We start from the raw sequence: 72,089 nt of genomic DNA, 5'->3' as shown, positions 1-72,089 counted from the left end.
AATTGAAAAGCAGATTACATAATATACCAAGTTTATTATATACATTATGGGAAGTGTAGATCGGAATTATTGGTGCGTGTGTGCTCTGGAGAATCGCCTCCGTGTTGTGCTCTGACGTAGTCAGTGGGTAGCATAAGCTATACAGTTCTGTAGGAGGACTGATAAAGCTATCTGATAAATAGCGCGTTTGGCCAACGCTGGGCTATTTCTGCCTCTCGCGTTTCAGACGCGTGTTGGCTAGGTCATTATTCATTTCTCGAGCGAGGACAAAGAGCCAGCCGATTGAAATTTAGGAGAGATTAGCTTGACCAGCGATAAGTATCTCTCTGTCTCTCGCGTTTCGAGGCGAGTACACCACGGTGCAGTTCGTTGTTTCCCGCGAGTTCCGGTTAAAACATCGTCAAATATCGCCGAAAAGGGTTTGAACATAATACGTTATAAGTAAAACCTTTCCCTTGCCAAGGGAATCCTATGTTGAGCATTGTTCAGGCATCAAGTAGCATTAGCTTGCTCGAGATGCTAAGCTAACAAAATGGAAAACAGCCATTTTGTTTGTGCCACATTGTAATTCATCCGACTTGAGTTGGATTTCAGCGTGTGCCAGCAGGGACCTACCTTCAAATAATTAGTCAGGTGACACTCAAGTCGTTACTCGTGATATCCAGACGGATATCGATGTCTTATTCAATTGAACTAATAAGTGAAATTGCCAGATTTAAATTCTCAAGTTTAAATAATATCCAAATTGATGAGTTTTCTAAATGAGACATTGTAATCTTTTTTCCACATTAACCTAGATGATAAACCTCTCAGGTTAATTAAAGTTTAAATCCCATATAGCCTATACAGGTTTGATTTATCATTAAAATTTATCAATCAGTAAAATTTGTTTTTGCAAAACCCATTCAGTAATCCAGTACTGACAGAAGTCCCGCCCCAGCGGGAATCCCATGTGGTTTCGGCCCAAGGAAGAAGTGTACCATAGTGGGGAGTGTTCCCAACATTTGATCTACTGTTTACACTTATGATATCCAATCAATGGAGATTGTATGGATTATCATCTCATTCAATTTAATAAGTTAAATTGTTGAACATACCTTAACCTGTTTGGGCTAGGGGGCAGTATTGAGAATTTTGGAAAAAATATGTTCCCATTTTTAACTGCCTCCTACACCAACTCAGAAGCTAGAATATGCATATTATTGTTCAGGTTTGGATAGAAAACACCCTAAAGTTTCTAAAACTGTTTGAATGGTGTCTGTGAGTATAACAGAACTCCTATGGCAGGCAAAAACCTGACAAGGTTTCATGCAGGAAGTGGCCTGTCTGACAAGGAGTCGTGCGTCTTGCATCTGTTTATTGAAGAGTAAGGATCTTAGCTGTAACGTGACAATTCCCAGGGCTCCAATAGGCTCTCAGAACCCGGGAAAAACCTGAACGATGACGAGGCAGCCTCTGACTGAAACAGATTATCGCCTTATCCAAGTGGCCGATCAGAGGACCATTGAATGAGGCGCGTGCACGATTCGCCCCCGTGGAGAAATTTCATTCGGCTGTTTAGCTTATTGCAGATTCCCGGTCGGAATATTATCGCTTTTCTACGAGATAAATGGCATAAAAATTGGTTTTAAACAGCGGTTGACATGCTTCGAAGTACGGTAATGGAATATTTAGACATTTTTTGTCACGCCATGCGCCATGCGCACGACCGTTATTTACCATTCGTATAGTGTCTAGAACGCACGAACAAAACAGAGGATATTTGGATATAACGATGGATTATTTGGGACCAAACCTACATTTGTTATTGAAGTAGAAGTCCTGGGAGTGCATTCTGACGAAGAACAGGAAAGGTAAGAACATTTTTCTTATAGGAAATAGGATTTTGGTGAAGGCTAATCTTGCCGGGTGTCTAAATAGCTAGCCGTGATGGCTGGGCTATGTACTTAGAATATTGCAAAATGTGCTTCATCCGAAAAGCTATTTTAAAATCGGACATATCGAGTGCATAGAGGAGTAATGTATCTATAATTCTTAAAATAATTGTTATGCTTTTTGTGAACGTTTATCGTGAGTAATTTAGCAAACTGTTAGTAAATTCCCCGGAAGTTTGCGGGGGGTATGCTTTTTCTGAACGTCACATGCTAATGTAAAAAGCTGTTTTTTGATATAAATGTGAACTTGATTGAACAGACATGCATGTATTGTATAACATAATGTCCTAGGTGTGTCATCTGATGAAGATCATAAAAGGTTAGCGCTGCATTTAGCTGTGGTTTGGGTTTTTGTGACATTATATGCTAGCTTGAAAAATGGGTGTCTGATTATTTCTGGCTGGGCACTCTCCTGACATAATCTAATGTTTTGCTTTCGTTGTAAAGCCTTTTTGAAATCGGACAGTGTGGTTAGATTAAGGAGAGTCTTGTCTTTAAATAGCTGTAAAATAGTCATATGTTTGAGAAATTGAAGTAATAGTATTTCAAACGATTCAAAAATCGCGCCACTGAATTCAGGTGGCTGTTACGTAGGTGGGACGAATTCGTCCCGCCTTGCCCATAGAGGTTAATGTTCTTGCAATCAAATGAGACACTTTTAAACTTCCCATATTAACCAACACCTCAGGTTAATTCAAGTTTAATACCCAGATAGCCTACCCAGGTAGGATTAATCATTGGCATTGATTAATTAATTCAATTTGCTTTTTGCAAATTCATTCACGTCCAACTTCCACATTACTGGTACAGTACTGATGGTTCGTCAACATCTATAAATAGATTAAACTTGTCTTTGCAGCTTCCAATGAATTCCAAACCCAAGCATTGAAAAAAAAATAGGAACATTTTTCCTCTAAATTTTTCTAATAATGTGCAAGCTACCAAAGGAGGTGGTCACCACTCCTCCGCTAATTAGTGAACCTCCACCCATAAAAGGATTGATCTCTGACCTCAGCAGTGATACCAACCCTAATTATGCCATTAGAAAAACAACAGCCGAAATTGCGAACGCTCTCCAAAATCAACCATCAAATACAGGCTTTGTGACTGTTCTCTCCACTTTAGCACTTATGTATTGCCATCAAAGGTTGGCATCGGTCCAATACCACAGTGCACAGCTGAAGCACGTGCAAGACATGGCTAACATGAGGGCACAGGTGGAGAGAACTGAGCAACTATTGACAAAAGCAGGAAATGAAAACATTCTGCTAGTCGAGGAACTGCGTTTGAAATCGGAACAATTAAAAGTAATTGCAAATACTTATGACGAGGAACGAGCACAAACTCTCCAACAAAATCGTCATCTGCAGGAACAACTCGATTTAGCCAAAACTAAATACGAGGTAGTCCAAGCCAAACTAGATAAATCTGTTGAGTTATCTATAAACAGGAGCGCACAATTTGATAACATGCAGGCAGTTTTGTTGAACGTTACTCAAGGTAACAATGTTCTACTCCAAATTCTGCAGACCAAAGACGATCAGTTGATGAACACAATGACTAAGTTGGATGACAAATCAGCAGAACTTATTGAAGTCGCTGACCAAATGAATGATGAGAGAACTCAGGTGATGAGGATGGAAATATTGATTTCTAAGCAAGCAGAGGAAATCTCATCACTGAATGTCTCGCTCCGTACTCGAGACCTCTATCTGCAAACCATGACAGATAAGTTTGAGACCGAAAGGAGCAGGTGTGACACTCACGTGTCCAAAATTGGTACTTTAAGCGCTCAAGTGGACTCTGCAATGCAGCAGAAGACCACCCTTAGGTACCATCTGGAGGAAGTCCAGAATGGTCACGCTCTACAGCATGACTACCCATCCAAGCAACCGGAGTCCGGTACTCAAAAGAGTGAAGACGATAGGTTTCAGACATTGCCTCCATCATGTGTCCCTCAGTCTTCTCCTCTTGGCCATTCGGCACTGAGTAATATGGAGCCTCTTGGCCAACAAAGCCAAAGCTTGGCTTCTCCTCTTGGCCTGTCGGCCTCAATTTCTCCACAGGATGAAGCCAACCCTCTCCGCCCGCTTTGCGCGGAATACCTTGACAAACTCGTCAAGAATTTCCCCACCTTTGACCCCGTTCCAGGTCAGCCAAACGATACTGAGACGTTCCTAGCTGACATAGAGGACGCGTTGGGTGGCTACCCGAATGCTACGGGTTCTGACAGGGTTTACCTGTTGAAGCGAACGTCGAATAGACACGTGACGAGGTTCATTCGCCTACAACAGCAACACGTGCTAAATGACTACGCTAAACTTGCCACAGCTTTGATATTAGAATTCAGTGGTTCTGCGACTCGCAAACACGATAGCTCACTGGCTAACACCGTCAAACAAGCTCGGAACGAACACCCACAAGCTTTCTATCATAGGCTTCGTTCAGCTTACTTTGGCCTACTCACGGAAACAGGAATGGAAGAGCTGTTACCATTCAAACAAATGTTTCTGTCGAACATGTATCCCACCTTCATTACCTACTTGGGCCCTGCAGCCCACGTTGGCTTGCCTATCTTACAACTCAGAGAGCTTGCAAGCACAGCTTTTGAGGCATCAAAAGTTCACAACGCTAAGAGCCCTGACCACTCGGTTTTGAAGTTTAACCAGGAGCACTCACTCCAGTTAGAGGGTGCATTATCAGGTATTGGAGCGTCGAGAGATGACGCACCACAACAGTTTCTACCTCGAAACCATGATTCCAATAACCCGCGGTCGAAATAACTGTAAAGTACGTAGCCATCAACATGACTACCGCTACAAACGACCCGTTCGCTACGTTCCTGCACCCAACCCACAAAAAGTGTCAGAGCACAAGGGTAACAAAGGGTTGAAGCACGATCAAAACGTAGACCAATGTTCTCCAGAAGTCCCACTACGGGAAGAACTAAAGCGAGAACAATTTGAGAAAAGGGTAAAAGATAAGTCACAAGGACTAGACGGGGAATTACCGGACACCAGGTCCGCAGAAATTAACACCCATAACAAGGACTTTAAAGTTCAAATTTCTCCCGCTCTCATTCAAGACCCTATCCAGGGCCCGCTTGATCAAGAAACAAGCCCCCGGGCTTTGTCTGTAGACTCTGATACAAAAGTTGCGAAGAAAAAGGTCAAACGCTTCGTTAAAGCCAAGCCCACTCAAAATCGGAAAAGTCAATCTGCTTCCACCTTGAACAGAAATGGCACATCACGTCGTTGCCAACGACCACTCCACTTTGTGGGGAATATGTCCACTAACCACGAATCTAAACGGCCATACCTGGAAACAGTCCTGGAGGACTGCTTAACTTGTCATGCGCTAATTGATTCGGGTGCGACAATATCACTCATCTCTCAAACATTGTTTGATGATCTCAAAAGGGCTTTGAAGCCAACTAAACGTTGGTTAAAAGTGGAACGATGCGACACTACACTTCGAGGGGTCACTCAGACTACCTCGCCTCTCACATTGAGAGTCATGCTGAAACTACACTTCCAGGACGTATCGCTTGTTCACCCTGTGTATGTTACCAGCCTCGAAACTGTAACCCTGCTACTTGGAGCAGACTTGATGGATCGGTTACTCCCATTGATGGATTGGAAAACCAACCAGGTATGGTCACAGGCCACAGTGCCTTCTCCACTGACCACACTGTCTTCCCCTAACGCTAGCTGCAATGCAGTCATTCACAAGGGGTATCTGTCGAAAGCACCCCTTTGGGAAAAGACGTTTAGAAACCTCTTGGTGCAGAATCCGATCCAAGGAGATATTACGATATCTCGACACATTCCATCAGCCAATCTGATTGACCATTCTTTTCATGATTTCGAGCCAGCTGTCTCTGTGAATGAGCAACTTCCCTCCTCCTTGCAGTTGTGCAATACGGTAGTTGAGATGAACTTCTCTTGCTCTTCGGACACTTCCGCAAGCACTGCGGCCGTCTCAGCAAGAAAAACATTGATGCGCAGAGTACACTCTGCTTCCGATGATACACCTTCTGCTTTGTTGGGGACTGTCACCCCTTACAATGACACTAAGGGCGTCAGTCCAGCAACTGACCCGATGACTCCCACTGGTGAAACACTTTGCGATATCACAGACCGATATCCTCGTCTCAGTTTGCTGGTTCTGAAGAGGTTGCCACACGCGGACGCGGTGGTGACTGACAGACCTCGACAGCCACTGAGGGTGTTGAAGCACAAACACCAGGAGATTTGGTTGAAAGGTTACAGCCATTCTCATAATAACGCGGCCACGGACAACTCGTACATAGGGTCCGACCTTTTCGTTTGCGCCTCGGACACCAACACCACCCGCTGGTGGGGGGGTCCCGAGACACAAAGGGGGGGAATAGTAGCCCAGACCCATGATGAGCCTCATCGAGGCCGGTGGGGGGGTCGAGACTACGGACAACACCGTACGAGGCCGCCAGAGCATAAATCAAATCTAGTTGTAAACTCCCCTATGAGAACAGTGAGGAGCAGACAGGCCCCTAGATGGGGATTATCTTAGAAGACATCTAAGATAGTACTGAGGTGTACCACACTGGTCGTAAAGGAAGTCCAATGGACTTGGCCACCTCCAAAACAAATGGCAACAATAATCATTCCTTGCCATGTGTAGGTTCAACTACAATACAACTAGTAATATGCTCCAATCATGTGTTCCGGTAGATAATATTTCAGAATAAATCGGGACAACTGGACCCCTTGAATACCAGTACCAATACCACAGTCAGTCCAGCAACACTCAGTAAGAGGATTAGTAACCTCACAAGTTAAATTGCTATTGATAATAGCGACATAGGAGTCACTCAGAGTGCAACACGGGGAAGGGAATCACCATTGCACTCTTCCAATGGTTAACACATGCCACTAATAAATAGAACCCTCCATTCAGGAGAAAAGTTATTAGAAGTCATGAACCATGATCACACCACGTACGACTGGTCTAATACTTAGAGTACTTCCGTCGAGAGGTTAGCTTCTCCGTGGATAACATAGCTATGAAATAGACTTCATACCTACCGCCACTACAATAGTGGAAGACACCGTGACTTGTAGAAAACTACTACAGACTCCCTTGACACCAATTCTGACTGACCTCCAGGCATTGACCTGGAAATTACCTGACTACGTCAGACTCATTCTGAACAAATTGTAATCTGCCAGGATACTTGGTTTTCTTCCCTTGACATGCGCGATTGTGTAAGCATAAACGCACATGCACAACGGAACATCCAATTAGGATTTATGCTAGGATCACTTAAGGGCCCAAGCAATATACCAGCCTTAGTAAAGTTGAACATTTACTTCTAGGCCTTTGACTCTACAGCACTCACCAGTTTTCTAACCAGAAGTCCATAGGTCATCCTGTAGACTGCCCAAAACTAGTGCCTTACAGCTGTAGACTTATCATATAGTTGTCAACTTAGGATAGTACCCTAAGCGCCACCCCGCAAATTAGGAAAGCCCTAAATATGTCATTAGACAATGCCATGATAGGGTCATTTTGCAAAGACCATGGACGTAGATAGAATACAGTCCAATTAGATGATTAACCTCTATGGGCTAGGTGGGACGCTTGCGTCCCACGTAACAGCCACTGCCAGCCTGTGGCGCGATTTTCAAAACCTTAAAAATCCTATTACTTCAATTTCTCAAACATATGACTATTTTACAGCTATTTAAAGACAAGACTCTCGTTAATCTAACCACACTGTCCGATTTCAAAAAGGCTTTACAACGAAAGCAAAACATTAGATTATGTCAGCAGAGTACCAAGCCAGAAATAATCAGACACCCATTTTTCAAGCCAGCATATAATGTCACCAAAACCCAGAAGACAGCTAAATGCAGCACTCACCTTTGATGATCTTCATCAGATGACAACCCTAGGACATTATGTTATACAATACATGCATGTTTTGTTCAATCAAGTTCATATTTATATAAAAAACCAGCTTTTTACATTAGCATGTGACGTTCAGAACTAGCATACCCCCCGCAAACTTCCGGGGAATTCGCTAACATTTTACTAAATTACTCACGATAAACGTTCACAAAAAGCATAACAATTATTTTAAGAATTATAGATACAGACCTCCTCTATGCACTCGATATGTCCGATTTTAAAATAGCTTTTTGGTGAAAGCACATTTTGCAATATTCTAAGTACTTAGCCCAGGCATCACGGGCTCGCTATTTAGACACCCGGCAAGTTTAGCACTCACCATAATCATATTTACTATTATAAAAGTTTGATTACCTTTTGTTGTCTTCGTCAGAATGCACACCCAGGACTGCTACTTCAATAACAAATGTTGGTTTGGTCCAAAATAATCCATCGTTATATCCGAATAGCGGCGTTTTGTTCGTGCGTTCCAGACACTATCCGAAATAGTAAAGAAGTGTCGCGCGCATGGCGCAATTCGTGACAATAAAATTCTAAATATTCCATTACCGTACTTCGAAGCATGTCAACCGCTGTTTAAAATCAATTTTTACGACATTTTTCTCGTAGAAAAGCGATAATATTCCGACAGGGAATCTCCTTTTCGGCAAACAGAGGAAAAAATCCCAAAGGCGGGGGCGGTCGGGGTCACGCGCATAAGCCCAGTGTCCCTTGATCGGCCACTTGAGAAAGGCGATAATGTGTTTCAGCCTGGGGCTGGAATGACGACATTCTGTTTTTTCCCGGGCTCTGAGCGCCTATGGACGACGTGGGAAGTGTCACGTTAGAGCAGAGATCCTTAGTAAATGATAGAGATGGAAAAGAAGTTCAAGAAATGGTCAGACAGGCCACTTCCTGTAAAGGAATCTTTCAGGTTTTGACCTGCCATTTGAGTTCTGTTATACTCACAGACACCATTCAAACAGTTTTAGAAAATTTAGGGTGTTTTCTATCCATATGTAATAAGTATATGCATATTCTAGTTACTGGGTAGGAGTGGTAACCAGATTAAATCGGGTATGTTTTTTATCCAGCCGTGTCAATACTGCCCCCAAAATAACTATATTTTGTTTTGTTTATGCTTTCATTCATTTTGTTTCATTTTCTTCGGCACATAGAAAGTGATACAGCCATAAACAACTCCTCCATACAACATCAGTTAGTGCCACAACGCCGCTCATTTGGGAGGAAATGTAATGATATATTTCATGAGTGTGTGTGCGTGCGTTGTTAACATCTGCCTAAGTTACTGCCCAGATATTCTAGTCTGGACAACCAGACGGCGGGTCCGGAATGGCGATCCCAATCCGGACATCCGCTGCTGAGTCATGGAATGGACATCTTCATTTGCAGAGACCCTACCCGGGTCGACCACCAGAGGGGGGACTGCAATAGCAACCACCAACTGGACATCTACTGCCCAGCCTTGGAGCGGACTTCTTCATTTGCAGACACCCTACCCAGGTCGACCGCCAGATGGGGACCACAACGATGATCCACAACCAGGACAACCCACGTTCATTTTTATTATTGGTTTACAACATGCAGTTTAATCGCAAGATTGAACCCAACATGGGGGGACTGTCATGACGTTGGCCTGTGGGTAAGGTTTATGACCCCCCCCATAAATACCTTTCCCCCTTCCCCTCTCTTACTGACCCTACTGAAGGACTGCTGTCCTGTTAAATATAGAGAGTCTGGGAACATCAAACAAATGGAGAAAGGTACAACATATTTTGTTAATAAAACCAGTTGGAAATATGCTTGGGAACGTAATGAGTATGTATGTCAGTTCGGTTGTCATCTGAGACATTATGACTGATGACAGGACGACATAAACTGTATATGAACTGTATCTGAGAAAGTATACACCCTCTAGTTATCAGAGTCACATGGAATTGTTATGCTCTATAATTGTTATGCAATTGAAATGTTTGATATTGAAAATGTTTGTTAGGAGATGAAATGTAATTTTAGCTTCCGAATGAGAGATTTGGGTTTTCATAAGGAAAGTGCCCTGCTCGATCAGTAACCCAACCCTGTGAAGAGACAGGGGTTATAAACGATGAAACACCTCCCTCCCCCTCCCCACTATATAATCCTTTGACGAAAAGATAACCAGGTTGTTGCAGTACGGGAGGTCTGCAGCCTCTACGTTAGAAGGACACACGTCAAGAACAGAACTAAGCCAACCTCGGCGTGAGCTTTGGTGGCGAATGGTATGAACTTTGAGCTTATTCACTACAGAAGTGCTACTTCCTAGCCGTTGAGTTAGCAGCGGCCGCTGCTTACGTGGGCTAGGAAAGGACGGACGACGGATCCAGTCTAACAACCAGACGAAGATACCACCACGTATCCAATTTACCACCAGAGACATTCTTCCGAGTACGGAAGGTCTGTTGGCCAACCCGGCCAGCATCTACGACCAATCTACCGAAGCGCAGCTCAGAGTAAATATTTATTGCATTTTCCTTTTCCAAATGGGCGGTAATTTAGAATGCATAAGATAATGTATTTACGATAGCATAGCTGCTGTTTCTGTGTTCCTAAATCTTCCCGCTCTTTCATTCAAGCCCAACCCCCTTTCCTTTGTGTAACTAGCTTTCATACAGGTTCCGTCCACCAGGACGTTTTCTGTATGACATCATTGTAGTCTGTGTATTTGTAATTCTGTGTGATTAGTTAGGTATTTAGTAAATAAATAATTAAACCCAATTTTGTATTGCTGATTCAACTTGTTAGCCAGGGTTCGTGAAGATAGCCAAGAACTTACAACTTTCATTATGAGACTGAAAATAAAACAAGGGTTAATATTGACTGCTATCGATGTAAAATATTACAAAGTATTTTAAGAGTTTATTCGGAAGATTACGGCTCTATAAACATTCTTCCGTGGTGCCCCGACTTTCTAGTTAATTACTTTTACATGATTAGCTTAATCAGGTAATATTAATTACAGAGAAATCATTTTATAAGTTAGCATGTCATATCACTTAATCCGGCATAGCCAAAGACACGACAGTATTTACCAACGTTTCAGCATCACTGTGCCTTCTTCAGGGTGATGTCATCAATACTTGAACCAGGTTATGTAAACGAACAGTGCAATTAATGCAACCAATGACAATAGAGAGGGGTGTGACATAATGATTAAGTTAATTACAATGAATTACTGAAACTGTTAAAAAAAAAACAGTTTATGGCATATTAAATATTAAAAAATAGTAGGGTATTGTGGCAAAGAAGGGGGTCGAGTGATAAATGGCAGATATGTGAGGGCAGAACTAATAAACGGGATGATTGGGAAGCATATCTTACCACCTTCGAAAGGACGGCAGAGAGGGAGAAGTGGCCGAAAGAAGAATGGGCAGGGCTTCTGGCACCATACCTGGCAGGGGACGCTCAGAAAGCATATTTCGACCTGGAGTTGAAGGATGCACAGGATTACGATAAACTAAAGGGAGAGATTCTGACTAGACTGGGAGTGACCGATACCGTGAGGGCACACCGCTTCCACCAGTGGTCCTACAGACCGGGACAACCCCCCCGAACACAGATGTTCGACTTGATTCACCTGGCACAGAAATGGTTGCGACCGGAGACCCGTTCGTCCGCCGAGGTCGTCGAGACCATCATACTCAACCAGTTTCAGCGAGGTCTACCCCAAGAAGTGCGACGATGGGTTGGCCAGAACGATGTACTTTCCGCCGACCATCTCGTGGGCCTGGTTGAATGGTATTGTACGGCAGGAACAGCTGAGCAGGCGCAGGAGGAAAGATTCCCATTCCCCAGGCCTGGGCGAACCAGCGGACAGGGTAAGACTGTCCCAACAGGTGGAGGGGGAGGAGAGCAGCGTGGGGCCATGAGGAAAGAATCAGAATTGGGCCGAGACACTAAGGGAAAAAACAGAAACCGGGACTGGGGGTTGAGGGGGTCTCTCCCCCGAAACCCTATTATCTGTTACAATTGTAATCGACCGGGACATATTGCAGCCTACTGCCCTATTAAAGAAGAGCCAATCCAATGTAACCTCGGTGAAAAAGATGAGATATGGTATGCATGTCCCGTGGTAACCACTGTACTTGAAAGATCAAGAAACAAACATATGTGCTGGGTGAAGGTTGAAGGGAAAGAGGTTGAAACACTACTGGATTCCGGCAGTATGCTAACCCTGGTCGTTGCAAACCTAGTGCCGACGCATAAACTGGATACAAGTCAGGATATCTGTGTTACGTGCATTCATGGGGATACCCGTCTGTACCCCACAGCCTTAGTGAGCATACAAACAGAGGACGGTCTGCTGGATTATGAGGTCGGCGTGGTCCCAAAGATGCCATATGATGTAATATTGGGTAGATACTTTCCTAACTTTGCGAAGTTAGGCCAAAAGAATGGCATATTTGAGAAGCCAACAACCCTGACCAAGCAGGAAGAAGCATGGGGCCTTCAACCAAGGCCAAAAAAAGAGGTCTCCCAGGGGCCAACCTCACAGGTACTAGTAGGGGAGGATGAGGATGAAGTGGCAAACCTTGTTGATAATGAACAGCCCAGTACTAGTGGGGCTGGGGTCGATCTGAATCCAGAGGATGACTATCTAGAACCAGCAGATCTGGCAGGGTCCATGACTAATTTCGGGACGGCCCAACACCAGGATCCAACCCTGCAGCAAGCCAGAGCAGACGTGCAGGTCGTAGATGGTACTCCCATAAATGATAGGATGATGCCTAATAGTTTTCCCCACTTCATCATGAAAAATGGTTTGGTGTACAAAGTCTCAAAAATAGGGGTTGATGTGGTGGAACAGTTGTTGGTCCCCACCCGGTACAGGAAGACAGTACTGGATCTAGCTCATGGGCACATTCTGGGTGGACACCTTGGTATCGATAAAACCCGAGACCGGATTGTAAGGAGGTTTTACTGGCCAGGAATTCAGGCTGAAGTGGCTCGGCACTGTGGAGAGTGCCCGGAGTGCCAGGTAACAGCTCCCCGACCAGCGTTTAGAAGCCCGTTAGTGCCACTCCCCATAATCGAAACGCCATTTGAGAGGATAGTGATGGATATAGTGGGCCCACTACCCAAATCTGCCAGAGGGCACCAATACATTCTGGTCATTCTAGATTATGCCACTCACTACCCAGAAGCCATTCCCCTTCGGACAATGGCTTCCAAAAATATCGCCAAGGAACTAGTGCTATTGTTCACCAGGGTCGGGGTCCCAAAGGAGATCCTTACTGACCAGGGGACCCCCTTTATGTCCCGCCTTATGGCGGACCTTTGTAAATTGTGGCAGGTGAAACAGTTGAGGATATCGGTTTACCATCCACAGACGGACGGGCTGGTTGAGAGATTCAACCGGACCCTGAAGTCAATGCTCAGGAAGGTAATCGACAAGGATGGGAAAAACTGGGATTGCATGTTGCCATATCTGATGTTTGCCATTAGAGAGGTTCCTCAAGCCTCGCTGGGGTTTTCTCCCTTCGAGCTGGTATATGGGAGGCACCCCCGGGGAATCTTAGACATCGCCCGGGAAACCTGGGAACACCAATCCACCCCGTATACTAGTGTCATAGAGCACGTCACGGCAATGCAAAACAGGATAGCCACAGTCATGCCCATCATCAGAGAGCACATGAGACAAGCACAAGAGCACCAGCGGCACACTTATAACCGGCAGGCTACCCTGAGGGAATTTCAACCGGGAGATAAGGTGTTAGTGCTGATCCCCACGGTAGAGTGCAAACTACTAGCAACATGGAAAGGACCATATGAAGTACTGGAGAGAATAGGAGAAGTTAATTATCGGATCCGACAGCCAGGTCGACGGCCCCAGGAACAGATATATCACATAAACCTGTTAAAAGCACGGAGAGAGAGAGAAACACTAATGGTTACGTACCCCACACACACTCAGGAGACAGCCGAAGTAAATATTTCACCTACTTTGTCCCCAGCACAAGTACAGGAAGTAAAGACCCTGATCCAGAAAAACAGAGATGTGTTTTCAGAGGTACCCGGCCGAACTGAGGTTACAGCTCATGATATCGTTTCCCTACCAGGGAGAAAAGTGAGCATGAGGCCATATCGGGTACCCGAGGCTCGACAGGCAGCGATTAGAGCAGAGACGGAGAAAATGTTGACAGCTGGAGTGATCGAAGAGTCACATAGTGAGTGGTCTAGCCCAATTGTGATGGTCTCCAAGCCCGATGGGTCTTTGCGGTTCTGTAACGACTTTCGGAAGGTAAATGAAATCTCCAAGTTTGATGCCTACCCCATGCCCAGAGTAGACGAACTACTGGAGAAAATTGGTAAAGCTCGGTACATTACGACCCTGGACCTGACAAAAGGGTACTGGCAAATTCCTCTGACCCCCAGGGCCAAAGAAAAGACAGCCTTTGCAACCCCTGACGGTTTGTTTCAATACACCGTCATGCCATTCGGCCTACACGGGGCCCCAGCCACCTTTCAATGGCTCATGGACAAGGTCCTAAAACCGCACCAAGCATACGCTGCAGCTTATTTAGATGACGTGGGGATCTACAGCCCAGATTGGGAATCCCACTTACCCCGGGTACAGGCAGTGTTAGACGCCCTTAGAAAGGCAGGGCTCACAGCGAACCCTGCCAAGTGTTATGTGGGGTTAGAGGAAACGGAGTATCTGGGATACACAGTGGGAAGAGGATTAATCAAACCCCAACGTAAGAAGGTGGAGGCAATTAGAGAATGGCCGAAACCAGTAAATAAGAAGCAGGTTCGAGCCTTCCTAGGGCTGACCGGGTACTACCGGAAGTTCATCCCAAGTTATGCCACAGTGGCCGCCCCACTCACCGACATGACTAGAGCCAGAGGGCCAAACATGGTCAAGTGGGATGAAAGGGCCACCAAAGCATTTAGGACATTACAGGAGGCCCTCTGCTGTAATCCAGTGCTGGTGGTACCAGACTTTGAGAGAGAGTTTGTGGTTCAGACGGATGCTTCAGAGGTCGGCTTGGGAGCAGTGCTGTCCCAAGAGGTAGAAGGGGTGGAACACCCCATCCTGTTTTTAAGCAGGAAGCTGGAACCACGGGAAACCAACTACTCAGTTGTTGAGAAAGAGGCGCTGGCAGTAAAGTGGGCTCTGGAAAGCCTGAAATACTACCTGCTGGGGCGCCACTTCACCCTCATCAGTGACCATGCACCACTCACCTGGATGCATAGGGCTAAAGAGAAGAACGCTCGGGTGATGCGGTGGTTTTTGAGTCTCCAACCGTTTCACTTTGACTTGAAACACAGAGCAGGAAAGGAAATGGGAAATGTGGATGGGTTATCCCGCATGCACGCATATTTTTCTGCGGTAGCCCGACCTAGGGGGTCGGATCTAGGGGGGAGATGTGTGGCAAAGAAGGGGGTCGAGTGATAAATGGCAGATATGTGAGGGCAGAACTAATAAACGGGCTCTGCCCGATCACTAAAATGGCCGCCCCGATCAGAACTACAGATCACAAAATGGCCGACTGCCAAAGCTACAATTCCCAGAAGCAAGGGGAACCCTCAGAAGGTGGAGCCGACCCACAGATAAAAGGTCAAGAAAAACCAGGAAGAGAGAGAGAGGGCGGGAAGGATCTATGAACCATAGAGAAAGAGACAATCTACATTGGCTGGATTTACCGTGTACGAGCTGGACTGTTTTGGACTTACCTGTTGCCGTTTAGACCTGGACCTACCGAGAACCAGATTTGTGTACCGAACCCTGCTATCCTTGACCTTACCTGCGGCCTGGGTGGACCAGGACAGCGAAACAAACACACAGGTACTGTCATGTTCGAAAGAACTTTCATTCTGGGCTGACTTTGGTGACAGTTTCCCACTTAATTTGTGACAAACGCTCCTAACTTTGAAGAGGTCCCCCCTCTCCATGTATTCTGATTCATTATGATCTAGGATCAGGTCCCCCCTCTCCATGTATTCTGATTCATTATGATCTAGGATCAGGTCCCCCCTCTCCATGTAATCTGATTCATTATGATCTAGGATCAGGTCCCCCCTCTCCATGTATTCTGATTCATTATGATCTAGGATCAGGTCCCCCCTCTCCATGTAATCTGATTCATTATGATCTAGGATCAGGTCCCCCCTCTCCATGTATTCTGATTCATTATGATCTAGGATCAGGTCCCCCCTCTCCATGTAATCTGATTCATTATGATATAGGATCTTTTTATTTTTATTTTTTCACCTTTTTTTAACCAGGTAGGCCAGTTGAGAAAAAGTTCTCATTTACAACTGCGACCTGGCCAAGATAAAGCAAAGCAGTGCGACAGAAACAACAACACAGAGTTACATGGAATAAACAAGCGTACAGTCAACACAAAAGAAAAAAGAAAGTCTATATACAGTGTGTGCAAATGGCGTGAGGAGATAAGGCAATAAATAGGCCGCAGTAGCAAAGTAATCACAATTTATCAGATTAACACTGGAGTGATAGATGAGCAGATGATGATGTGTAAGTAGAAATACTGGTGTGCAAAAGAGCAGCAAAGTAAATAAAAACAATATGGGGATGAGGTAGGTAGATTGTGTGGGCTGTTTACAGATGAACTGTGTACGGCTGCAGAGATTGGTTAGCTGCTCAGATAGCTGATGTTTAAAGTTAGTGAGGGAGCAATAAGTCTCCGGCTTCAGCGATTTTTGCAATTTGTTTCAGTCATTGGCACTAGAGAACTGGAAGGAAAGAAGGCCAAAGGAGGTGTTGGCTTTGGGGATGACCAGTGAGATGTACCTGCTGGAGCACGTGCTACGGGTGGGTGTTGTTATTGTGACCAGTGAGCTGAGATAAGGCGGAGCTTTACCTAGCATAGACTTGTAGATGACCTGGAGCCAGTGGGTCTGGCGACGAATATGCAGCGAGGGCCAGCCGACTAAAACGACCTGTTTTGCAATCATGAAAAAAAACTACCCAGCCTTCACGGTTTGACATTGAGAACATTGGGAGAGATGAGAGCTGACGTTTTAGTAAATGTGCAGATTACGTATCTCAGTCACAGACAAGAAGCTCAATTAAGACATTATCTTCACCACTGGGACTGGGGACAACAGGACCACAGGCCAAATAATACAGCTCAACACTTCCACACTACCACAGTGAGTAGAATCAGGCTTCTGAACACAGAAAACTTGCAGAATTATTAATGATGAATTGTGTTGGACGTTATTAGACATTTCTGTTGTTGAGGAGGATGGGAGACCCACAGTATTGTGTTTCAAAAATCGTAAAAGAGTAATTATTTTAACCTAAAGCATTTAATAAAGACATTTATAATACAATATTATGGGGAATAGGAATGAGAGGGCTACTTACACCATTTTTGGGAAGGGATCACAGCAGTGATTGAATGAGGGTATGAGGCATGAGTTGAGGTGTTCAGAGGCTTGACCAGTGCAGGACAGGATTTGACTGGGAAGACAATAACACAAAAGCACTACACAGTGAGACAAAAGAGCTCAGAATGAGTTAGTCCAAGCAAGGAGTCAAATCATAGATGTGTAATAATGTGATTGTGATTGTCATTGACTCTACATAAAGTAATGAGAGAAAATTGACAGAGGTTTCCTCACAGTGCTTGGAGAGGAAAAATTCAATGTGCCAGTGGATGAGTAGGCCACATGAGACGTGTCTTCCAGTTCATGTGAGGAGGTAGTTGACAATGGTAGTGGAGTGGTCATCGCTTGTTAACCTGTTGGGGCTAGGGGGCAGTATTTTCACGGCTGGATAAAAAAATGTACCCGATTTAATCTGGTTACTAATCCTACCCAGTAACTAGAATATGCATATACCTATTATATATGGATAGAAAACACCCTAAAGTTTCTAAAACTGTTTGAATGGTGTCTGTGAGTATAACAGAACTCATTTGGCAGGCAAAACCCTGAGACAGATTCTGACAGGAAGTGGATACCTGATGTGTTGTATTACCTTTAAACCTATGCCATTGAAAAACACAGGGGCTGATGAATGTTTTGGCACTTCCTATTGCTTCCACTAGATGTCACCAGCCTTTACAAAGTGTTTTGAGTCTTCTACAGTGAGATCTGACCGAACAAGAGCCTTGGAACGATGATGGCCCATTAGACTCTGGCGCGCGAGGTCATGTTGGGTACCCTCGTTCCAATACGTTTTAAAAGAGTTTGCATTCGTCCGCCTTGAATATTATTCATGTTCTGGTTAAAAAAGGCCCTAATGATTTATGCTATACAACGTTTGACATGTTTGAACGAACGTAAATATATTTTTTCCCCTCGTTCATGAAGTGAAGTCCGGCGGGCTTAGATCATGTGCTAACAACACGGAGATTTTTGGACATAAATGATGAGCTTTTTTGAACAAAACTACATTCGTTATGGACCTGGGATTCCTGGAAGTGACATGTGATGAAGAGAATCAAAGGTAATGGATTATTTACATAGTATTTTCGATTTTAGATCTCTCCAACATGGCCGTTTGTCTGTATAGCAAAGCATATTTTTCTGGGCGCAGTGCTCAGATTATTGCAAAGTGTGATTTCCCAGTAAGGTTATTTTTAAATCTGGCAAGTTGATTGCGTTCAAGAGATGTAAATCTATAATTCTTTAAATGACAATAAAATATTTTACCAATGTTTTCTAATTTTAATTATTTAATTTGTGACGCTGACTTGACTGCCGGTTATTGGAGGGAAACGATTTCCTCAACATCAATGCCATAGTAAAACGCTGTTTTTGGATATAAATATGAACTTGATAGAACTAAAAATGCATGCATTGTCTAACATAATGTCCTAGGAGTGTCATCTGATGGAGATTGTAAAAGGTTAGTGCATCATTTTAGCTGGTTTTATGGTTTTGGTGACCCTGTCTTTGACTTGACAAAACATTACACACAACTCTTGTAAATGTACTGTCCTAACATACTCTAAATTTATGCTTTCGCCGTAAAACCTTTTTGAAATCGTAAAACGTGGTTAGATTAAGGAGATGTTTATCTTTCAAATGGTGTAAAATAGTTGTATTTTTGAAAAATTTGAATTTTGACATTTATTTGGATTCAAATTTGCCGCTCTTGAAATGCACCTGCTGTTGATGGAGTGCACCACGGGTGGCACGCTAGCGTCCCACCTAGCCCATAGAGGTTAAAGTAAATAAGGCTTTATGACTGCTGAATACCAACTATCAATCACTTAGATCATGTATTTTCAGGTAGAGATACATCCTTGGGACGTCCCTAGCCCGTTGAAGTTGACATTTAAAATGGTTAAGGTAGGGGTTAAGGTTAGGGTTTAGAGTAGGGATGTCCCAAGGATCCCAGATAGCATTGACCATTGTGCATTATTCTGTCTCTTTTACATAGCAGGTGATGAGTTCTGACTTCTGAACTTGAAAATATTAAATATCCTCATTATGTGAAATTGAATGAAACAATAATGTATGTTGATGCTAATATGATGTACAATATTCCATTATGTTTCTATATGATAACAATAGAGTAATATATTTAATATGATGTACAATATTCCATGATGTTTCTATATGATAACAATACAGCAATATATTTAATATGATGTACAATATTCCATGATGTTTCTATATGATAACAATAGATTAATATATTTAATATGTCATATATTTTTGACCAGTTTCACTAATTCATTTTAATTAACTTAATCATTATGACACAGCCCTCACTATTGTCATTGGTTACACTAATTGCACTGTTTGTCAACATAACCTGGTTCAAGTATTCATGACATCACCCTGAGGAAGGCACAGTGATGCTGAAACGTTGGTAAATACCCATTCAATTGCTGGGAGTTTAAACATGGAGTGTGCGACTTTATTTATTTTGATAGTTTATAGTTTATTCGCCGTTAGTCAACACCTCCTCACAAACTATTTTTCTGGGTGTGCGCCAGCTCATGTTTTTTAACCTGTTATGGGTAGGGGGCAGTATTTACACGGCCAGATAAAAAACGTCCCTGATTTAATCTGGTTATTACTACTGCCCAGAAACTAGAATATGCATATAATTATTGGCTTTGGATAGAAAACACCCTAAAGTTTCTAAAACTGTTTGAATGGTGTCTGTGAGTATAACAGAACTCATATGGCAGGCAAAAACCTGAGAAGATTCTGTACAGGAAGTGCCCTCTCTGACCATTCCTTGGGCTTCTTGACTCTCTTTATTGCAAACTTAGGATCTTTGCTGTAACGTGACACTTCCTACGGCTCCCATAGGCTCTCAGAACTCGGGAAAAAGCTGAATGATGTCTTTGCAGCCCCTGGCTGAAAAACATTAGCGCCTTTGGTAAGTGGTCTATCAGAGGACAATGAGACTGAGGCGCGTGCACGAGGTGACCCCATGTTTTTATTTTCTCTGTCTTTGAACTAAAACACGGTTTCCCGGTCGGAATATTATCGCTTTTTTACGAGAAAAATGGCATAAAAATTGATTTTAAACAGCGGTTGACATGCTTCGAAGTACGGTAATGGAATATTTAGAAATGTTTTGTCACGAAACGCGTCGGGCGCGTCACCCTTATTTACCCTTCGGATAGTGTCTTGAACGCACAAACAAAACAGAGGATATTTGAACATAACTATGGATTATTTTGAACCAAACAAACATTTGTTATTGAAGTAGAAGTCCTGGGAGTGCATTCTGACGAAGAACAGCAAAGGTAATAACATTTTTCTTATAGTAAATCTGACTTTGGTGAGGGCTAAACTTGGTGGGTGTCTAAATAGCTAGCCCTGTGATGCTGGGCTATCTACTCAGAATATTGCATAATGTGCTTTCACCGAAAAGCTATTTTAAAATCGGACATAGCGAGTGCATAAAGGAGTTCTGTATCTATAATTATTAAAATAATTGTTATGTTTTTTGTGAACGTTTATCGTGAGTAATTTAGTAAATTGTTAGTAAATTCGCCGGAAGTTTGCGGGGGGTATGCTAGTTCTGAACGTCACATGCTAATGTAAAAAGCTGTTTTTTGATATAAATATGAACTTGATTGAACAAAACATGCATGTATTGTATAACATAATGTCCTAGGGTTGTCATCTGATGAAGATCATCAAAGGTGAGTGCTGCATTTAGCTGTCTTCTGGGTTTTGGTGACATTATATGCTGGCTTGAAAAATGGGTGTCTGATTATTTCTGGCTTGGTACTCTGCTGACATAATCTAATGTTTTGCTTTCGTTGTAAAGCCTTTTTGAAATCGGACAGTGTGGTTAGATTAACCTCTTGGGGCTAGGTGGGACGCTAGCGTGCCACCTGTGGTGCACTCCATCAACAGCAGGTGCATTTCAAGAGCGGCAAATTTGAATCCAAATAAATGTCAAAATTCAAATTTTTCAAAAATACAACTATGTTACACCATTTGAAAGATAAACATCTCCTTAATCTAACCACGTTTTACGATTTCAAAAAGGTTTTACGGCGAAAGCATAAATTTAGAGTATGTTAGGACAGTACATTTACAAGAGTTGTGTGTAATGTTTTGTCAAGTCAAAGACAGGGTCACCAAAACCATAAAACCAGCTAAAATGATACACTAACCTTTTACAATCTCCATCAGATGACACTCCTAGGACATTATGTTAGACAATGCATGCATTTTTAGTTCTATCAAGTTCATATTTATATACAAAAACAGCGTTTTACTATGGCATTGATGTTGAGGAAATCGTTTCCCTCCAATAACCGGCAGTCAAGTCAGCGTCACAAATTAAATAATTAAAATTAGAAAACATTGGTAAAATATTATATTGTCATTTAAAGAATTATAGATTTACATCTTTTGAACGCAATCAACTTGCCAGATTTAAAAATAACCTTACTGGGAAATCACACTTTGCAATAATCTGAGCACTGTGCCCAGAAAAATACGCGTTGCGATACAGACTAGACGTCATGTTGGGGAGATCTAAAATCGAAAATACTATGTAAATAATCCATTACCTTTGATTCTCTTCATCAGATGTCACTTCCAGGTATCACAGGTCCATAACGAATGTAGTTTTGTTCAAAAAAGCTCATCATTTATGTCCAAAAATCTCCGTCTCGTTAGCACATGATGTAAGCCAGCCGGACTTCTCGTCATGAACGAGGGGAAAAAATATATTTCCGTTCGTTCAAACATGTCAAACGTTGTATAGCATAAATCATTAGGGCCTTTTTTAACCAGAACATGAATAATATTCAAGGTGGACGAATGCATAGCCTTTTATAACGTATTGGAACGAGGGTACCCAACATGAAGTAGCGCGCCAGGTGTCTAATGGGACATCACCGTTCCATGGCTCTTGTTCGGTCAGATCTCCCTCCAGAAGACTCAAAACACTTTGTAAAGGCTGGTGACATCTAGTGGAAGCAATAGGAAGTGCCAAAATATTCCTAAACCCCTGTGTTTTTCAATGGGATAGGTTTAAAATCAATACAACACATCAGGTATCCACTTCCTGTCAGAAAATGTCTCAGGGTTTTGCCTGCCAAATGAGTTCTGTTATACTCACAGACACCATTCAAACAGTTTTGGAAACTTTAGAGTGTTTTCTATCCATATATAATAAGTATATGCATATTCTAGTTACTGGGTAGGATTAGTAACCAGATTAAATCGGGTACATTTTTTTTATCCAGACGTGCAAATGCTGCCCCCTAGACCCAACAGGTTAACGAGAGTCTTGTCTTTAAATGGCTGTAAAATAGTCATATGTTTGAGAAATTGAAGTAATAGGATTTTTAACGTTTTGAAAATCGCGCCACAGGCTTGCAGTGGCTGTTACGTAGGTGGGACGAATTCGTCCCGCCTAGCCTAGAGAGGTTAAAAATCCTATTACTTCAATTTCTCAAACATATGACTATTTTACAGCTATTTAACCTGTTATGGTCTAGGGGGCAGTATTGACACGGCTGGATAAAAAACATACCCGATTTAATCTGGTTACCACTCCTACCCAGTAACTAGAATATGCATATACTTATTACATATGGATAGAAAACACCCTAAAGTTTCTAAAACTATTTGAATGGTGTCTGTGAGTATAACAGAACTCAAATGGCAGGTCAAAACCTGAGAGATTCCTTTACAGGAAGTGGCCTGTCTGACCATTTCTGGAACTTCTTAACGTGACACTTCCTACGTCGTCCATAGGCGCTCAGAGCCCGGGAAAAACCTGAATGTCGTCATCCCAGCCCCAGGCTGAAACACATTATCGCCTTTCTCAAGTGGCCGATCAAGGGACTCTGGGCTTAGGCGCGTGACCTGACCGCCCCCGTCTTTGTGATTTTTTTCCTCTGTTTGCCGAAAAGGAGATTCCCGGTCGGAATATTATCGCTTTTCTACGAGAAAAATGGCATAAAAATGGATTTTAAACAGCGGTTGACATGCTTCGAAGTACGGTAATGGAATATTTAGAATTTTTTTGTCACGAATTGCGCCATGCGCGCGACCCTTCTTTACCATTTCGGATAGTGTCTGGAACGCACGAACAAAACAGCGCTATTCGGATATAACGATGGATTATTTTGGACCAAACCAACATTTGTTATTGAAGTAGCAGTCCTGGGAGTGCATTCTGACGAAGACAACAAAAGGTAATCAAACTTTTATAATAGTAAACCTGATATTGGTGAGTGCTAAACTTGCCGGGTGTCTAAATAGCTAGCCCGTGATGCCTGGGCTGTGTACTTAGAATATTGCAAAATGTGCTTTCACCAAAAAGCTATTTTAAAATCGGACATATCGAGTGCATAGAGGAGGTCTGTATCTATAATTCTTAAAATAATTGTTATGCTTTTAGGATTGTTCTTATTTTCCTCAATTAAGTTGGAAAAATAGGATGATCGAGCAACAGTGAGGGCTCTTCGATACTGCACAGTACTGTCTTTCCAAGCTAGTCGGAAGACTTCCAGTTTGGTGTGGCGCCATTTCCGTTCCAATTTTCTGGAAGCTTGCTTCAGAGCTTGTGTATTTTCTATATACCAGGGAGCTAGTTTCTTATGACAGATGTTTTTAATTTTTAGGGGTGCAACTGCATCTAGGGTATTGCGCAAGGTTAAATTGAGTTCCTTGGTTTGGTGGTTAACTGATTTTTGTCCTCTGACGTCCTTGGGTAGGCAGAGGGAGTCTGGAAGGGCATCAAGGAATCTTTGGGTTGTCTGAGAATTTATAGCACGACTTTTAATGCTCCTTGGTTGGGGTCTGAGCAGATTATTTGTTGCAATTGCAAACGCAATAAAATGGTGGTCCGATAATCCAGGATTATAAGGAAAAACATTAAGATCCACAACATTTATTCCATGGGACAAAACTAGGTCCAGAGTATGACTGTGGCAGTGAGTAGGTCCAGAGACATGTTGGACAAAACCCACTGAGTCGATGATGGCTCCAAAAGCCCTTTGGAGTGGGTCTGTGGACTTTTCCATGTGAATGTTAAAGTCACCAAAAATGAGAATATTATCTGCTATGACTACAAGATCCGATAGGAATTCAGGGAACTCAGTGAGGAACACTGCATATGGCCCGGGAGGCCTGTAAACAGTAGCTATAAAAAGTGAGTGAGTAGGCTACATAGATTTCATGACTAGAAGCTCAAAAGACGAAAACGTCATTGTTTTTCTTTGGAAATTGAAATTTGCTATCGTAAATGTTAGCAACACCTCCGCCTTTGCCGGATGCACGGGGGGTATGGTCACTAGTGTAACCAGGGGTGAGGCCTCATTTAACACAGTAAATTCATCAGGCTTAAGCCATGTTTCAGTCAGGCCAATCACATCAAGATTATGATCAGTGATTAGTTCATTGACTATAACTGCCTTGGAAGTGAGGGATCTAACATTAAGTAACCCAATTTTGAGATGTGAGGTATCACAATCTCTTTCAATAATGGCAGGAATGGAGGAGGTCTTTATACTAGTGAGATTGCTAAAGCGAACACCGCCATCTTTAATTTTGCCCAACCTAGATCGAGGCACAGACATGGTCTCTGTTACGGATACAAGTGTGTATCCTGTGTTTCTTTTCTCTCCTTCTCCCCTCACAGGTGACAATCATCAGTCCCCAATCAGAAGACACCTGTTCCTTTTCCCTCAACCAATCACAGTCCCTTTCCCTTGGTTTAAAAACCCAGTCAGTTGTTTTCTCCCCAGCTCATTTTTATCTCGCGAGCTCATTATCTCGCTAGCTCATTCTCACTCTGTGATCAAACTTTGTGCTCATTCGCTCTTGTGTCCAATCTCTATCTCCCTGTGTCTCTCTCTCTCTCTCTCTGTATTGATCTCTTTTGTTTTTGCAAACTACATGTCACATTTGTCCGGTAATCCTGTGAGTATTGTTTTGTTATTTGACTGTTTGTTTGTTTGGTGGGAAAAGGGGGTACCAAGACAAGTCGCCCATGGGCATACATTACCCGTAGGAATACTGTGTCTAAGTACCCTAGTTAGAACTGGGCGGACCACCCACTGTATTTTTGGTTAGTTAGCTAGCTGTTGTTGAAATAGGCTAGTCTAGCTTAGGGGTGGTTTTGGATTATTGTTTCGTTGCTTGGGTCCAGCTCAGCCCCTTTTCCCACACCCCTTTACCGTGTGTTTAAAATAAACCTTTTGAGTTTGACGGTAGATTTCAGTTGTCTGTGGTTTTTGGTTCTCACTGTTACATGTCACGATTATAATTTGCATGATTTATGTTACGGGTCTCGTATCCATCCCCCCTAGACCGCTGGGCCAAAGGGGTTCGTAACATAAGTGGGAGCTCATCCGGGATCTGTCATTACTGACGCCCATACCGCTCATGCAGATTGTTATTGTGTGGTTAGTCAGTGTTGAGCGTCATAAGCATTAGTGTTTGCTATTTGTTGGCTCTTGTGTTTGGTAGTAGTTCAAGATGGCTACTTTTGAGTTTAAATCCTTTTTGGATAACCCTTTGTGGGAGGTGTTTAATAAATGTCGTAAAATTGATTTAATGACCTTGGCAGAACATTATTCATTGTCTATTTCTCACAATTTAGTTAAGGCGGAGGTTAAGACACTAGTGTTAAATGTATTGTTGAAAGAGCAGGTGCTTGTGTTACCGCTGCCTGAGCCTACTACCCCTGTAGGGGATGTTGCTGCTCCTGTAAGCCCGTCGGTGTCTGAGACCGAAGGCGAGGCTAAAGCTCCAGCTACATTGCCCCGTTTTGATCCACTCTCCCCACTGTCAACTGGTGATGCCAGAAGGGATGTCCGTTCTATACAGTTTCAACTGGAGGCAGAAGAGAGAGCCCAAATTAGGCGAGAAAATCTCCAGTTAGAAATGTGTAAACTTGAGGCTGAAAGAGAAAGAGAACAGCGGCAGATGGATTTCAAAATGCGCCAGATGGAACTGGAAGCAGAGACAGCGAGGCTAGCCTTCGTTCCTACTGTGCCTGTTAGTGAGTCGTCCTCACCAGCTGTAGCTTCCAACACGTTTGACATTAGTAGGCAGATTGCCTTAGTACCTTTGTTTAGAGAGTCAGAGGTTGACTCCTATTTTTGTGTGTTTGAACGTATAGCTGTAGCCTTGAAATGGCCTGAAGAAGTATGGTGTTTATTGCTACAATGTAAATTAACTGGTAAAGCCCAAGAGGTTTTATCAGCGCTACCTCTGGAAGATAGTTTGAACTATGAAGTGGTCAAAGCTACCGTTCTTCGCGCTTATGAGCTTGTGCCTGAGGCATACCGACAGAGATTTAGGTCTCATAGAAAGTCTTCTAATAAGACTTATGTGGAGTTTGCTAGAGACAAGGGAAATCTGTTTGATAAATGGCATGCTGCTAGTAAGGTAACTGATTTCAACTCTCTCCGGGAGTTAATTTTGTTGGAAGAGTTTAAAAATTGTTTACCCGAACGCATTGTAGTATACCTCAATGAACAGAAAGTATCCTCCCTGTCAGAAGCGTCTGTGTTGGCAGACGAGTTTGTGTTGACGCACAAGAGTGTGTTTTCGGCTCATACTGAGAGTAGAGCTACTGAGTTGCCTACTTTTAGTCCTGGTCGGCCCACAGTATATCAAGCACGCCAGAAAAATGAGCGTCCCTGTTTCTATTGTCATAAAGTGGGACATATGATTAATGATTGCTTCCTACTAAAACGCAAACAAGGGATGCCTATTCGTGCAAAGCCGCCGACAGGTGTTGGGCTAATTCGTACTGTTGTGAGGTCTGAAACGAAACCAGTGCCTCAGGGTAAATGTAGTTTGAAAGTCTCAGTACCCGACCGCAGTTACGAACCGTTCATTTTCGAGGGGTTTGTGTCCATAGCGAATGACGAAGCATCTCAGCGTCCTGTTAAAATCCTTAGAGATACTGGTGCGGCACAGTCATTTATATTGTCTGATGTGTTGCCCTTATCCGACAATACATACTGTGGTTCCAGTGTGTTAGTTCAGGGTATTGAAATGGGTTTTGTCCCAGTGCCGTTGCACTTTGTGAATGTACACTCTGAGTTGATCAGTGGAATATTCAGAGTGGGGGTACGTCCTATGTTGCCAGTAAAAGGTGTGACCTTTATAATGGGTAACGATATTGCTGGAGGAAAGGTAGTACCCGTATTGGAAGTGTTGGATAAAAGTGACCACTCTCTCTCCAATGAGTTGGCACAGAGTTATCCCCATGTGTTCCCCGCTTGTGCTGTCACTCGTGCTCAGGCAAGACAAGTGGGTGACGTGATAGATTTGTCGAACACTGTTCTGTTCAAAGAAGATGATCAAGAGGATGGGTTGTGTACTACCTCTGCGAAGCTGATCACCTCTGACAAACAGACAAGGGAAGAATCGAAGTATGTTGAACTTATTGCTGAGGCAATACAGTTACCAGTCACTCGTGAGCAGCTGATTGCTAACCAGAAGGTTGACAACAAGCTTGCTAAATGTTTTTCTAGTGTTGTCTCATTGGAAGAGGTAAAGAAGAAGAATGTGGCTTACTTTCTTGATGGTAATCTCCTCATGCGTAAATGGACATTCCATGGTGGCGCGGAGGGAGATTGGAATGCTGTTTACCAAATAGTGATTCCTACAGCCTTTCGACACAATGTGTTATCCCTTGCTCATGATCACCAGTGGTCTGGTCATTTAGGAATCACAAAGACTTATGATCGGTTCCTTCGACATTTCTTTTGGCCAGGTTTAAAACAAGATGTGGCTCAGTTCTGTCGGACATGTCACACATGTCAGGTTACAGGAAAACCAAATCAGGTTATTCCTCCCGCTCCTCTTTGTCCTATACCTGTCATAGGTGAACCATTTGAACATGTGGTGGTTGATTGTGTTGGACCGTTACCGAAGACAAAATCGGGTAACCAGTTTCTGTTAACGATAATGTGTATGGCAACAAGATACCCCGAAGCCATTCCTCTGAGAAGGATTACAGCTCCGGTGGTGAGTAAAGCCTTAATTAAGTTCTTCACGACATTCGGGTTACCTAAGGTGGTACAAACTGATCAAGGTACAAATTTCCTGTCAAAGCTCTTCAAGCAGGTGTTAAAATCCTTGTCAGTTGCGCACCGTGTATCAAGCGCATATCACCCAGAGTCTCAGGGTGCGCTTGAACGATGGCATCAGACACTGAAGTCTATGCTACGTAAATATTGTTTGGAATCTGAGAAAGATTGGGATGAGGGAGTTCCTCTAGTTTTGTTTGCTGCTCGTGAAACTGTACAGGAGTCCCTAGGGTTCAGCCCAGCTGAACTAGTGTTTGGTCACACAGTGAGAGGACCAATGAAAGTCCTTAAAGAACAGTTTTTGTCCCAAGAGTTGTGTACGGAAGAAGAGAATGTGTTGGACTACGTTAGTCGCTTTCGTGAGCGCCTACACCAAGCCTGTGCTCTCGCTAAGGAAGCTCTGTCTTCCTCACAAACAAGTATAAAAAGACACTATGATAAACAGGCTGTTTCTCGTCCACTACAGCCAGGTGACCAAGTGCTGGTGTTATTGCCTGTTCCAGGATCTTCACTGTCAGCTCGTTTCTCTGGTCCTTATTTGATTGAAAAGAAGTTAAGTGAAACTGATTATGTGCTTCAAACTCCTGATAGAAAACGCCAATCTCGTGTGTGCCACATTAACATGTTGAAAGCATACCACACCCGACCCATCACCCAGGTAGATGGTTCAACCACAGCGGAAGTTACTGCTATTTCTGCTGCTTCTACGGCTATGATAGTGGACTGTCATATTGATGATGTTGATGGAGATGCATTGGAGTTGCGCAATACTCAGCAGCAGTGTGTTAGATTGCCCAACTCAGAAATGCTGATGTCTCTCCAGTCAGGTCTGGTTCATTTAACGGAAGGACAGGCCGACGATATTGTGAGGCTACTCCACAGTTTTCCATGTCTCTTTAATGACGTTCCTACTTGCACAAATGTGTTGGAACATGACATTAATGTTGGAAATGCTGCCCCTATCAAGCAACACCCATATCGTGTCAATGCTTCTAAGAGGAAGATAATGAGGGATGAAGTGAAATATTTGTTGGAAAATGACCTGGCTACGCCAAGTTCAAGCCCTTGGAGTTCTCCTTGCATTCTGGTTCCTAAACCTGATGGTACGTCCAGGTTATGTACGGATTATCGAAAGGTAAATTCTGTCACATTGCCAGATTCTTTCCCGTTACCCAGACTGGATGACTGTATTGACACTGTTGGTGCTGCTACTTATGTAACTAAGTTGGACCTCTTAAAAGGTTACTGGCAGGTTCCGTTAACCTCACGTGCTTCTGAGATTTCTGCCTTTGTTACCCCAGACAACTTCCTACAATACTCTGTCATGGCTTTTGGGATGCGAAATGCACCAGCCACTTTTCAACGACTGGTTAACACCGTATTAGCTGGCGTTCCTAATTGTAGTGCATATCTAGATGATCTAGTGATTTATTCATCTGAGTGGACAGATCATGTTAACTCTCTAAGGGTAGTATGTGAACGTTTGGCCGCTGCTTCTTTAACCCTGAACTTGGCAAAGTGCGAGTTTGGGAAGGCCACTGTTACCTATCTCGGCAAAGAGGTAGGCCATGGACAGGTGCGCCCTGTTGATGCTAAGGTCTTGGCTATCACTGCATTCCCTGCGCCTACCACCAGACGAGAGCTACGCCGCTTTTTGGGGATGGTTGGCTACTACCGTAGCTTCTGTAAAAACTTCTCTGCGGTAGTTGCTCCATTGACCGATTTGCTCAGTCCGGCAAGATCGTTTGTGTGGTCCCCGGACTGTAAGGTAGCTTTTGAAACTGCTAAAGCACTATTATGTAATACCCCTGTACTTGCAGCTCTGGATTTTGAAAAACCATTTAAACTTGAGGTAGATGCTAGTGCCAGAGGTGCTGGTGCTGTTCTACTTCATCAGGACAAGAGTGGACTGGATCATCCGGTGTGTTATTTCTCCAGAAAATTTAACAAATGTCAGACAAACTATGCCACCATCGAGCAAGAAGCTCTAGCGTTGTTGTTAGCTCTGCAATATTTTGAGGTGTACATAGGGTCTAGTGCCCTACCTGTGACTGTATATACGGACCATAACCCCTTAGTGTTTCTCCACCGTATGTACAACCAGAACCAGCGCCTTATGCGTTGGGCTCTTATTGTACAAAATTATAATTTGGAGATTTGCCACAAAAAGGGTTCTGAAAATATGTTAGCAGATGCTTTGTCTCGTGTGTAATAATTTTTGTATGTTTCGGAAGATTGACTTTGATTTTGTGAGTATTCATTGTAGATACTTTTGTATAAACTGTGTACATACTTTTGGTCGCAATCCCCCCTGGGGGTTGCTCTTTTAAGGGTGGGAGTGTTACGGATACAAGTGTGTATCCTGTGTTTCTTTTCTCTCCTTCTCCCCTCACAGGTGACAATCATCAGTCCCCAATCAGAAGACACCTGTTCCTTTTCCCTCAACCAATCACAGTCCCTTTCCCTTGGTTTAAAAACCCAGTCAGTTGTTTTCTCCCCAGCTCATTTTTATCTCGCGAGCTCATTATCTCGCTAGCTCATTCTCACTCTGTGATCAAACTTTGTGCTCATTCGCTCTTGTGTCCAATCTCTATCTCCCTGTGTCTCTCTCTCTCTCTCTCTGTATTGATCTCTTTTGTTTTTGCAAACTACATGTCACATTTGTCCGGTAATCCTGTGAGTATTGTTTTGTTATTTGACTGTTTGTTTGTTTGGTGGGAAAAGGGGGTACCAAGACAAGTCGCCCATGGGCATACATTACCCGTAGGAATACTGTGTCTAAGTACCCTAGTTAGAACTGGGCGGACCACCCACTGTATTTTTGGTTAGTTAGCTAGCTGTTGTTGAAATAGGCTAGTCTAGCTTAGGGGTGGTTTTGGATTATTGTTTCGTTGCTTGGGTCCAGCTCAGCCCCTTTTCCCACACCCCTTTACCGTGTGTTTAAAATAAACCTTTTGAGTTTGACGGTAGATTTCAGTTGTCTGTGGTTTTTGGTTCTCACTGTTACATGTCACGATTATAATTTGCATGATTTATGTTACGGGTCTCGTATCCATCCCCCCTAGACCGCTGGGCCAAAGGGGTTCGTAACATAAGTGGGAGCTCATCCGGGATCTGTCATTACTAACGCCCATACCGCTCATGCAGATTGTTATTGTGTGGTTAGTCAGTGTTGAGCGTCATAAGCATTAGTGTTTGCTATTTGTTGGCTCTTGTGTTTGGTAGTAGTTCAAGATGGCTACTTTTGAGTTTAAATCCTTTTTGGATAACCCTTTGTGGGAGGTGTTTAATAAATGTCGTAAAATTGATTTAATGACCTTGGCAGAACATTATTCATTGTCTATTTCTCACAATTTAGTTAAGGCGGAGGTTAAGACACTAGTGTTAAATGTATTGTTGAAAGAGCAGGTGCTTGTGTTACCGCTGCCTGAGCCTACTACCCCTGTAGGGGATGTTGCTGCTCCTGTAAGCCCGTCGGTGTCTGAGACCGAAGGCGAGGCTAAAGCTCCAGCTACATTGCCCCGTTTTGATCCACTCTCCCCACTGTCAACTGGTGATGCCAGAAGGGATGTCCGTTCTATACAGTTTCAACTGGAGGCAGAAGAGAGAGCCCAAATTAGGCGAGAAAATCTCCAGTTAGAAATGTGTAAACTTGAGGCTGAAAGAGAAAGAGAACAGCGGCAGATGGATTTCAAAATGCGCCAGATGGAACTGGAAGCAGAGACAGCGAGGCTAGCCTTCGTTCCTACTGTGCCTGTTAGTGAGTCGTCCTCACCAGCTGTAGCTTCCAACACGTTTGACATTAGTAGGCAGATTGCCTTAGTACCTTTGTTTAGAGAGTCAGAGGTTGACTCCTATTTTTGTGTGTTTGAACGTATAGCTGTAGCCTTGAAATGGCCTGAAGAAGTATGGTGTTTATTGCTACAATGTAAATTAACTGGTAAAGCCCAAGAGGTTTTATCAGCGCTACCTCTGGAAGATAGTTTGAACTATGAAGTGGTCAAAGCTACCGTTCTTCGCGCTTATGAGCTTGTGCCTGAGGCATACCGACAGAGATTTAGGTCTCATAGAAAGTCTTCTAATAAGACTTATGTGGAGTTTGCTAGAGACAAGGGAAATCTGTTTGATAAATGGCATGCTGCTAGTAAGGTAACTGATTTCAACTCTCTCCGGGAGTTAATTTTGTTGGAAGAGTTTAAAAATTGTTTACCCGAACGCATTGTAGTATACCTCAATGAACAGAAAGTATCCTCCCTGTCAGAAGCGTCTGTGTTGGCAGACGAGTTTGTGTTGACGCACAAGAGTGTGTTTTCGGCTCATACTGAGAGTAGAGCTACTGAGTTGCCTACTTTTAGTCCTGGTCGGCCCACAGTATATCAAGCACGCCAGAAAAATGAGCGTCCCTGTTTCTATTGTCATAAAGTGGGACATATGATTAATGATTGCTTCCTACTAAAACGCAAACAAGGGATGCCTATTCGTGCAAAGCCGCCGACAGGTGTTGGGCTAATTCGTACTGTTGTGAGGTCTGAAACGAAACCAGTGCCTCAGGGTAAATGTAGTTTGAAAGTCTCAGTACCCGACCGCAGTTACGAACCGTTCATTTTCGAGGGGTTTGTGTCCATAGCGAATGACGAAGCATCTCAGCGTCCTGTTAAAATCCTTAGAGATACTGGTGCGGCACAGTCATTTATATTGTCTGATGTGTTGCCCTTATCCGACAATACATACTGTGGTTCCAGTGTGTTAGTTCAGGGTATTGAAATGGGTTTTGTCCCAGTGCCGTTGCACTTTGTGAATGTACACTCTGAGTTGATCAGTGGAATATTCAGAGTGGGGGTACGTCCTATGTTGCCAGTAAAAGGTGTGACCTTTATAATGGGTAACGATATTGCTGGAGGAAAGGTAGTACCCGTATTGGAAGTGTTGGATAAAAGTGACCACTCTCTCTCCAATGAGTTGGCACAGAGTTATCCCCATGTGTTCCCCGCTTGTGCTGTCACTCGTGCTCAGGCAAGACAAGTGGGTGACGTGATAGATTTGTCGAACACTGTTCTGTTCAAAGAAGATGATCAAGAGGATGGGTTGTGTACTACCTCTGCGAAGCTGATCACCTCTGACAAACAGACAAGGGAAGAATCGAAGTATGTTGAACTTATTGCTGAGGCAATACAGTTACCAGTCACTCGTGAGCAGCTGATTGCTAACCAGAAGGTTGACAACAAGCTTGCTAAATGTTTTTCTAGTGTTGTCTCATTGGAAGAGGTAAAGAAGAAGAATGTGGCTTACTTTCTTGATGGTAATCTCCTCATGCGTAAATGGACATTCCATGGTGGCGCGGAGGGAGATTGGAATGCTGTTTACCAAATAGTGATTCCTACAGCCTTTCGACACAATGTGTTATCCCTTGCTCATGATCACCAGTGGTCTGGTCATTTAGGAATCACAAAGACTTATGATCGGTTCCTTCGACATTTCTTTTGGCCAGGTTTAAAACAAGATGTGGCTCAGTTCTGTCGGACATGTCACACATGTCAGGTTACAGGAAAACCAAATCAGGTTATTCCTCCCGCTCCTCTTTGTCCTATACCTGTCATAGGTGAACCATTTGAACATGTGGTGGTTGATTGTGTTGGACCGTTACCGAAGACAAAATCGGGTAACCAGTTTCTGTTAACGATAATGTGTATGGCAACAAGATACCCCGAAGCCATTCCTCTGAGAAGGATTACAGCTCCGGTGGTGAGTAAAGCCTTAATTAAGTTCTTCACGACATTCGGGTTACCTAAGGTGGTACAAACTGATCAAGGTACAAATTTCCTGTCAAAGCTCTTCAAGCAGGTGTTAAAATCCTTGTCAGTTGCGCACCGTGTATCAAGCGCATATCACCCAGAGTCTCAGGGTGCGCTTGAACGATGGCATCAGACACTGAAGTCTATGCTACGTAAATATTGTTTGGAATCTGAGAAAGATTGGGATGAGGGAGTTCCTCTAGTTTTGTTTGCTGCTCGTGAAACTGTACAGGAGTCCCTAGGGTTCAGCCCAGCTGAACTAGTGTTTGGTCACACAGTGAGAGGACCAATGAAAGTCCTTAAAGAACAGTTTTTGTCCCAAGAGTTGTGTACGGAAGAAGAGAATGTGTTGGACTACGTTAGTCGCTTTCGTGAGCGCCTACACCAAGCCTGTGCTCTCGCTAAGGAAGCTCTGTCTTCCTCACAAACAAGTATAAAAAGACACTATGATAAACAGGCTGTTTCTCGTCCACTACAGCCAGGTGACCAAGTGCTGGTGTTATTGCCTGTTCCAGGATCTTCACTGTCAGCTCGTTTCTCTGGTCCTTATTTGATTGAAAAGAAGTTAAGTGAAACTGATTATGTGCTTCAAACTCCTGATAGAAAACGCCAATCTCGTGTGTGCCACATTAACATGTTGAAAGCATACCACACCCGACCCATCACCCAGGTAGATGGTTCAACCACAGCGGAAGTTACTGCTATTTCTGCTGCTTCTACGGCTATGATAGTGGACTGTCATATTGATGATGTTGATGGAGATGCATTGGAGTTGCGCAATACTCAGCAGCAGTGTGTTAGATTGCCCAACTCAGAAATGCTGATGTCTCTCCAGTCAGGTCTGGTTCATTTAACGGAAGGACAGGCCGACGATATTGTGAGGCTACTCCACAGTTTTCCATGTCTCTTTAATGACGTTCCTACTTGCACAAATGTGTTGGAACATGACATTAATGTTGGAAATGCTGCCCCTATCAAGCAACACCCATATCGTGTCAATGCTTCTAAGAGGAAGATAATGAGGGATGAAGTGAAATATTTGTTGGAAAATGACCTGGCTACGCCAAGTTCAAGCCCTTGGAGTTCTCCTTGCATTCTGGTTCCTAAACCTGATGGTACGTCCAGGTTATGTACGGATTATCGAAAGGTAAATTCTGTCACATTGCCAGATTCTTTCCCGTTACCCAGACTGGATGACTGTATTGACACTGTTGGTGCTGCTACTTATGTAACTAAGTTGGACCTCTTAAAAGGTTACTGGCAGGTTCCGTTAACCTCACGTGCTTCTGAGATTTCTGCCTTTGTTACCCCAGACAACTTCCTACAATACTCTGTCATGGCTTTTGGGATGCGAAATGCACCAGCCACTTTTCAACGACTGGTTAACACCGTATTAGCTGGCGTTCCTAATTGTAGTGCATATCTAGATGATCTAGTGATTTATTCATCTGAGTGGACAGATCATGTTAACTCTCTAAGGGTAGTATGTGAACGTTTGGCCGCTGCTTCTTTAACCCTGAACTTGGCAAAGTGCGAGTTTGGGAAGGCCACTGTTACCTATCTCGGCAAAGAGGTAGGCCATGGACAGGTGCGCCATGTTGATGCTAAGGTCTTGGCTATCACTGCATTCCCTGCGCCTACCACCAGACGAGAGCTACGCCGCTTTTTGGGGATGGTTGGCTACTACCGTAGCTTCTGTAAAAACTTCTCTGCGGTAGTTGCTCCATTGACCGATTTGCTCAGTCCGGCAAGATCGTTTGTGTGGTCCCCGGACTGTAAGGTAGCTTTTGAAACTGCTAAAGCACTATTATGTAATACCCCTGTACTTGCAGCTCTGGATTTTGAAAAACCATTTAAACTTGAGGTAGATGCTAGTGCCAGAGGTGCTGGTGCTGTTCTACTTCATCAGGACAAGAGTGGACTGGATCATCCGGTGTGTTATTTCTCCAGAAAATTTAACAAATGTCAGACAAACTATGCCACCATCGAGCAAGAAGCTCTAGCGTTGTTGTTAGCTCTGCAATATTTTGAGGTGTACATAGGGTCTAGTGCCCTACCTGTGACTGTATATACGGACCATAACCCCTTAGTGTTTCTCCACCGTATGTACAACCAGAACCAGCGCCTTATGCGTTGGGCTCTTATTGTACAAAATTATAATTTGGAGATTTGCCACAAAAAGGGTTCTGAAAATATGTTAGCAGATGCTTTGTCTCGTGTGTAATAATTTTTGTATGTTTCGGAAGATTGACTTTGATTTTGTGAGTATTCATTGTAGATACTTTTGTATAAACTGTGTACATACTTTTGGTCGCAATCCCCCCTGGGGGTTGCTCTTTTAAGGGTGGGAGTGTTACGGATACAAGTGTGTATCCTGTGTTTCTTTTCTCTCCTTCTCCCCTCACAGGTGACAATCATCAGTCCCCAATCAGAAGACACCTGTTCCTTTTCCCTCAACCAATCACAGTCCCTTTCCCTTGGTTTAAAAACCCAGTCAGTTGTTTTCTCCCCAGCTCATTTTTATCTCGCGAGCACATTATCTCGCTAGCTCATTCTCACTCTGTGATCAAACTTTGTGCTCATTCGCTCTTGTGTCCAATCTCTATCTCCCTGTGTCTCTCTCTCTCTCTCTCTGTATTGATCTCTTTTGTTTTTGCAAACTACATGTCACATTTGTCCGGTAATCCTGTGAGTATTGTTTTGTTATTTGACTGTTTGTTTGTTTGGTGGGAAAAGGGGGTACCAAGACAAGTCGCCCATGGGCATACATTACCCGTAGGAATACTGTGTCTAAGTACCCTAGTTAGAACTGGGCGGACCACCCACTGTATTTTTGGTTAGTTAGCTAGCTGTTGTTGAAATAGGCTAGTCTAGCTTAGGGGTGGTTTTGGATTATTGTTTCGTTGCTTGGGTCCAGCTCAGCCCCTTTTCCCACACCCCTTTACCGTGTGTTTAAAATAAACCTTTTGAGTTTGACGGTAGATTTCAGTTGTCTGTGGTTTTTGGTTCTCACTGTTACATGTCACGATTATAATTTGCATGATTTATGTTACGGGTCTCGTATCCATCCCCCCTAGACCGCTGGGCCAAAGGGGTTCGTAACAGTCTCAATGGGGAAAGCTGAGCTGACGACGCTGACTGTGCTAGTGGCAGACTCCACTAAACTAGCAGGCTGGCTAACAGCCTGCTGCCTGGCCTGCACCCTATTTCATTGTGGAGCTAGAGGAGTTAGAGCCCTGTCTATGTTCGTAGATAAGATGAGAGCACCCCTCCAGCTAGGATGGAGTCTGTCACTCCTCAACAGGCCAGGCTTGGTCCTGTTTGTGGGTGAGTCCCAGAAAGAGGGCCAATTATCTACAAATTCTATCTTTTGGGAGGGGCAGAACACAGTTTTCAACCAGCGATTGAGTTGTGAGACTCTGCTGTAGAGCTCATCACTCCCTCTAACTGCGAGGGGGCCAGAGACAATTAATCGATGCCGACACATCTTTCTAGCTGATTTACACGCTGAAGCTATGTTGCGCTTGGTGACCTCTGACTGTTTCATCCTAACATCGTTGGTGCCGATGTAGATAACAATATCTCTATACTCTCTACACTCGCCAGTTTTAGCTTTTAGCCAGCACCGTCTTTAGATTAGCCTTAACGTCGGTAGCCCTGCCCCCTGGTAGACAGTGTATGATCGCTGGATGATTCATTTTAAGTCTAATACTGCGGGTAATGGAGTCGCCAATGACTAGGGTTTTCAATTTGTCAGAGCTAATGGTGGGAGCCTTCGACGTCTCAGACCCCACAACGGGAGGAGTAGAGACCAGAGAAGTCTCGGCCTCCGACTCCGACTCGCTTAATGGGGAGAACCGGTTGAAAGTTTCTGTCGGCTGAATAAGCGACACCGGTTGAGCATTCCTACAGCGTTTCCCTCCAGAAGCCATGAGAAAGTTGTCCGGCTGCGGGGACCGTGCGAGGGGGTTTATACTAACGTTACTATCTGTACTTACTGGTGGCACAGATGCTGTTTCATCCTCTCCTACACTGAAATGACCCTTTCCTAACGATTGCGTCTGAAGCTGGGCTTGCAGCACAGCTATCCTTGCCATAAGGCGATCGTTCTCCTGTATATTATAAGTACAACGACTGCAATTAGCAGGCATCATGTTAATGTTACTTAGCTTCGGCTGTTTGAAGTCCTGACGAACCATGTCCAGATAAAACCTCCGGGGTAAAAAGTCATCATTCCCAGTTCTAGTGCCTTCTGAGAGAAAATGTCACGTTACAGCAGAGATCCTCTATTTTCCAAAAAAGAGGCTATAGAAGGCCAAGAAATGGTCAGAGAGGGCACTTCCTGTATGCAATCTTCTCAGGTTTTGGCTTGCCATATGAGTTCTGTTATACTCACAGACACCATTCAAACAGTTTTAGAAACTTTAGGGTGTTTTCTATCCAAATCAAACAATTATATGCATATTCTAGTTTCTGGGCAGGAGTAATAACCAGATTAAATTGGGTATGTTTTTTATCCGGCCGTGAAAATACTGCCACCTATCCTAAACAGGTTCAACCGCAGCCGTCGACAAAGCAGTTCTTAAAAGAGGAAGTAAACATAGACAAAGCTATATTAAAATTGTCAGTCTAGAGCACCAGTGACAGGGATTTCGAAATGGGAGAAGTTAGGAGCAATTTATATAAGGACGGTATTTGGTATCATGATAAGTTACCAATAATACCTAAGTCATTGTTTAGAGATGCGGCAAGATTGACACATGGGCAGAGCCATGTGTCAACAGGGGTGATAGTAGAGCAGATTCGGAAACACTTTGTGGCCTATTGGATAACGAACTACTTAAAAAAACATTTTTTATAATAGATAAGTATATTAAATGGGAAGAAGCGGTCCCAACTTACTGGGTGGACACAATTAGGGTAGTTGGTTTACTAGTATCTATCTCTTTAAATAATGGATTACATTTTAGCTGATCAGGTAAACCATATAGAATGCCAGAGTTAGGGAGGCCAGAACAGGTAGACATAGAAGTTGAAGATATACTAACAGAACACATGGTTAACCAAACCCGTATGTCCGAGACTTTGTGTCCAACAGGTGAATTACAGGAGAAGATGATTCACTCAATCCAACCAGGAGACTGGGTGTGGATCCAGTCCCTGTGGAGAAAAGAACTGGAAGCAGCCACGGTGGGAGGGCCCATACCAAGTGTTCCTGGTAATAGCCTTCGCGGTGAGAATAGCTGAAAGAGCTACCTGGGTTCATATCACACATTGCGGGAGGGTAAGACACACTGACACTGTCGAACAATCACAGAGTTAGGAGAAGAACCGAATACCAATAAGGTTCGGGGGTTACCTCTCTAACGAAGATTCCCTAACCCGCCCGATCCTCACTATGTGCATTCATAGAAGTGAAAGTGTGGGTTGGCCTCTAGCCAGTGATATATTCGCCGGGAGGGGGTGGGGCTTTACAGCGGTACTGGTCAGTCTGAGCTGTCTGATTGTGGGAGCCATATTCCTAATACACCATGAACCACTCGAGAAGTCAGAAAGTGGTAACTTGACCCATAGTGTAGAAGATGAGGAGTTTTTATAGCCTAGGTACAAAAGGTCACTCGATCTGGATAAAAAGGAAGTGAGAGTAGAGTTAGGGAAGGATGTCTCAATAGAGTTCTATGCAGACCAAATGGGGTCCCTAACCTCCTGGCAGTCTAGGACTCGGACTTCATGGGGAAGATATCTGTGTAGATCCCGGTGTAACTCATGGAATCGGGTCACACAGAGAGAGAAGGCTATGTCAATCCACACACCCAATATAGAAACAGATGGAGTATAGTGAAGGCCAGGGTTTTTGACTGCAATCCAGAGCAAGGGAAGTATTGCTTGAAGATAGGAATGACCATTAAAAGCATAAAGAAAGAGGATTTAGGGTTATGGTATGTTGGCCTTGACCAGACCATTGTCGACACTGCGGTACCATTCCGAGTAGTAGAGGTTAGGACAGGAGATAGTTCTACCGCCAGCCAGAATACCAGTAGTACCCCTGATAAAACGGACATTACCCGTGTAGTCATCCAGAGCCAAGGACCGGTGAGGATAGTTCAGACGAAAGATCTTAACCTGTTGGGGCTAGGGGGCAGTATTTTCACGGCTGGATAAAAAAACGTACCCGATTTAATCTGGTTACTAATCCTACCCAGTAACTAGAATATGCATATACTTATTATATATGGATAGGAAACACCCTAAAGTTTCTAAAACTGTTTGAATGGTGTCTGTGAGTATTACAGAACTCATTTGGCAGGCAAAACACTGAGACATTTTCTGACAGGAAGTGGATACCTGATGTATTGAATTACCTTTAAGCCTATGCCATTGAAACACACAGGGGCTGCTTAATGTTTTGGCGCTTCGTATTGCTTCCACTAGATGTCACCAGCCTTTACAAAGTGTTTTGAGTCTTCTACTATGAGATCTGACCGAACAAGAGCTTTGGAACGGTGATGGCCGATTAGACTCTGGCGATTGAGGTCATGTTGGGTACCCTCGTTCCAATACGTTTTAAAAGAAAATGCATTCGTCCACCTTGAATATTATTCATGTTCTGGTTAAAAAAGGCACTAATGATTTATGCTATACAACGTTTGACATATTTGAACGAACGTAAATATATTTTTTCCCCTCGTTCATGAAGTGAAGTCCGGCGAGCTTAGATCATGTGCTAACAACACGGAGCTTTTTGGACATAAATGATGAGCTTTTTTCAACAAAACTACATTCGTTATGGACCTGGGATTCCTGGAAGTGACATCTGATGAAGAGAATCAAAGGTAATGGATTATTTACATAGTATTTTCGATTTTAGATCTCTCCAACATGGCCGTTTGTCTGTATCGCAAAGCGTATTTTTCTGGGCGCAGTGCTCAGATTATTGCAAAGTGTGATTTCCCGGTAAGGTTATTTTTAAATCTGGCAAGTCGATTGCGTTCAAGAGATGTAAATCTATAATTCTTTAAATGACAATATAATATTTTACCAATGTTTTCTAATTTTAATTATTTAATTTGTGGTGCTGACTTGACTGCCGGTTATTGAAGGGAAACGATTTCCTGAACATCAACGCCATAGTAAAACCCTGTTTTTGGATATAAATATGAACTTGATAGAACTAAAAATGCATGCATTGTCTAACATAATGTCCTAGGAGTGTCATCTGATGGAGATTGTCAAAGGTTAGTGCATCATTTTAGCTGGTTTTATGGTTTTGGTGACGCCTGTCTTTGAATTGACAAAACATTACACACAGCTATTGTCAACGTACTCTCCTAACATAATCTAACTTTATGCTTTCGCCGTAAAACCTTTTTGAAATCGGACAACGTGGTTAGATTAAGGAGATGTTTATCTTTCAAAGGGTGTAAGATAGTTGTATGTTTGAAAAATTTTGAATTTTGACTTTTATTTGGTTTCAAATTTGCCGCTATTTGAAATGCACCTGCTGTTGATAGGGTGCACCACGGGTGGCACGCTAGCGTCCCACATAGCCCCAATAGGTTAAGGAAGTGATTGAGGTGGAGACTTGGTTTGGGGATTCCAACCTATGGCTGGAATGGATTCAGTATACAGCTAGATCAGTAGCTAAAGAAGAAGGTTATGCCTGCACAACAGCCAAACTTCAGTTGACAACCATCCCCTTTCTACTCGATGGAATTAATTTACCAAGGGGAATGGCCTGTATGGTAAAGCTGTTCATGAAGGCAAGGAAGCCAGACAGTTGCACTGATCTGCATTATCTGTATCCTATGTGCCTGTTAGATCCAGACTTCCCCTTTCACAGTCGCAGGAGGAGACTATTATTGTATGGCTCGACACAACACACACGGATGGAACGTAGGGGAAGTAAGAACATGCAATAGGACAGAGAATGTTACAACTGACGAGACAATGAGGGACCTGACTGGGTGGTTGAGTTCCGAGGACTTTAGTAAGATAAAAAGGCCGAGAGCGGATGTCTGGTGGTTGTGTGGAGGTATGAAGCTGTGGCCAAACCTGCCTGCAAATTGTACTGGTATTTGTGCATTGGTACAGTTAGGCATGCCCTTCACCCTTATACAACACAAGACCTAGTGCCAGGTGAAAGAGAGAGGAGGAGAGCTCCGTCAGGGTCCTTTGACGATAGAATTTACATTGATAGCATTGGGGTTCCAAGGGGGGTGCCTGATGAGTTTAAAGCTAGGAATCAGATATGGGCTGGATTGGAATCATGTCTTTTTTGGTGGTCGACTCTCACTAAAAATGTGGATTGGATAAATTACATTTATTATAACCAACTGCGTTTCATCAACTATACCAGAGAGGCAATTCAAGGGTTAGCAGAACAGACAGCTGCGACCACTTTGATGGTATTGCAGAATAGAATAGCTTTGGATATGCTTCTGGCTGAAAAGGGTGGTGTGTGTGTGATGTTCGGATCTGAATGCTGTACTTTCATCCCTGAGAACACAGCTCCAGATGGATCAGTGACCAAGGCCCTGGCCGGTCTAAACAATTTAGCTCAGGAGTTAGCAGAAAATTCCGGGGTGGACACGGCACTCACGGGATTGTTTGATAGTACGTTCGGAAAATTGGTTGTAATCACTGTGTTGTGGACTGCTTTCACCTGTATGACTGTGTTGATATTATGTGGTTGTTGTTTGGTCCCTTGTGCGAGAGGTCTCATTTCCGGGGCTCTGGAGAGATCGATGACGGAGCAGATGGTGAGATACGGACCGATTCCAAGTTCAGACCAGTGGGATGACAAATACCTACCGCCGAGCCTGGTGGAGGATTCATTCAATTACGAGGAGCCCATGTTAGACGAGACCATCTTTAATGTTTAGGAAGACTGTTTCTCTAAATGAAGGTCAATGCAAAAATCCTAATCCGAAGAGTTATGACTGGACATAGGCTTAGAACAGTCATTGATAAGTATGTAATGAAAATACATGTACTCGTTTTCTTTGATCTAGTTTGATTTTGTGTGACATTTCTGAATCCAATAAAAATAGATGTGTTATAGTGTATGTGAAATATTTAGCCAATAGGGTGGATTGTAATGGAAATAATATGATTAAATGTTTGACTAAATGATTTCAACCTGAAAAGGTATAACCGAGTGATTATAAGATGAATGTACTAATGTGTGTGTGTCGGAAAAGTTGAAGCTTAATGATTTAGCAATGTAAGCAACCAGACAGCAGACAACTTGTGACCACTGTGAAACTGATAACAGGAAGAAGGTCTCCCCACCCAGGGAGGGGAGAAACCTTTAGGCTTGCAGTAGATTATGTAACATGGGGCAGGATATGATAAGCAATGTATGAGATGGAGAAGACTTGTAAATAAGCATTGACAGTGTTAATGATTTAGCAATGTAAGCAACCAGACAGCAGACAACTTGTGACCACTGTGAAACTGATAACAGGAAGAAGGTCTCCCCAACCAGGGAGGGGAGAAACCTTTAGGCTTGCAGTAGATTATGTAACATGGGGCAGGATATGATAAGCAATGTATGAGATGGAGAAGACTTGTAAATAAGCATTGACAGTGTTAAAGAAGAGGAGGGGCATTTGTAAGGGGTATGACATATGGTATGACCAAATGTCAGGTATAAAAGGCTGTGTACATTGTATGATATTCAGAGCTCTCGTAAATAAACATTCTGACCAATTGTAGGCTGGCTCTCCGTCTGCTTCATCCAACCAGAATCTTACACCCTCTGGGGGGCAGACTGAGTAGTTTAATTGAAGTTCGGTTTATGAACATTGGGAACAGAATTCCCATGACAGAAGGTAGAAACTAGAGCCTGTAGGACCTGCCTTGTTGATAGTGTTGTTAACCTGTTGGGTCTAGGGGGCAGCATTTGCACGTCTGGATAAAAAAAATGTACCCGATTTAATCTGGTTACTAATCCTACCCAGTAACTAGAATATGCATATACTTATTATATATGGATAGAAAACACTCTAAAGTTTCCAAAACTGTTTGAATGGTGTCTGTGAGTATAACAGAACTCATTTGGCAGGCAAAACCCTGAGACATTTTCTGACAGGAAGTGGATACCTGATGTGTTGTATTGACTTTAAACCTCTCCCATTGAAAAACACAGGGGTTTAGGAATATTTTGGCACTTCCTATTGCTTCCACTAGATGTCACCAGCCTTTACAAAGTGTTTTGAGTCTTCTGGAGGGAGATCTGACCGAACAAGAGCCATGGAACGGTGATGTCCCATTAGACACCTGGCGCGCTACTTCATGTTGGGTACCCTCGTTCCAATACGTTATAAAAGGCTATGCATTCGTCCACCTTGAATATTATTCATGTTCTGGTTAAAAAAGGCCCTAATGATTTATGCTATACAACGTTTGACATGTTTGAACGAACGGAAATATATTTTTTCCCCTCGTTCATGACGAGAAGTCCGGCTGGCTTACATCATGTGCTAACGAGACGGAGATTTTTGGACATAAATGATGAGCTTTTTTGAACAAAACTACATTCGTTATGGACCTGTGATACCTGGAAGTGACATCTGATGAAGAGAATCAAAGGTAATGGATTATTTACATAGTATTTTCGATTTTAGATCTCCCCAACATGACGTCTAGTCTGTATCGCAACGCGTATTTTTCTGGGCACAGTGCTCAGATTATTGCAAAGTGTGATTTCCCAGTAAGGTTATTTTTAAATCTGGCAAGTTGATTGCGTTCAAAAGATGTAAATCTATAATTCTTTAAATGACAATATAATATTTTACCAATGTTTTCTAATTTTAATTATTTAATTTCTGACGCTGACTTGACTGCCGGTTATTGGAGGGAAACGATTTCCTCAACATCAATGCCATAGTAAAACGCTGTTTTTGTATATAAATATGAACTTGATAGAACTAAAAATGCATGCATTGTCTAACATAATGTCCTAGGAGTGTCATCTGATGGAGATTGTAAAAGGTTAGTGTATCATTTTAGCTGGTTTTATGGTTTTGGTGACCCTGTCTTTGACTTGACAAAACATTACACACAACTCTTGTAAATGTACTGTCCTAACATACTCTAAATTTATGCTTTCGCCGTAAAACCTTTTTGAAATCGTAAAACGTGGTTAGATTAAGGAGATGTTTATCTTTCAAATGGTGTAACATAGTTGTATTTTTGAAAAATTTGAATTTTGACATTTATTTGGATTCAAATTTGCCGCTCTTGAAATGCACCTGCTGTTGATGGAGTGCACCACAGGTGGCACGCTAGCGTCCCACCTAGCCCCAAGAGGTTAAGAAGGTAGAGCAGGGATTTATTATGGACAGACTTCTCCCATTCTTAGCTACTGTCGTATCAATATGTTTTGACCATGGCAGTTTACAATCCAGGGTTACTCCAAGCAGTTTAGTCACCTCAACTTGCTCAATTTCCACATTATTCATTACGAGATGAACAGGTGAGCAGTACGCGTCTATGTAATGAGAGCATGAACAGTGTGAGGACCGTTAAAACGTCTTAGGGCTAGGGGGCAGTTTTCGGAAGTTCGGAGAGTCTGGCGAGCCCAAAGTAAAATGCCTGTTACTCAGGCCCAGAAGCTATGCATATAATTGGTAGATTTGGAAAGAAAACACTCTGACGTTTCCAAAATTGTTAAAATAATGTCTGTGAATATAACAGAACAGATATGGCAGGTGAAAACCCGAAGAAAGCACATTTTGCAATATTCTAAGTACATAGCCCAGGCATCACGGGCTAGCTATTTAGACACCCGGCAAGTTTAGCACTCACCATAATCATATTTACTATTATAAAAGTTTGATTACCTTTTGTTGTCTTCGTCAGAATGCACTCCCAGGACTGCTACTTCAATAACAAATGTTGGTTTGGTCCAAAATAATCCATCGTTATATCCGAATAGCGGCGTTTTGTTCGTGCGTTCCAGACACTATCCGAAATGGTAAAGAAGGGACGCGCGCATGGCGCAATTCGTGACAATAAAATTCTAAATATTCCATTACCGTACTTCGAAGCATGTCAACCGCTGTTTAAAATCAATTTTTACGCCATTTTTCTCGTAGAAAAGCGATAATATTCCGACAGGGAATCTCCTTTTCGGCAAACAGAGGAAAAAATCACAAAGGCGGGGGCGGTCGGGTCATGCGCATAAGCCCAGAGTCCCTTGATCGGCCACTTGAGAAAGGCGATAATGTGTTTCAGCCTGGGGCTGGGATGACGACATTCTGTTTTTTCCCGGGCTCTGAGCGCCTATGGACGACGTAGGAAGTGTCACGTTAGAGCAGAGATCCTTAGTAAAAGATAGAGATGGAAAAGAAGTTCAAGAAATGGTCAGACAGGCCACTTCCTGTAAAGGAATCTCTCAGGTTTTGACCTGCCATTTGAGTTCTGTAATACTCACAGACACCATTCAAACAGTTTTAGAAACTTTAGGGTGTTTTCTATCCATATGTAATAAGTATATGCATATTCTAGTTACTGGGTAGGAGTGGTAACCAGATTAAATCGGGTATGTTTTTTATCCAGCCGTGTCAATACTGCCCCCTAGCCCTAACAGGTTAAATATTATAGTTTCTTTACATTTTAGACAACCTGAAGATGATATAGACACGTTATTTGACTTGTTTGGACGAAATACACTGGTAGCTTTTAGAACTTCTTTGTCTGCATGTTGAAGTAGTGGATTTCTGAAGTCATGGCTCCTGCTAAACAGACTATTTTGGGATATAAAGAAGGACTTTATCGAACAAAACGACCATTCATTGTGTAGCTGGGACCCTTGGGATTGCAAATGGAGGAAGATCTTCAAAGGTAAGTGATTTATTTTATCACTATTTGGGATTCTGTGACGCCTGTGCAAGTTTGGAAAATATGTTATTGTGGGGTGCTGTCCTCAGATAATCGAAAGCTATGCTTTCACCGTAAAGTGTTTTTGAAATCTGACAACGGTGTTCGATTGCCAAGATTTTAAGATTTTAAATGATGTATGACACTTGTATTTTCATGAATGTTTAATATGTTTCTATTTTGAATTTGGCGCTCTGCAATTTCACCGGATGTTGTCGTAGGTGTTTTGCTAGCGGTCCACGAGCCCTAAGAATTATTAACCTGTTAGGGCTAGGGGGCAGTATTTGCACGGCTGGATAAAAAAAATGTACCCGATTTAATCTGGTTACTAATCCTACCCAGTAACTAGAATATGCATATACTTATTATATATGGATAGAAAACACTCTAAAGTTTCTAAAACTGTTTGAATGGTGTCTGTGAGTATAACAGAACTCATTTGGCAGGCAAAACCCTGAGACATTTTCTGACAGGAAGTGGATACCTGATGTGTTGTATTACCTTTAAACCTATGCCATTGAAAAACACAGGGGCTGAGGAATATTTTGGCACTTCCTATTGCTTCCACTAGATGTCACCAGCCTTTACAAAGTGTTTTGAGTCTTCTGGAGGGAGATCTGACCGAACAAGAGCCATGGAACGATGATGGCCCATTAGACACCTGGCGCGCGAGTTCATGTTGGGTACCCTCGTTCCAATACGTTATAAAAGAGTATGCATTCGTCCACCTTGAAAATTATTCATGTTCTGGTTAAAAAAGGCCCTAATGATTTATGCTATACAACGTTTGACATGTTTGAACGAACGTAAATATATTTTTTCCCCTCGTTCATGAAGTGAAGTCCGGCGGGCTTAGATCATGTGCTAACAAGACGGAGATTTTTGGACATAAATGATGAGCTTTTTTGAACAAAACTACATTCGTTATGGACCTGTGATACCTGGAAGTGACATCTGATGAAGAGAATCAAAGGTAATGGATTATTTACATAGTATTTTCGATTTTAGATCTCCCCAACATGACGACTAGTCTGTATCGCAACGCGTATTTTTCTGGGCGCAGTGCTCAGATTATTGCAAAGTGTGATTTCCCAGTAAGGTTATTTTTAAATCTGGCAAGTTGATTGCGTTCAAGAGATGTACATCTATAATTCTTTAAATGACAATATAATATTTTACCAATGTTTTTTAATTTGAATTATTTAATTTGTGATGCTGACTTGACTGCCGGTTATTGGAGGGAAACGATTTCCTCAACATCAATGCCATAGTAAAACGCTGTTTTTGGATATAAATATGAACTTGATAGAACTAAAAATGCATGCATTGTCTAACATAATGTCCTAGGAGTGTCATCTGATGGAGATTGTAAAAGGTTAGTGCATCATTTTAGCTGGTTTTATGGTTTTGGTGACCCTGTCTTTGAATTGACAAAACATTACACACAACTCTTGTAAATGTACTGTCCTAACATACTCTAAATTTATGCTTTCGCCGTAAAACCTTTTTGAAATCATAAAACGTGGTTAGATTAAGGAGATGTTTATCTTTCAAAGGGTGTAAAATAGTTGTATGTTTGAAAAATTTGAATTTTGACATTTATTTGGATTCAAATTTGCCGCTCTTGAAATGCACCTGCTGTTGATGGAGTGCACCACGGGTGGCACGCTAGCGTCCCACCTAGCCCATAGAGGTTAACCTACGATGGCTCAGCTTCAAGGGAACGTATCTGCTATTTGTATTTCCAGCTAAGTCCCCTCCTGTTCCATGGTTTAACAAGCGATGACCACTCCACTACCATTCAACTACCTCCTCACATGAACTGGAAGGCACGTCTCATGTGGCCCACTCATCCACTGGCACATTGAATGTTTCCTCTCCAAGCACAGTGAGGGAACCCCTGTCAATTTTTCTGTCATTACTTTATGTAGAGTCAATCACAATCACATTATTACACATCTATGATTTGACTCCTTGCTTGGACTAACTCATTCTTAGCTCTTTTGTCTCACTGTGTAGTGTTTTTGTGTTATTGTCTTCCCGGTCAAATCCTGTCCTGCACTGGTCAAGCCTCTGAACACCTCAACTCATGCCTCATACCCTCATTCAATCACTGCTGTGATCCCTTCCCAAAATGGTGTAAGTAGCCCTCTCATTCCTATTCCCCATAATATTGTACTATAAGTGTCTTTATTAAATGCTTCAGGTTAAAATAATTACTCTTTGACGATTTTTGAAAAACATTTTGACGTCTCTGTGGGTCTCCCATCCTCCTCAACAACAGAAATGTCTAATAACGTCTAATACAATTCATAATTAATAATTCTGCAAGTTTTCTGTGTTCAGAAGCCTGATTCTACTCACTGTGGTAGTGTGGAAGTGTTGAGCTGTATTATTTGGCCTGTGGTCCTGTTGCCCCCAGTCCCAGTGGTGAAGATAATGTCTTAACCTCTATGGGACCGGCGGGACGAATTCGTCCCACCTACGTAACAGCCACTGCCAGCCTGTGGCGCGATTTTCAAAATCTTCAAAATCATATTACTTCAATTTCTCAAACATATGACTATTTTACAGCCATTTAAAGATAAGACTCTCGTTAATCTAACCACACTGTCCGATTTCAAAAAGGCTTTACAACGAAAGCAAAACATTAGATTATGTCAGCAGAGTACCAAGCCAGAAATAATCAGACACCCATTTTTCAAGCCAGCATATAATGTCACCAAAACCCAGAAGACAGCTAAATGCAGCACTCACCTTTGATGATCTTCATCAGATGACAACCCTAGGACATTATGTTATACAATACATGCATGTTTTGTTCAATCAAGTTCATATTTATATCAAAAACCAGCTTTTTACATTAGCATGTGACGTTCAGAACTAGCATACCCCCCGCAAACTTACGGGGAATTCGCTAACATTTTACTAAATTACTCACGATAACGTTCACAAAAAGCATAACAATTATTTTAAGAATTATAGATACAGACCTCCTCTATGCACTCGATATGTCCGATTTTAAAATAGCTTTTTGGTGAAAGCACATTTTGCAATATTCTAAGTACATAGCCCAGGCATCACGGGCTCGCTATTTAGACACCCGGCAAGTTTAGCACTCACCATAATCATATTTACTATTATAAAAATGTCATTACCTTTTGTTGTCTTCGTCAGAATGCACACCCAGGACGTCTACTTCAATAACAAATGTTGGTTTGGTCCAAAATAATCCATCGTTATATCCGAATAGCGGCGTTTTGTTCGTGCGTTCCAGACACTATCCGAAATAGTAAAGAAGTGTCGCGCGCTTGGCGCAATTCCTGACAATAAAATTCAAAGTATTCCATTGCCGTACGTCGAAGCATGTCAACCGCTGTTTAAAATCAATTTTTACGTCATTTTTCTCGTAGAAAAGCGATAATATTCCGACAGGGAATCTCCTTTTCGGCAAACAGAGGAAAAAATCCCAAAGGCGGGGGCGGTCGGGGTCACGCGCATAAGCTAGTGTCTCTTGATGGGCCACTTGAGAAAGGCGATAATGTGTTTCAGCCTGGGGCTGGAATGACGACATTCTCTTTTTTCCCGGGCTATGAGAGCCTATGGAAGACGTGGGAAGTGTCACGTTAGAGCAGAGATCCTTAGTAAATGATAGAGATGGCAAAGAAGTTCCAGAAATGGTCAGACAGGCCACTTCCTGTAAAGGAATCTCTCAGGTTTTGACCTGCCATTTGAGTTCTGTTATACTCACAGACACCATTCAAACAGTTTTAGAAAATTTAGGGTGTTTTCTATCCATATGTAATAAGTATATGCATATTCTAGTTACTGAGTAGGAGTGGTAACCAGATTAAATCGGGTATGTTTTTTATCCAGCCGTGTCAATGCTGCCCCCTAGCCCTAACAGGTTAATTGAGCTTCTTGTCTGTGACTGAGATACGTAATCTGCACATTTACTAAAACGTCAGCTCTCATCTCTCCCAATGTTCTCAATGTCAAACGATGAAGGCCGGGTAGTTTTTTTTTATGATTGCAACCCAGGTCATTTTAGTCGGCTGGCCCTCGCTACATATTCGTCGCCAGACCCACTGGCTCCAGGTCATCTAGAAGTCTATGCTAGGTAAAGCTCCGTCTTATCTCAGCTCCCTGGTCACGATAACAACACCCACCCGTGCTCCAGCAGGTACATCTCACTGGTCATCCCCAAAGCCAACACCTCCTTTGGCCGCCTTTCCTTCCAGTTCTCTGCTGCCAGTGAATGGAACGAATTGCAAAAATCACTGGTTGGAGACTCATATCTCCCTCACCAACTTTACACATCAGCTATCTGAGCAGCTAACCGATCGCTGCAGCTGTACATAGCCCATCTGTAAATAGCCCACCCAATCTACCTACCTCATCCCCATATTGTTTTTATTTACTTTGCTGCTCTTTTGTACTCCAGTATCACTACTTACACATCATCATCTGCTCATCTATCACTCCAGTGTTAATCTGCTAAATTCTGATTACTTTGCTACTTCGGCCTATTTATTGCCATACCTCCTCACGCCATTTGCACACACTGTATATAGACTTTCTTTTTTCATTTGGGTTGACTGTACGCTTGTTTATTCCATGTAACTCTGTGTTGTTGTTTCTGTCGCACTGCTTTGCTTTATCTTGGCCAGGTCGCAGTTGTAAATGAGAACTTGTTCTCAACTAGCCACCTTGTTAAATAAAGGTGAAATAATACAAATAAAAAGATCCTATATCATAATGAATCAGATTACATGGAGAGGGGGGACCTGATCCTAGATCATAATGAATCAGAATACATGGAGAGGGGGGACCTGATCCTAGATCATAATGAATCAGATTACATGGAGAGGGGGGACCTGATCCTAGATCATAATGAATCAGATTACATGGAGAGGGGGGACCTGATCCTACATCATAATGAATCAGATTACATTGAGAGCCGGATATATATAATATACTGTGGCAAACCTCTTCAAAGTTAGGAGCGTTTGTCACAAATTAAGTGGGAAACTGTCACCAAAGTCAGCCCAGAATGAAAGTTCTTTCGAACATGACAGTACCTGTGTGTTTGTTTCCCTGTCCTGGTCCACCCAGGCCGCAGGTAAGGTCAAGGATAGCAGGGTTCGGTACACAAATCTGGTTCTCGGTAGGTCCAGGTCTAAACGCCAACAGGTAAGTCCAAAACAGTCCAGCTCGTACACGGTAAATCCAGCCAATGTAGATTGTCTCTTTCTCTATGGTTCATAGATCCTTCCCGCCCTCTCTCTCTCTTCCTGGTTTTTCTTGACCTTTTATCTGTGGGTTGGCTCCACCTTCTGAGGGTTCCCCTTGCTTCTGGGAATTGTAGCTTTGGCAGTCGGCCATTTTGTGATCTATAGTTCTGATCGGGGTGGCCATTTTAGTGATCGGGCAGAGCCCGTTTATTAGTTCTGCCCTCACATATCTGCCATTTATCACTCGACCCCCTTCTTTGCCACACATCTCCCCCCTAGATCCGACCCCCTAGGTCGGGCTACCGCAGAAAAATATGCGTGCATGCGGGATAACCCATCCACATTTCCCATTTCCTTTCCTGCTCTGTGTTTCAAGTCAAAGTGAAACGGTTGGAGACTCAAAAACCACCGCATCACCCGAGCGTTCTTCTCTTTAGCCCTATGCATCCAGGTGAGTGGTGCATGGTCACTGATGAGGGTGAAGTGGCGCCCCAGCAGGTAGTATTTCAGGCTTTCCAGAGCCCACTTTACTGCCAGCGCCTCTTTCTCAACAACTGAGTAGTTGGTTTCCCGTGGTTCCAGCTTCCTGCTTAAAAACAGGATGGGGTGTTCCACCCCTTCTACCTCTTGGGACAGCACTGCTCCCAAGCCGACCTCTGAAGCATCCGTCTGAACCACAAACTCTCTCTCAAAGTCTGGTACCACCAGCACTGGATTACAGCAGAGGGCCTCCTGTAATGTCCTAAATGCTTTGGTGGCCCTTTCATCCCACTTGACCATGTTTGGCCCTCTGGCTCTAGTCATGTCGGTGAGTGGGGCGGCCACTGTGGCATAACTTGGGATGAACTTCCGGTAGTACCCGGTCAGCCCTAGGAAGGCTCGAACCTGCTTCTTATTTACTGGTTTCGGCCATTCTCTAATTGCCTCCACCTTCTTACGTTGGGGTTTGATTAATCCTCTTCCCACTGTGTATCCCAGATACTCCGTTTCCTCTAACCCCACATAACACTTGGCAGGGTTCGCTGTGAGCCCTGCCTTTCTAAGGGCGTCTAACACTGCCTGTACCCGGGGTAAGTGGGATTCCCAATCTGGGCTGTAGATCCCCACGTCATCTAAATAAGCTGCAGCGTATGCTTGGTGCGGTTTTAGGACCTTGTCCATGAGCCATTGAAAGGTGGCTGGGGCCCCGTGTAGGCCGAATGGCATGACGGTGTATTGAAACAAACCGTCAGGGGTTGCAAAGGCTGTCTTTTCTTTGGCCCTGGGGGTCAGAGGAATTTGCCAGTACCCTTTTGTCAGGTCCAGGGTCGTAATGTACCGAGCTTTACCAATTTTCTCCAGTAGTTCGTCTACTCTGGGCATGGGGTAGGCATCAAACTTGGAGATTTCATTTACCTTCCGAAAGTCGTTACAGAACCGCAAAGACCCATCGGGCTTGGAGACCATCACAATTGGGCTAGACCACTCACTATGTGACTCTTCGATCACTCCAGCTGTCAACATTTTCTCCGTCTCTGCTCTAATCGCTGCCTGTCGAGCCTCGGGTACCCGATATGGCCTCATGCTCACTTTTCTCCCTGGTAGGGAAACGATATCATGAGCTGTAACCTCAGTTCGGCCGGGTACCTCTGAAAACACATCTCTGTTTTTCTGGATCAGGGTCTTTACTTCCTGTACTTGTGCTGGGGACAAAGTAGGTGAAATATTTACTTCGGCTGTCTCCTGAGTGTGTGTGGGGTACGTAACCATTAGTGTTTCTCTCTCTCTCCGTGCTTTTAACAGGTTTATGTGATATATCTGTTCCTGGGGCCGTCGACCTGGCTGTCGGATCCGATAATTAACTTCTCCTATTCTCTCCAGTACTTCATATGGTCCTTTCCATGTTGCTAGTAGTTTGCACTCTACCGTGGGGATCAGCACTAACACCTTATCTCCCGGTTGAAATTCCCTCAGGGTAGCCTGCCGGTTATAAGTGTGCCGCTGGTGCTCTTGTGCTTGTCTCATGTGCTCTCTGATGATGGGCATGACTGTGGCTATCCTGTTTTGCATTGCCGTGACGTGCTCTATGACACTAGTATACGGGGTGGATTGGTGTTCCCAGGTTTCCCGGGCGATGTCTAAGATTCCCCGGGGGTGCCTCCCATATACCAGCTCGAAGGGAGAAAACCCCAGCGAGGCTTGAGGAACCTCTCTAATGGCAAACATCAGATATGGCAACATGCAATCCCAGTTTTTCCCATCCTTGTCGATTACCTTCCTGAGCATTGACTTCAGGGTCCGGTTGAATCTCTCAACCAGCCCGTCCGTCTGTGGATGGTAAACCGATATCCTCAACTGTTTCACCTGCCACAATTTACAAAGGTCCGCCATAAGGCGGGACATAAAGGGGGTCCCCTGGTCAGTAAGGATCTCCTTTGGGACCCCGACCCTGGTGAACAATAGCACTAGTTCCTTGGCGATATTTTTGGAAGCCATTGTCCGAAGGGGAATGGCTTCTGGGTAGTGAGTGGCATAATCTAGAATGACCAGAATGTATTGGTGCCCTCTGGCAGATTTGGGTAGTGGGCCCACTATATCCATCACTATCCTCTCAAATGGCGTTTCGATTATGGGGAGTGGCACTAACGGGCTTCTAAACGCTGGTCGGGGAGCTGTTACCTGGCACTCCGGGCACTCTCCACAGTGCCGAGCCACTTCAGCCTGAATTCCTGGCCAGTAAAACCTCCTTACAATCCGGTCTCGGGTTTTATCGATACCAAGGTGTCCACCCAGAATGTGCCCATGAGCTAGATCCAGTACTGTCTTCCTGTACCGGGTGGGGACCAACAACTGTTCCACCACATCAACCCCTATTTTTGAGACTCTGTACACCAAACCATTTTTCATGATGAAGTGGGGAAAACTATTAGGCATCATCCTATCATTTATGGGAGTACCATCTACGACCTGCACGTCTGCTCTGGCTTGCTGCAGGGTTGGATCCTGGTGTTGGGCCGTCCCGAAATTAGTCATGGACCCTGCCAGATCTGCTGGTTCTAGATAGTCATCCTCTGGATTCAGATCGACCCCAGCCCCACTAGTACTGGGCTGTTCATTATCAACAAGGTTTGCCACTTCATCCTCATCCTCCCCTACTAGTACCTGTGAGGTTGGCCCCTGGGAGACCTCTTTTTTTGGCCTTGGTTGAAGGCCCCATGCTTCTTCCTGCTTGGTCAGGGTTGTTGGCTTCTCAAATATGCCATTCTTTTGGCCTAACTTCGCAAAGTTAGGAAAGTATCTACCCAATATTACATCATATGGCATCTTTGGGACCACGCCGACCTCATAATCCAGCAGACCGTCCTCTGTTTGTATGCTCACTAAGGCTGTGGGGTACAGACGGGTATCCCCATGAATGCACGTAACACAGATATCCTGACTTGTATCCAGTTTATGCGTCGGCACTAGGTTTGCAACGACCAGGGTTAGCATACTGCCGGAATCCAGTAGTGTTTCAACCTCTTTCCCTTCAACCTTCACCCTGCACATATGTTTGTTTCTTGATCTTTCAAGTACAGTGGTTACCACGGGACATGCATACCATATCTCATCTTTTTCACCGAGGTTACATTGGATTGGCTCTTCTTTAATAGGGCAGTAGGCTGCAATATGTCCCGGTCGATTACAATTGTAACAGATAATAGGGTTTCGGGGGAGAGACCCCCTCAACCCCCAGTCCCGGTTTCTGTTTTTTCCCTTAGTGTCTCGGCCCGATTCTTATTCTTTCCTCATGGCCCCACGCTGCTCTCCTCCCCCTCCACCTGTTGGGACAGTCTTACCCTGTCCGCTGGTTCGCCCAGGCCTGGGGAATGGGAATCTTTCCTCCTGCGCCTGCTCAGCTGTTCCTGCCGTACAATACCATTCAACCAGGCCCACGAGATGGTCGGCGGAAAGTACATCGTTCTGGCCAACCCATCGTCGCACTTCTTGGGGTAGACCTCGCTGAAACTGGTTGAGTATGATGGTCTCGACGACCTCGGCGGACGAACGGGTCTCCGGTCGCAACCATTTCTGTGCCAGGTGAATCAAGTCGAACATCTGTGTTCGGGGGGGTTGTCCCGGTCTGTAGGACCACTGGTGGAAGCGGTGTGCCCTCACGGTATCGGTCACTCCCAGTCTAGTCAGAATCTCTCCCTTTAGTTTATCGTAATCCTGTGCATCCTTCAACTCCAGGTCGAAATATGCTTTTTGAGCGTCCCCTGCCAGGTATGGTGCCAGAAGCCCTGCCCATTCTTCTTTCGGCCACTTCTCCCTCTCTGCCGTCCTTTCGAAGGTGGTAAGATATGCTTCCCAATCATCCCGTTTATTAGTTCTGCCCTCACATATCTGCCATTTATCACTCGACCCCCTTCTTTGCCACAATACCCTACTATTTTTTAATATTTAATATGCCATAAACTGTTTTTTTTAAACAGTTTCAGTAATTCATTGTAATTAACTTAATCATTATGTCACACCCCTCTCTATTGTCATTGGTTGCATTAATTACACTGTTCGTTTACATAACCTGGTTCAAGTATTGATGACATCACCCTGAAGAAGGCACAGTGATGCTGAAACGTTGGTAAATACTGTCGTGTCTTTGGCTATGCCGGATTAAGTGATATGACATGCTAACTTATAAAATGATTTCTCTGTAATTAATATTACCTGATTAAGATAATCATGTAAAAGTAATTAACTAGAAAGTCGGGGCACCACGGAAGAACGTTTATAGAGCCGTTATCTTCCGAATAAACTCTTAAAATACTTTGTAATATTTTACATCGATAGCAGTCAATATTAACCCTTGTTTTATTTTCAGTCTCATAATGAAAGTTGTAAGTTCTTGGCTATCTTCACGAACCCTGGCTAACAAGTTGAATCAGCAATACAAAATTGGGTTTAATTATTTATTTACTAAATACCTAACTAATCACACAGAATTACAAATACACAGACTACAATGATGTCATACAGAAAACGTCCTGGTGGACGGAACCTGTATGAAAGCTAGTTACACAAAGGAAAGGGGGTTGGGCTTGAATGAAAGAGCGGGAAGATTTAGGAACACAGAAACAGCAGCTATGCTATCGTAAATACATTATCTTATGCATTCTAAATTACCGCCCATTTGGAAAAGGAAAATGCAATAAATATTTACTCTGAGCTGCGCTTCGGTAGATTGGTCGTAGATGCTGGCCGGGTTGGCCAACAGACCTTCCGTACTCGGAAGAATGTCTCTGGTGGTAAATTGGATACGTGGTGGTATCTTCGTCTGGTTGTTAGACTGGATCCGTCGTCCGTCCTTTCCTAGCCCACGTAAGCAGCGGCCGCTGCTAACTCAACGGCTAGGAAGTAGCACTTCTGTAGTGAATAAGCTCAAAGTTCATACCATTCGCCACCAAAGCTCACGCCGAGGTTGGCTTAGTTCTGTTCTTGACATGTGTGTCCTTCTAACGTAGAGGCTGCAGACCTCCCGTACTGGAACAACCTGGTTATCTTTTCGTCAAAGGATTATATAGTGGGGAGGGGGAGGGAGGTGTTTCATCCTTTATAACCCCTGTCTCTTCACAGGGTTGGGTTACTGATCGAGCAGGGCACTTTCCTTATGAAAACCCAAATCTCTCATTCGGAAGCTAAAATTACATTTCATCTCCTAACAAACATTTTCAATATCAAACATTTCAATTGCATAACAATTATAGAGCATAACAATTCCATGTGACTCTGATAACTAGAGGGTGTATACTTTCTCAGATACAGTCCATATACAGTTTATGTCGTCCTGTCATCAGTCATAATGTCTCAGATGACAACCGAACTGACATACATACTCATTACGTTCCCAAGCATATTTCCAACTGGTTTTATTAACAAAATATGTTGTACCTTTCTCCATTTGTTTGATGTTCCCAGACTCTCTATATTTAACAGGACAGCAGTCCTTCAGTAGGGTCAGTAAGAGAGGGGAAGGGGGAAAGGTATTTATGGGGGGGGTCATAAACCTTACCCACAGGCCAACGTCATGACAGTCCCCCCATGTTGGGTTCAATCTTGCGATTAAACTGCATGTTGTAAACCAATAATAAAAATGAACGTGGGTTGTCCTGGTTGTGGATCATCGTTGTGGTCCCCATCTGGCGGTCGACCTGGGTAGGGTGTCTGCAAATGAAGAAGTCCGCTCCGAGGCTGGGCAGTAGATGTCCAGTTGGTGGTTGCTATTGCAGTCCCCCCTCTGGTGGTCGACCCGGGTAGGGTCTCTGCAAATGAAGATGTCCATTCCATGACTCAGCAGCGGATGTCCGGATTGGGATCGCCATTCCGGACCCGTCGTCTGGTTGTCCAGACTAGAATATCTGGGCAGTAACTTAGGCAGATGTTAACAACGCACGCACACACACTCATGAAATATATCATTACATTTCCTCCCAAATGAGCGGCGTTGTGGCACTAACTGATGTTGTATGGGGGAGTTGTTTATGGCTGTATCACTTTCTATGTGCCGAAGAAAATGAAACAAAATGAATGAAAGCATAAACAAAACAAAATATAGTTATGCCACCTTAATCATCTAATTGGACTGTATTCTATCTACGTCCATGGTCTTGGCAAAATGACCCTATCATGGCATTGTCTAATGACATATTTAGGGCTTTCCTAATTTGCGGGGTGGCGCTTAGGGTACTATCCTAAGTTGACAACTATATGATAAGTCTACAGCTGTAAGGCACTAGTTTTGGGCAGTCTACAGGATGACCTATGGACTTCTGGTTAGAAAACTGGTGAGTGCTGTAGAGTCAAAGGCCTAGAAGTAAATGTTCAACTTTACTAAGGCTGGTATTTTGCTTGGACCCTTAAGTGATCCTAGCATAAATCCTAATTGGATGTTCCGTTGTGCATGTGCGTTTATGCTTACACAATCGCACATGTCAAGGGAAGAAAACCAAGTATCCTGGCAGATTACAACTTGTTCAGAATGAGTCTGACGTAGTCAGGTAATTTTCAGGTCAATGCCTGGAGGTCAGTCAGAATTGGTGTCAAGGGAGTCTGTAGTAGTTTTCTACAAGTCACGGTGTCTTCCACTATTGTCGTGGCGGTAGGTATGAAGTCTATTTCATAGCTATGTTATCCACGGAGGAGCTAACCTCACGACGGAAGTACTCTAAGTATTAGACCAGTCGTACGTGGTGTGATCATGGTTCATGACTTCTAATAACTTTTCTTCTGAACGGAGGGTTCTATTTATTAGTGGCATGTGTTAACCATTGGAAGAGGGCACTGGTGATTCCCTTCCCCGTGTTGCACTCTGAGTGACTCCTATGTCGCTATTATCAATAGCAATTTAACTTGTGAGGTTACTAATCCACTTACTGAGTGTTGCTGGACTGACTGTGGTATTGGTACTGGTATTCAAGGGGTCCAGTTGTCCCGATTTATTCTGAAATATTATCTACCGGAACACATGATTGGAGCATATTACTAGTTGTATTGTAGTTGAACCTACACATGGCAAGGAATGACTATTGTTGCCATTTGTTTTGGAGGTGGACAAGTCCATTGGACTTCCTTTACGACCAGTGTGGTACACCTCAGTACTATCTTAGATGTGTTCTAAGATAATCCCCGTCTAGGGGCCTGTCTGCTCCTCACTGTTCTCATAGGGGAGTTTACAACTAGATTTGATTTATGCTCTGGCGGCCTCGTACGGTGTTGTCCGTAGTCTTGACCCCCCCACCGGCCTCGATGAGGCTCATCATGGGTCTGGGCTACTATTCCCCCCCTTTGTGTCTCAGGACCCCCCCACCAGCGGGTGGTGTTGGTGTCCGAGGCGCAAACAAAAAGGTCGGACCCTATGTACGAGTTGTCCGTGGCCGCGTTATTATGAGAATGGCTGTAACCTTTCAACCAAATCTCCTGGTGTTTGTGCTTCAACACCCTCAGTGGCTGTCGAGGTCTGTCAGTCACCACCGCGTCCGCGTGTGGCAACCTCTTCAGTACCTGCAAACTGAGACGAGGATATCGGTCTGTGATATCGCAAAGTGTTTCACCAGTGGGAGTCATCGGTTCAGTTGCTGGACTGACGCCATTAGCGTCATTGTAAGGGTTGAGAGTCCCCAACAAAGCAGAAGGTGTATCATCGGAAGCAGAGTGTACTCTGCGCATCAATGTTTTTCTTGCAGAGACGGCCGCAGTGCTTGCGGAAGTGTCCGAAGGGCAAGAGAAGTTCATCTCAACTACCGTATTGCACGACTGCAAGGAGGAGGGAAGTTGCTCATTCACAGAGACAGCTGGCTCGAAATCATGAAAAGAATGGTCAATCAGATTGGCTGATGGAATGTGTCGAGATATCGTAATATCTCCTTGGATCGGATTCTGCACCAAGAGGTTTCTAAACGTCTTTTTCCCAAGGGGTGCTTTCGACAGATACCCCTCGTGAATGACTGCATTGCAGCTAGCGTTAGGGGAAGACAGTGTGGTCAGTGGAGAAGGCACTGTGGCCTGTGACCATACCTGGTTGGTTTTCCAATCCATCAATGGGAGTAATCGATCCATCAAGTCTGCTCCAAGTAGCAGGGGTACAGTTTCGAGGCTGGTAACATACACAGGGTGAACGAGCGATACGTTCTTGAAGTGTAGTTTCAGCATGACTCTCAACGTGAGAGTCGAGGTAGTCTGAGTGACCCCTCGAAGTGTAGTTTCGCATCGTTCCACTTTTAACCAACGTTTAGTTGGCTTCAAAGCCCTTTTGAGATCATCAAACAATGTTTGAGAGATAAGTGATATTGTCGCACCCGAATCAATTAGCGCATGACAAGTTAATCTAACCACACTGTCCGATTTCAAAAAGGCTTTACAACGAAAGCAAAACATTAGATTATGTCAGCAGAGTACCAAGCCAGAAATAATCAGACACCCATTTTTCAAGCCAGCATATAATGTCACCAAAACCCAGAAGACAGCTAAATGCAGCACTCACCTTTGATGATCTTCATCAGATGACAACCCTAGGACATTATGTTATACAATACATGCATGTTTTGTTCAATCAAGTTCATATTTATATCAAAAAACAGCTTTTTACATTAGCATGTGACGTTCAGAACTAGCATACCCCCCTAAACTTCCGGGGAATTCGCTAACATTTTACTAAATTACTCACGATAAACGTTCACAAAAAGCATAACAATTATTTTAAGAATTATAGATACAGACCTCCTCTATGCACTCGATATGTCCGATTTTAAAATAGCTTTTTGGTGAAAGCACATTTTGCAATATTCTAAGTACATAGCCCAGGCATCACGGGCTCGCTATTTAGACACCCGGCAAGTTCAGCACTCACCATAATCATATTTACTATTATAAAAGTTTGATTACCTTTTGTTGTCTTCGTCAGAATGCACTCCCAGGACTGCTACTTCAATAACAAATGTTGGTTTGGTCCAAAATAATCCATCTTTATATCCGAATAGCGGCGTTTTGTTCGTGCGTTCCAGACACTATCCGAAATGGTAAAGAAGGGTCGTGCGCATGGCGCAATTCGTGACAAAAAAATTCTAAATATTCCATTACCGTACTTTGAAGCATGTCAACCGCTGTTTAAAATCAATTTTTACGGCATTTTTCTCGTAGAAAAGCGATAATATTCCGACAGGGAATCTCCTTTTCGGGAAACAGAGGAAAAAATCACAAAGGCGGGGGCGGTCGGGTCATGCGCCTAAGCCCAGTGTCCCTTGATCGGCCACTTGAGAAAGGCGATAATGTGTTTCAGCCTGGGGCTGGGATGACGACATTCTGTTTTTTCCCGGGCTCTGAGCGCCTATGGACGACGTAGGAAGTGTCACATTAGAGCAGAGATCCTTAGTAAAAGATAGAGATGGAAAAGAAGTTCAAGAAATGGTCAGACAGGCCACTTCCTGTAAAGGAATCTCTCAGGGTTTTGCCTGCCAAATGAGTTCTGTTATACTCAGACACCATTCAAACAGTATTAGAAAATTTAGGGTGTTTTCTATCCATATGTAATAAGTATATGCATATTCTAGTTACTGGGTAGGAGTGGTAACCAGATTAAATCGGGTATGTTTTTTTATCCAGCCGTGTCAATACTGCCCCCTAGCCCTAACAGGTTAAGGGTTTCAAATGCAAATGCATGCAGGATTCGCGGTAGTTAAACAACAGGGAAAGGCTTTCACTGAGGAAATATTCGAATATTGTCCTCAACCCTGTTCGGCCCAGTTGGCTGAACTACAGGCACTGACTGCAGCATGTGTGCTAGGTAAGGGAAAGGCAGTTAATATCTGTACTGATTCAGCTTACGCACATGGTATATGTCATCTATTTGGGGCAGTCTGGAAACAGAGAGGATTTTAAAAAAGTGATGGTACTCCCATTCAGCATCACGCGCAAATTGTTAAACTAATGACAGCGCTAATGTACCCTCGGAAACTAGCAATAATCAAATGTCAAGCGCACAAAAAAGGTAATGACTTTGTTATTAGGGGTAATAATGCAGCTGATGAAGCTGCCAAGAAGGCATCTAGATGTATTGTCCCTATTTTAACTGCACCTTTGATGGATATGGTTGGCATCGTGCCAATTACAACTCCGGCTGAGTTGGTTCAAATTCAGTCTCGTGCTGGAATTACTGAGCAAAATACCTGGCTACAGAGGGGAGCCTCTGTTGACAGACATGGAGTATGGAGAACACATGACGGTGCCATCCTGGCCACCACTACTTTATTGACATTGCTGATTAATAATGCACATGATCTAGATCATTGTGCAAGGGGGGAGGTGATAAGAAAAATCAAAAAACAAGGTTTTTGGTCACCTTATCTACAAGCAACAGTAGATGAGATCTTGTCAAAATGTGAAATATGTGCGAAAAATAACATACGTAAAGGCATAACTACGCCCATAGGGCACATACCGGTGCCAGAAGGTCCATTCCGACACATTGTGATGGACTACGTAGACATGATAAAACCTATACGAGGTAAAAGGTACATGTTAGTCATCATAGACAGGTTTAGCAGATGGATAGAAGCAATACCGTCGGCTGATCAGGGATCGAGCACAGTGATAAAATTCCTATCAAAGGAAGTAATACCCAGATTTGGTATTCCGTCCGAAATCAGTTCAGACAACGGTTCAGCGTTTATGCAAAAAGTTGTAAAAACAATAATACAGCAGTTAAGGATGAAACAAAGGTTGGGATGTGTCTATCATCCGCAATCACAAGGTTTAGTTGAGAGAGCTAACGGAACTCTGAAAAATAAGATAGTAAAGATTTGTTTAACCACAGGGCTTAATTGGGTGGATGCTTTGCCGCTCGCACTAATGAGTTGCCGCATGGAAACTAACAGAAACACGCATTTATCACCACATGAAATGCTTACGGGTCGACCCATGCCTGTACCAAAGTTAGGAGGACTATACAAAGGTCCCTCCTTAGATATATTGCAAAAAGAATTAAAAACATATGTACAGCATCTAACTGAGATACATGAAGCTATATATTCACAGGAGAAAAAGAAGGTACCTGAGCCAGGACCAGAGAGACCACTCCCAGTGATACCAGGGGATCTGGTCTACATTCGGGTGTTCCGGAGGAAGTGGAACCAGCCAAGGAGAGAAGGACCCTACGAGGTGGCCAACGCGACACCGACGGCCGTCCAGGTGAAAGGAAGTCAGACGTGGTACCATCTAAACCACTGCACCAGGGTCCCATCGGAGAGGAGGAGACAACCGAATAGAGATGAGGACACAGAGGATGCTGATTCACCAGGTGGGAGCCCGGAAGGAGCAGGAGCAGCGGAAGAGATCGAGGCGCCGGGGAGGAGTCAAGAAGTCAGCAGACCAAGTGAAAACCAAGATACGACTGATGCACCGCCGAATGCAGCCAGACGAGGACGAAAGAAAGACAATGCTGGAGAAAAAACCTGCAACCAAACGATATTCACTCCTGTGGGGCCAGAGAGTCCAGGGTTGGGGGGGAGTGACATGCCTGCTACTCCTAATGACATACCTATTGTGGCAGACCTCCTTGACGGAAGCCCTTTACAGTGGGACCCCGAAGTACCACCTACAGAATGGGAGAGACTCTTTCCTGAAATCAATGCCTTTCCAGATGGAAGCCCAATCGGGTCAGAGGAGGGAGCCCCACAAGAAGGAGGAGAAGGAGGACCCCCACAAGAAGGAGGAGAAGGAGGACCCCCACAAGAAGGAGGAGAAGGAGGACCCCCACAAGAAGGAGGAGAAGGAGGACCCCCACAAGACGGAGGAGAAGGAGAAACCCCACAAGAAGGAGGAGAAGGAGGCGTACCACAGACTGAAGAAGAAGGGGATTTCCCCACAATTGATTTTTCAGCTCTTGAATGGTCCCCTTAACAGACAATTGAAGTTAGAAAGACAAGAGAACAGTGACAATGGCATGACAACCACATCAGTAGACGTTGGTGAAGAAACAACAGACTCAAGCACAATCAATCAGTATGGTGGAAGCAGGAAGAAACGAGGGGAACCCGCTGAACAATCGGAAAAAACTGACAATAGGATTAGCATCCCCATTCCACCCCAGATAATGACTCAAGAAGAAGTTCAGAGATCCCTCTCAATCCGGAGGATCAGACCTCCACCAGAAATAGCACTCTGTGGATGGACCTCTCATCTGACATTAGGAGAAGCCATCTGGGACTCGAAAGAATGCAACTTGACGATAACTAGAGGAGAGGACACTTGGCTGATCACCATGAAGAAGCGTGATCAAGAGGAAGGTGGAGAATATATAGTAGAAATAGTGAGTACTAAATTGACTGAAGGGAATAGTGTATCCATCATCCGATTTGGTTCCACGCAGGTACCAGACCAGGACCAAACTGTGACAACAGAACAAACAGTAACAGTAACAGATGCTTTGAACACCACAGCTGTTACCACTAGATTGCCACCTACTGCCCTTACCAAGCAGTCCACTACAAGTACAAAGAGATCTGAAGTATCAGAGTCAAGGGGGTTCTTTACTGACATTTGGAACTTTCTGACAAACTCTAACAATCCATCTCGAAGAAAGGACATTGTGACTCCAACACAAGAACTGCACGAGGGTAAATCAGTGGAGAAATTAGTGAGAAATGAATGGTATGAATGGGCTCAATATACAGCATCAAAATTAAAACTGACAAATTGCTTATTACGCTCACCCTCTCTGCTGACAGAATTAGTCGTGGTACCTAATCCTTATGATTATAGGGACTGTGCTGATTTTAATAAGAATTTTTGTCATTTGAATAGATCAGAAAGGCCCTATTGTCCAGCGGAATGTTTGTCATATTTGGGTAATTCATATTATCAAAGACATTACAAGCAAACTGGCTGGGGAAAATGGTGTCAAGAATTGGATATACGGGTGGAAGCACAAAAACTAGAGACCCCATATAGATATTGAATAGATTATCAGAAACCATATGAATGTTTTAACAGCACAGAAGGACAGAATGAGATGGGGAAGTTCAAAGGCAAATGTGACATCACATGGCACCTAAATAAGGAAACCGTGTGGAATGCAGACACTCCGGGAAGGGCTACTTATCAAGCAGCCGGCAGTTGGATGGGAAAACGAGTCATTCATGATAATTGTCAAAATCAAACTTTAGCACTGCCATTAACTCTTAACTGTATTGTTGGTTTAAGAGCTTGTATTCAGCATTTGACAGTAAGGTCACCTGGCCACAAATTTAAATTTGATTTGTTTGGTAATAATGTTTTGTGTGTGTTTTTCCAGGACGGTCTCAATGAAGTGTGGCAACCCAGAAGGAGGGGCTAAGACCCATGTAGACAAACTAACGGACCGATTGGTCCTGTTCTCCGCTAACTCCTCCCGCTCTTGTATGGAGCTGGCCAATAGGATCGCAGGGTGAAGTCGATAGGCCGTTCCAGGTTACAGCCAGGGCTGTTGCCCTGATAGAAACACACGATTCCCCTCTCAGATAGACATGTTTGTTCTACGTTCCATATTTTTATCTGAACGTTTTCTAAAACGTTTATCCTGCTGAACGCATCCCCCTCCCAGGGTTCTCTGAACTACCCGCTGGGAAGGCTTCTCCTCCAGCCCTGCTTTAACACGCCTGGTTCAGATACTCTTCACCGGGACCGTGGTTGAGTTAGAGCAGGGACGGAGCTAAACCCTGCAGTTGAATTAGGATGTTACGTCTGTCTGTCTGTCTGTCTCTCTGTCTGTCTGCCTGTCTGTCTGTCTGTCTGTCTGTCTGTCTGTCTGTCTGTCTGTCTGTCTGTCTGTCTGTCTGTCTGTCTGTCTGTATAGTAACACCTCCTAACCTGTCTGTCTGTCTGTCTGTCTGTCTGTCTGTCTGTCTGTCTGTATAGTAACACCTCCTAACCCTAACCTGTCTGTCTGTCTGTCTGTCTGTATAGTAACACGTCCTAACCTACCTGTCTGTCTGTCTGTCTGTCTGTCTGTCTGTCTGTCTGTCTGTCTGTCTGTCTGTCTGTCTGTCTGTCTGTCTGTATAGTAACACCTCCTAACTCTAACCTGTCTGTCTGTCTGTCTGTCTGTCTGTCTGTCTGTCTGTCTGTCTGTCTGTCTGTCTGTCTGTCTGTCTGTCTGTCTGTCTGTCTGTCTGTTCAGTAACACCTAACCCTAACCTGTCTGTCTGTAGGAGACTGATGTCTAACAGGATTCTAATGGAGGTGAGGAAGAGGAGGAGGATGATGATGGTGGTAGTGATGGTTCTGTGTGACCCCTGACCTGACCTCTTGTCTCCATAGAAACGCGTATCCAGATCCAGGAGTCGGTCAGAGGGAGAGACGATTATACTGGGTACACCGGGTGTACACCGTTTAGTTTATACTGGATACACCGGGTGTACACCGTTTAGTTTATACTGTATACACCGGGTGTACACCGTTTAGTTTATTCTGGATACACCGGGTGTACACCGTTTAGTTTATACTGGAAACACCGGGTGTACACCGTTTAGTTTATCCTGGATACACCTGGTGTACACCGTTTAGTTCATACTGGATACACCGGGTGTACACCGTTAGTTTATACTGGGTACACTTTTGAACTCTATCAGCATGACAGAGTGATCTCCAGCCCAGTTTCCTCGTCAACGCTCACACCTGTGTCATCGAGAGAATCACTGACATGATGTCAGCTGGTCCTTTTGTGGCAGGGCTGAAATGCAGTGGAAATGTTTTGGGGGGATTCAGTTCATTTGCATGGCAAAAAGGAACTTTGCAATTAATTATTCATCTGATCACTTAACATTAGGGAGTTTATGCAAATTGGTGTCATACAAACTAAGGCAGCAGACTTTGTGAAAATTAATATTTGTGTCATTCTCAAAACTCTTGTCTTACTCTCCGTCATGCAGAGATGGTTCTCCTGTCTTACTCTCCGTCATGTTGAGATGGGTTCCCCTGTCTTACTGTCACGTCCTGAACAATATAAGTTCTTATTTTCTATGGTAGAGTGGTCAGGGCGTGACTTTTGTGTTTGTTCTATGTTCTCTATTTCTAAGCTTGAGTTCTAGTTATCTATTTCTATGTTGAGGTTTATTGGGTTGACCTTCAATTAGAGGCAGCTGTTCCTCGTGGCCTCTAATTGGAGGTCATATTTAGTAGTGTTGTTTTTTTCCTGTTGTTGGTGGGTAGTTGTTTTCCTGTTTAGTTTATGTTCACCTGATGGAACTGTTGTCGGTCATTTTGTTGTTTTTGTATTAGTGTTTCATTAAAGTAAGTTATGAGCACTTCACACTCCGAGCCTTGGTCCCCTTTGTACGACCCTTTTGTTACGTTACAGCCTTTAAAATATATTAAATACAAAAAAATCCTCAGCAATCTAGACACAATATCCCATACTGACAAATCGAAAACAGGTTTTCAGAAATGTTTGCAAATGTATTAAAACAGGGGTTCCCTGTAGCTCAGTTGGTAGAGCATGGTGTTTGCAATGCCAGGGTTGTGGGTTCGATTCCCAAGGGGGCCAGCACAGAAAAAAAAAATGTATGAAATGTATGTATTCACTACTGGTCTCTACACCACTGTGATCTATATAGTGGTGTTTGCGGGTCTCCACACCACTGTGAACTATATAGTGGTGTTGGCTGGTCTCCACACCACTGTGATCTATATAGTGGTGTTGGCTGGTCTCCACACCACTGTGATCTATATAGTTGTGTTGGCTGGTCTCCACACCACTGTGATCTATATAGTTTATTATCATAGTTTCTCACAGATCCTGGCTTCCACTGTTAGAATGGCTGAGCGAGAGGTGGTCGGCCTCTGGGAGCCTGTCGACTTGTTACATGATTACTGAGTGAAAGAGAGCCTATGAAAGTTTTCATGGAGGGTGGGTGCCCCCTGGTGGCTGAACCTGAGATCAATGAGAGAACTTGTCAGAAAAACGACAGAGTCCCACCTATTTGTCATTGTACAAATTAGAGTGGAAAAAAATGTGTAAAGATGTATACAGAGGCTCTGGAATTTGTCATAAAAATGTTTTAATTAAAAGTTAAAAAGGATTAACCTCTAGGGGCTAGGGGGCAGTATTTTCACGGCCGGATGAAAAACGTACCCAATTTAAACAGGTTACTACTCTGGCCCAGAAAATAGAATATGAATATTATTAATAGATTTGCATAGAAAACACTCTGAAGTTTCTAAAACTGTTTGAATGGTGTCTGTGAGTATAACAGAACTCATATGGCAGGCAAAAAAAACTGAGAAAAAATTGACTCAGGAAGTGGGAGAAATTCGAAATGTAGTTTTTTCTTTTGAATCCCTTGAAAAAACTACAATGACATATTAGGATGCAACGTAAATCCTGACTCTTCCATTGGCTGTCAACAATCTTTAGGAACTGCTTTTCATCCGTCATCTGTAACCGGGCAGAAAATTCTGTCTCATTCAATCCCTGGCCAATCAGAGAACAGGTGTCTTATGACGCGCATCCACGTGACTGAGCTGTTGTTTTTATTTGTTCTTGTATGACTGAATACCTACAGCCCGGTTGTTAAATTATCCCCATTTTACGTTAAAAAATACCCTAAAGGATTGATTCTAAACATCGTTTGACGTGTTTCTACAAACGGTAATGGAACTTTTTGGCCATTTCGTCTACGGATTTGCGTCCACGCCACATTGGCATGGTAACATGTAGTTCTGGACGGGTCAACAAAACGGACGTATTTTCGACATAAATGATGGACTTTTGCAGAACAAATGAAAATTTTTATTGTGGAAGTGGGAGCCCATCCGAGTGCATTCCGCCGAAGATCAGCAAAAGGTCAGTAAATATTTCCAACATATTGTTAGAGATTTGTCGACGCCGTGGTTGAAGGCTAACTGTATAGCTTAGCATTGAAGGCTAACTGTATAGCTTAGCATTGAAGGCTAACTGTATAGCTTAGCATTGAAGGCTAACTGTATAGCTTAGCATTGAAGGCTAAATTCTGTACTCAGAATATTGAACAATGTTGCTTTTCCCGTAACGTTATTTTTGAAATCTGACAAAGTGGTTGCATAAAGGAGTAGATTATCTCTAATTCTTTAAATAATTGTTATATATTTTTTTTCAACGTTTTATGAGTTCTTCCGTAAATTAAATGTGTCTTTTCACCGGATGTTATGGGGAGAAAACATTTTCTGAACGTCACGCACCAATGTAAAGATTGTTTTTTTTGGATGTAAATATAAACTTGATCGAACTAAAAATGCATGTATTGTCTAACATGATGTCCTAGGAGTGTCATCTGATTCAGATTGTCAAAGGTTTGTGCTTAATTTTAGCTGTATATCTGGTTTTGTGATGCATCGTGCTTGGAAAATGGCTTTTTAATTTTTTGTTGTTGCTGAGATGCTAAAATAATCTGTTTTTCTTTCACCGTAAAGCCTTTTTGAAATAAGACAATGTGATTGGATTAACGAGTAGAGTATCTTTAAAATGACATATAATACTTGAATTTTAATTTTGAGATTATTTGTATATGATACTTTATCAGTGTTTACAGTCATACCAACATGATGTTTATGATACTTTATCAGTGTTTACAGTCATACCAACATGATGTATATGATACTTTATCAGTGTTTACAGTCATACCATGAAATGATGTATATGATACTTTATCAGTGTTTACAGTCATACCAACATGATGTATATGATACTTTGTCAGTGTTTACAGTCATACCAACATGATGTATATGATACTTTATCAGTGTTTACAGTCATACCAACATGATGTATATGATACTTTATCAGTGTTTACAGTCATACCATGAAATGATCAGTTAACCTCTAGACTAGAAACACAGACAAATCACTTCAGGATGAAGTCCAATAGATGTCGCTGTTGCACTGTAGTAGTGGGGGGGAACAGGAAGTTCCGGTAGGCGCACACCATTCTTTAGAATAAGGAAAACGCAAGAACTGTGCTGTCCTTTTCTCTTTATTACTACAGTCTGAGGTCGGTAACGTCAACAGTGAGGACAATCCCAGCCTGTCTCTCTCCTTCCACACTGAGTCCAAACCTACAGTCACTGTGTCCTGATTGTGACAGTGGAGCCCAGTTTGCACTGCAGGATCCAGAGATGGAATCAGTGAAGCTGGAAGACTGCAGTCAAACACTGGAGCTGAATGTCAACATTAAAGAAGAAGAGGAGGAGGAGATTGTCTCAACATGGTCTCCATTCTCTACATCCAGAGAGCAACAGCAGGAAGATCACAGAGCTAAGAGGTCTCACCACTGCCCACATTGTGAGGAGATTTTCCCAATTCTATCAAAGCTAAAAATACACCTTAAAACACACACTGGAGAGAATCTGTATCCCTGTAATGACTGTGGGAAGAGATTCACAACATCAAGGTCTCTGACAGTTCATCAGAGAATACACACAGGAGAGAAGCCTTACTCCTGCTCTGACTGTTGGAAGAGTTTCTCTCGACTGGGAAACTTAAAAACACATGCACGTATACACACAGGAGAGAAGCCTTACTCCTGCTCTGATTGTGTAAAATGCTTTACAACATCAACTGACCTAAAAGTTCACCAGAGAACACACACGGGAGAGAAGCCTTACTCCTACTCTGACTGTGGAAAGCGTTTCTCTCGACTGGCCCAGTTAAAAAGACACCAAGGTATACATAAAGGAGAGAAGCATTATCACTGATCTGACTGTAGATTTAGTTTTTTATCAACAGCTGAGCTAAAAGGGTCATCAGAGAACACACAGAGGAGAGAAGCCTTACTTCTTCTCTAAATGTGGCAAGAGTTTCTCCCGATTGGGAAATGTAAAAACACACCAACGGATACACACTTGAGAGAAGCCTTACAGATTGGTGTCTTTTTTAAATGGCCCAATGTATACATAAAGGAGAGAAGTCTCATCAGTTTTCTCAGACCAGCTAAGATTAGTCACTCCACTTAATTCTCATCCCATAAAATAATTGTCATCTTTGAATTGGATCAGATGAAGACAGCGTAGAACACTCTATTGTAATCCTGTTGTTTCTCACTGTGAGAACCCTGCAGAAAAAAGGGAGCATTCTAGAATGTTAGTCTCTCTTCTCTTTACTGATCAGCACCTTGTTGATATTGACATCTTGGATTTGCAATGATGGTTGAATATCCTCTGTGAGGCGTCTCACAATGGAGTCTGATGGTTGACTGGGTGGTACTGCTTCCCTCTGCAGTTTTCTGTGGGAATGAGCTTGTAGACACAACATATACTGAGTGTACAAAA

Source organism: Salmo salar, unplaced genomic scaffold, assembly GCF_965601325.2.
Source record: "Salmo salar unplaced genomic scaffold, fSalSal1 ptg000838l, whole genome shotgun sequence".
In the NCBI taxonomy this organism is placed as follows: Eukaryota; Metazoa; Chordata; class Actinopteri; order Salmoniformes; family Salmonidae; genus Salmo; species Salmo salar.
The sequence above is the reverse complement of the archived record's forward strand: the minus strand, read 5'-3'. Positions refer to the sequence as shown.